The sequence below is a fragment of the Gossypium hirsutum genome, chromosome A07 (genome assembly GCF_007990345.1).
Source record: "Gossypium hirsutum isolate 1008001.06 chromosome A07, Gossypium_hirsutum_v2.1, whole genome shotgun sequence".
NCBI classification, from domain to species: Eukaryota; Viridiplantae; Streptophyta; class Magnoliopsida; order Malvales; family Malvaceae; genus Gossypium; species Gossypium hirsutum.
Genome location: NC_053430.1, coordinates 34,617,131 through 34,689,219, shown reverse-complemented (window position 1 = coordinate 34,689,219; position 72,089 = coordinate 34,617,131). Strand labels below are relative to the sequence as shown.

Genomic DNA, 72,089 nt, shown 5'->3' with positions numbered 1-72,089 from the left:
GGCTTAAAGTTTACATGCCATAATTCAAACACAACATACTAGCTTATACATGCCAAAATGATCTTCTAAGCACACTAAGAAGAAAGTACCAAAACTAGCTATCTGGTGTGATGACTTCGTTGACGGCCCGACCCCGCAAAAATTGATGAGTCCAAGCAACCTATAATGGGTGACAAGGAAACACCGGGTGAGTTTATAACTCAGTAAGTCATAAGCAATGCTCTACTATACATCAATAACATTATCACAAGAGGAATAAAATGGAATGAGACAATTTACTCCATCCATACCGAACCATACCATAGTTCCACCAACCTACCGATTCAATTTCATATCAATTCATGCCTTCACAATTCATATACTCATCAATAGGACATTGAAGCATTTTCATAAATCAATTTATTTTCGTTACAATCAAACCACAAAACGGCCTTTCACCCATCCTACGATAAATTTTTATGTACGTGACTTCAAGTATAGTTGTCACATAGGTTCAACTTACCGAGCTCAACACCAAGTATACGCATAGCACATATTAGCCATGTCCTCAAGACACTTACCCGATCCGCTGTCCGCGATCAGCTCAATAGTGTCGCACACATAGTGTCCATAATGATTCACGAATGTATATTGAGCCCGCACACTCAGTGCTATATAATCAACTCGCACATTTAGTGCCACGTAATCAAATCGCACACTTAGTGCTACATAGTCAAACCCGCACACTTAGTGCCGCATGGTCAATTCGCACACTTAGTGCATCATATTCATTTCGCACACTTAGTGCAACAAAGTAGAATCGCACACTTAGTGCTGTACAATTTAATCCCGCGCACTTAGCACCAATCTCATGGTCATAAATGGTTATCCCGCACATTTAGTGCCGAGATCAACAACTCATTACATCTCACCTCATTTATTTCATTCAACAATTTCATCATCACATACGTACATGCATATATATATGTACATTTATTCATTCCATTCAGCATCAATACACAACATTATGACCATTGAAATAATACCAACTACATGCTTAATGACTTACCTCGTGTTGGGTAAGACGGTTCCAACTCGGCTACTCGATAACCTTTTCTTTGCCTTTGCTCGATTCACCTCCTTTAGCTCCTTGAGCTATATCAATAATTTAACTAGTTTAACCACCTTGCTAAATATTTACAATCCAATCTCACATGTATATGTATGTTAGTATATTCGGCTAATAATCTCATGCAACTACCAAAGCCGAATCAACTAAATATACTTATGTATACACACATATATCATCATCGAAATCACCTAAGCTTAGACATCGATTTTTAATTTCAAGTAAGTTGCCGAATGCAACCTTACTAATTTCTCATGGATTCAATATACCATTACCATGAAATCAACAACCAAATTCATAGACAATTTAGGAAAATCACATTACAATTCTCATATTCAAGCAAAGACCATGGCCGAATGCACATATGACCTCATAACAAAAATATTGAACCTTTGGTTGCCCAATTAGCTTAACATCCATCAAATTTTTAAATCAAGAAGCTCACCTCATCTATAATCAACTCTCAATGCCCTAAGGCATCAAAAACAACATCAAAGAAATACAACCATCCATGGCCGAATGTCCTAGCCGAATTGTTTTAACCATGAGTAACATAACAAGCATAGATCGTGTTTATGGATATACCGTGGCCGATTCAAGCTAATCACCTCCAAAATCATCAACCATTTTCGTTGCATATAACATATATAAACATGAATAAGTTTCATATAATCCCTTAACACATTAATTTCTTTCATCAACAACCTTTTCCTTGAACACTTTCTCATGACCGATTGCTCATGTTATCAACAAGATTCAAAGTTTAAACATGGGCTATTTAAAACATGCATGCATCTCAAAGACAACATCAAACATACCTTAGTCTAACCACCACCATAGCCAATTTTTCTCAAGCCTTTTTCCCCTTCCTTTCTTTCCTCTATTCGGCCCAGGATGTTCAAGAATGAACTCTTTTTTTTTTGTTTTCTTTCTTCAATTCACGGCAACAAGGGGGGGGTGAGACCATGTACTTTTTTTTTTCTCCATCACCCTTCTTTCATTATTTAATCACCATGCTTATTATTTTATTATTCTTAACATGCATCACTAGCATAACATGTTGGAGACATGTTTCCACCTATAGCATGGCCGGCCACTACATATTAGGGAGGGGGAATTTGACATGCAAGTCCCCTTTTTCTTCCACATGCACTAATAGGTCCTCATGCATTGACCTATCACATTTTAAAATTTTCTCATATAAGTCCTATTGACTAAATTCACATGCAATCGACTAAATCGAAGCTTGAAATTTTTACACATTCATGATTACATATTCTAGACAATAAACATCACATTCAAACCTTTCGGTGACTCGGTTTAGCGGTCCCGAAACCACTTCCCGGCTAGGGTCAATTTTGGGCTGTCACAACTCTCCCTCACTTAAGAAATTTTCGTCCTCGAAAATCTTACCAGTAAATAGGTTTGGATATCGTTCCTTCATCGAGCTCTCGGGTTCCCAGGTTGCTTCCTCGATCCCGTGTTTGAGCCACAACACCTTAACCAACGGAACCCTTTTGTTTCGCAACTCTTTCACCTCACGAGCTAGGATACGTATCGGTTCTTCTTCATAACTCATATCGGCTTGAATTTCAACCTCTGATGGGCTAATTATATGCGACGGATCAGATCGATAGCGTCGAAGCATCGAAACATGAAAGACATCGTGAATCTTTTCAAGCTCAGGGGGCAAAATCAATCTATACGCAACTGGCCCCACTCGTTCGGAGATTTCGTACGGCCCAATGAATCTCGGGCTCAACTTGCCCTTACGGCCAATCCTAAGTACCTTTTTCCAAGGCGAAACTTTAAGGAACACTTTATCTCCCACCTGATATTCAATGTCCTTCCGTTTCAGATCCGCATACGATTTCTGACGATCTGTGGCTGCCTTCAAACTTTCACGGATTACTTTTACTTTCTGTTCAGCATCTTTAATCAAATCAACTCCGAAAATTTTACTTTCACCAAGCTCGGTCCAAAACAATGGTGTACGGCATTTACGACCGTACAAAGCCTCGTAAGGTGCCATCTTAATACTTGATTGAAAACTATTGTTGTAAGCGAATTCAATCAAAGGTACATACCGTTCCCATGAACCACTAAACTCAAGGATGCAGCATCTCAGCATATCCTCGAGTATCTGAATTATCCGCTCGGATTGACCATCGGTTTGGGGATGAAAAGCGGTGCTAAAATGCAGCTGGGTACCCAAAGCTTCTTGCAATTTCTTCCAAAATCGCGAGGTGAATCTCGGATCTCTATCCGACACGATAGAAATAGGTACTCCATGTAATCTCACAATCTGAGAAACATACAACTCGGCTAGTTTATCCAATGAGAAATCCGTACGCACGGGGATAAAGTGAGCCGACTTAGTCAGCCTATCAACAACAACCCAAATCGCATCCTTCTTACTTGCGGACAATGGCAGTCCGGACACAAAGTCCATTGTGACTCGGTCCCATTTCCACTCGGGTATCATGATCGGCTGAAGTAACCCTGAAGGCACTTGATGTTCCGCTTTCACTTGCTGACATATTAAACATCTCGAAACAAAGTCGGAGATGTCTCGCTTCATACCATGCCACCAAAATCGACGTTTCAAGTCGTTGTACATTTTCGTGCTCCCCGGGTGAATTGACATTCGGCTACAATGGGCTTCGTTCAGGATCATCGGAATGAGTTCCGAATTCCTTGGAACGCACAAACGACTTCTAAACCTCAAACAACCATCATCATCAATCTGAAACTCCGATTCCTTGTTTGGAACACACTCAGCTCGTTTTGCAACTAATTCATCATCGACTTTCTGAGCTTCATGAATTTGATGAGTCAATAATGGTTTGGCTTTTAATTCAGCTACTAACACATTGTCAGGTAGAACAGACAAGTGTACATTCATCGCTCGCAAAGCAAACAGTGATTTCCGGCTTAAGGCGTCCGCAACCACATTAGCCTTTCCCGGGTGGTAATCAATGACAAGCTCATAATCCTTCAACAATTCAAGCCAACGTCTTTGTCGCAGATTCAAGTCCCGTTGAGTCATCAAATATTTGAGACTTTTGTGATCCGAAAACACATGGCACTTCTCACCAAACAAATAATGTCGCCATATTTCAATGCAAACACAATGGCGGCTAGTTCGAGATCATGGGTCGGATAATTTCTCTCGTGTGGCTTCAATTGTCTCGACGCATAGGCCACAACTCGACCTTCTTGCATCAATACACAACCCAACCCGAGTAGGGATGCGTCACTATAAACGACAAACTCTTTACCCGATTCGGGTTGCACCAAAATTGGAGCTTTAGTCAGATGAGTTTTCAGTTGATCGAAGCTTTTCTGACATTTCTCCGTCCATTCGAACTTAACATCCTTCTGAAGTAGCTTCGTCATTGGTGTGGCTATCATCGAGAAACCTTTGACAAATCGTCGGTAATAACCGGCGAGCCCTAGAAAGCTCCGGACTTCGGTAACGTTTCTCGGAGGCTTCCAGTTAAGTATGGCTGAAATTTTGCTCGGGTCAACCCGAATACCCGATGCGGATACCACATGACCCAAGAAGCTAACCTCTCTTAGCCAGAACTCACACTTACTGAACTTAGCATATAACTGCTTATCCCGCAAAATTTGCATCACTAGCCTCAGATGCTCAGCATGTTCGGCCTCATCTCTTGAATAGACCAAGATGTCATCAATAAACACAACTACGAACCGATCCAAGTACGGCCTAAAGATCCGATTCATCAAATCCATAAACACCGCAGGGGCATTAGTGAGCCCAAACGGCATCACTAAGAACTCATAGTGACCGTACCTCGTTCTGAAAGCAGTTTTGGGTACGTCCGAATCTCGAATCCGTAACTGATAATAACCCGATCTCAAATCTATCTTTGAAAACACCGATGCTCCCTTTAATTGATCGAACAGATCATCTATACGCGGTAACGGATACTTATTCTTTATCGTCACTTTATTCAGTTGACGATAGTCAATGCACAACCTCATGGTTCCGTCCTTCTTTTTCACGAACAATACTGGTGCACCCCAAGGCGAGAAACTCGGTCGAGCGAAACCTCTATCCGTCAATTCTTGCAACTGAGCTTTCAACTCTTTTAACTCAGTTAGTGCCATACGATACGGAGCGATCGAAATTGGCGTAGTTCCAGGTACAAGCTCAATTCCAAACTCTACTTCCCGAACAGGTGGCAAACCCGGTAACTCTTCAGGAAAAACATCCGGGTATTCACAAACCACCGGCACCGATTCGGGTTTCTTTTCTAACTCCTTGTCATCAAGTACATACGCGAGGTATGCTTCGCACCCTTTCCTTACATATTTCTGGGCCAACATTGCTGATATTACAGCTGGCAACCCCCTTAAGTCCGCAGACTCAACTCGGATTATTTCGTTATTTGCGCACCTCAAATCGATAGTCTTGCTTTTGCAATTCACAACCGCATCATGCGCGGTTAACCAATCCAAACCAAGAATAACATCAAACTCGTCGAACGGCAAAAGCATCAAATCAGCCGGAAAACAGGATTCTCGGATTAATAGAGGGCATCTCTTACACACTTTATCAACAAGTACGCATTGACCCAAAGGGTTTGATACTCGAATTACGAGCTCAGTAGACTCAACAGGTAGAGTCTTACTGGTTGCTAAGGTTTCGCATACATATGAATGAGTAGAACCAGGGTCAATCAATGCAATCACATTAGTATCAAAGAGAGTGAAGGTACCAGTGATGACGTCGGGGGAGGATGCCTCCTCTCGTGCGCGAATGGCATATGCTCTAGCAGGAGCACGGTTCTCGGCGCGATCGGCCGTATCAGAAGCCCCCCTCTGACTACCACCCCTGCCTCCAAAAATTCTCGGTGGTCTACCTCTAGATGTCACTCCACTAGGTCTTGCACCTTGAATCTTATTCTTCTCATCCAGCTCCGTGCAATCTCTAATGAAGTGGTCCTTCGAACCGCATCCGTAACAGGCCCTGTTAGTAGACTTGCCCCAACATTCACCTAGGTGTCGTCTTCCACATTGGGGACATTCAGGTTTCTCGTGCCGATTATTGCCCACACTAGCTACCGAAGTAGCTCGGGAGCCCATCGATGGTCTTGCCCTGATGGAAATTCCCGTAGTCGCCCTCGACTTACTAATGTCCTCCCTGAACTTCTTCACAGCTGAGAACGGAGCTTTACCCGTCGATCTTTTACGATAATCTCTAGCTTCAAATTCAGCCTTCCTCTTCTCCTTTCCAAGTTCCTCCGCCTTGCAGGCTCGTTCGACTAGTGTTACGAATTCCTTTATTTCCAGAATACCCATTAGTAGCTTTAAATCTTCGTTCAATCCTTCCTCAAATCTTTTGCACATAGCAACCTCATCAGCTACGCACTCCCGGGCATACCTACTAAGTCTTACGAATTCATGTTCGTATTCAGATACAGTCATACGGCCTTGCTTGAGTTCCAAGAACTCCTTACGCTTCTGGTCAATGAACCGTTGGCTAATAAATTTCTTCCGAAATTCCGTTTGAAAGAAGTCCCAAGTTACTCGCTCGTTCGGGACTATGGAAATCAATGTCCTCCACCAATAGTAGGCTGAGTCTCGCAACAAAGATACAGCACATTTTAGACATTCATCGGGTGTGCATGACAATTCATCGAACACCCGAATGGTGTTATCAAGCCAGAACTCGGTCCTTTCGGCATCATCAGTTACTATGGCCTTGAACTCCTCGGCCCCACGCTTCCTAATCAAGTCTACAGGTAGCTTACTCAGCCTCACAGGATCAGCGACTGACGGCCTTACAGGCTCTTGGGGTGGGTTATTCAAATTTGGGAATTGTTGGACAGCCGGGTTGGCTCGGGCATATTGCGCGACCCACTCATTCATCATGGTAAAGAAGGCTTGTTTAGCCCCCTCACCTTGATTATTCGCAGATGACTGGGGTTCAACAGGCGGCGTCCCTTGTGCAGGAGCAGCCGCTACGCTCTCAACGTCATCCGCTAGGGTTCTTTCTTCACCGGGATCCATTTACTAATCAAGACAAAAACATTTCAACCGTCAGAAGTCATCACCCTTTTAAACATTAACATTATGGCATGTATAGCTAGACTCATACGTGCTATGGAAGTCCTAGAACCGACTAAACCATAGCTCTGATACCAATAAAATGTAACACCCCGAACCCGAAACCGTCATCGGGGTCGAACACGAGGTGTTGACTGGCTTTACCCTCTTACAAAATTTATTTTCCAGACACTGCCCAATCTGTGTACTAGTCGTTTTAAAATTCATATCTTGAGTTTCGTAACTCGAAAATCAGTTTCGTAATTTTTCCCAGAAACTAGACTCATGTGCCCATCTATGTATTTTTTTCTAGAATTTTTGGTTGGGCCAATTAGTACAGTTTATTAGTCAAAGTTCCCCAAGTTGCAGGGGTCGACTACACTGACCTTTGCCCATTACGACTGGGATATCTCCCTGCACGGGGCTTCAATACTGTTGCCGTTTGTTTCTATGGAAACTAGACTCAGAGAGGAATCTGCACATATATGGTACGACCCCTAATTATCTCTGGTTAATTTATAATGAATTTCCAAAGTTGGAGCAGGGAATCCAGAAACCGTTCTGGCCCTGTCCCACTAAAATCTGATTATCTCTTAATATACTGCCCATATGATCTTTTCGTTACTTCCTCATGAAAACAGACTCATCGAGCTTCGATTACATAATTTATTCATCAATTAATTCCACTCCTACTATTTTTAGTGATTTTTCAATCTCATGACACTGCTGCTGCCAGCATCTGTTACGAAAGTAACTAGGTCCATTTCATGCCTACCCTCGATCCAACTCAATCGAACATTCGTGCCATTTTCGCATGGCTTAAAGTTTACATGCCATAATTCAAACACAACATACTAGCTTATACATGCCAAAATGATCTTCTAAGCACACTAAGAAGAAAGTACCAAAACTAGCTATCTGGTGTGATGACTTCGTTGACGGCCCGACCCCGCAAAAATTGATGAGTCCAAGCAACCTATAATGGGTGACAAGGAAACACCGGGTGAGTTTATAACTCAGTAAGTCATAAGCAATGCTCTACTATACATCAATAACATTATCACAAGAGGAATAAAATGGAATGAGACAATTTACTCCATCCATACCGAACCATACCATAGTTCCACCAACCTACCGATTCAATTTCATATCAATTCATGCCTTCACAATTCATATACTCATCAATAGGACATTGAAGCATTTTCATAAATCAATTTATTTTCGTTACAATCAAACCACAAAACGGCCTTTCACCCATCCTACGATAAATTTTTATGTACGTGACTTCAAGTATAGTTGTCACATAGGTTCAACTTACCGAGCTCAACACCAAGTATACGCATAGCACATATTAGCCATGTCCTCAAGACACTTACCCGATCCGCTGTCCGCGATCAGCTCAATAGTGTCGCACACATAGTGTCCATAATGATTCACGAATGTATATTGAGCCCGCACACTCAGTGCTATATAATCAACTCGCACATTTAGTGCCACGTAATCAAATCGCACACTTAGTGCTACATAGTCAAACCCGCACACTTAGTGCCGCATGGTCAATTCGCACACTTAGTGCATCATATTCATTTCGCACACTTAGTGCAACAAAGTAGAATCGCACACTTAGTGCTGTACAATTTAATCCCGCGCACTTAGCACCAATCTCATGGTCATAAATGGTTATCCCGCACATTTAGTGCCGAGATCAACAACTCATTACATCTCACCTCATTTATTTCATTCAACAATTTCATCATCACATACGTACATGCATATATATATGTACATTTATTCATTCCATTCAGCATCAATACACAACATTATGACCATTGAAATAATACCAACTACATGCTTAATGACTTACCTCGTGTTGGGTAAGACGGTTCCAACTCGGCTACTCGATAACCTTTTCTTTGCCTTTGCTCGATTCACCTCCTTTAGCTCCTTGAGCTATATCAATAATTTAACTAGTTTAACCACCTTGCTAAATATTTACAATCCAATCTCACATGTATATGTATGTTAGTATATTCGGCTAATAATCTCATGCAACTACCAAAGCCGAATCAACTAAATATACTTATGTATACACACATATATCATCATCGAAATCACCTAAGCTTAGACATCGATTTTAATTTCAAGTAAGTTGCCGAATGCAACCTTACTAATTTCTCATGGATTCAATATACCATTACCATGAAATCAACAACCAAATTCATAGACAATTTAGGAAAATCACATTACAATTCTCATATTCAAGCAAAGACCATGGCCGAATGCACATATGACCTCATAACAAAAATATTGAACCTTTGGTTGCCCAATTAGCTTAACATCCATCAAATTTTTAAATCAAGAAGCTCACCTCATCTATAATCAACTCTCAATGCCCTAAGGCATCAAAAACAACATCAAAGAAATACAACCATCCATGGCCGAATGTCCTAGCCGAATTGTTTTAACCATGAGTAACATAACAAGCATAGATCGTGTTTATGGATATACCGTGGCCGATTCAAGCTAATCACCTCCAAAATCATCAACCATTTTCGTTGCATATAACATATATAAACATGAATAAGTTTCATATAATCCCTTAACACATTAATTTCTTTCATCAACAACCTTTTCCTTGAACACTTTCTCATGACCGATTGCTCATGTTATCAACAAGATTCAAAGTTTAAACATGGGCTATTTAAAACATGCATGCATCTCAAAGACAACATCAAACATACCTTAGTCTAACCACCACCATAGCCAATTTTTCTCAAGCCTTTTTCCCCTTCCTTTCTTTCCTCTATTCGGCCCAGGATGTTCAAGAATGAACTCTTTTTTTTTGTTTTCTTTCTTCAATTCACGGCAACAAGGGGGGGTGAGACCATGTACTTTTTTTTTTCTCCATCACCCTTCTTTCATTATTTAATCACCATGCTTATTATTTTATTATTCTTAACATGCATCACTAGCATAACATGTTGGAGACATGTTTCCACCTATAGCATGGCCGGCCACTACATATTAGGGAGGGGGAATTTGACATGCAAGTCCCCTTTTTCTTCCACATGCACTAATAGGTCCTCATGCATTGACCTATCACATTTTAAAATTTTCTCATATAAGTCCTATTGACTAAATTCACATGCAATCGACTAAATCGAAGCTTGAAATTTTTACACATTCATGATTACATATTCTAGACAATAAACATCACATTCAAACCTTTCGGTGACTCGGTTTAGCGGTCCCGAAACCACTTCCCGGCTAGGGTCAATTTTGGGCTGTCACATCAAATTTATTTCCGAGTCCTGTTTGAACCGTAAAAAGTCGTAGAATACAAGTGACATGTCACTAGGGTTACCATTTGGTAGAGCTCTGGCATTTTTTACAGACTCACCACAGCTCGTATGAGCTTACCGTTTTAGCTCTTATGAGCTTATCGTTCAACTCTTCGGAGCTTATTGTTTCAGTCCTTAGGGGCTTACTGTTTCAGTTCACGGAGCTTACCGTTCAGCTCGATTGAGCTTACCGTTTATCGGCTCAGGAGGAGCGTACCGATAATGGCTCGAAAGATGATGATGAATTGACGGATTTCTGATTCATACACTTAGTGTGTATCACCGAGTATCCTCGACATTTCCGAAGGTTCAATGGGCATTATACTGATATGAAACATAAAATACATGTCACATGAATAATATACCTTACATGAATTACATGTTACATGGATTATAATGTTTACAAGGATTATATGTTATAAGAGTATATAAGATTTATGATTAGTATGGATACAATTATACTTGAGTTACATGAATTGAGAGTTGTTTTGGATGTTATATAAATGTATATGTGGTTGGTTTCATTCTTATGAATTGATGAATAGATGAATATGAGATAACTAATGTGACAGCCCTAATTCGACCCTAGTCGGAATGTGGTTTCGGGACCACAAAATCGAGTCATAAAATTTAGTTAAAATTTTATTTGCATATCTTATATGTGTGATAGTACTTGTACAAAAATTTGATGTTTTAATTTTATATTAGGAATGTGAATTTTGCTTGAAAGGATCTAGTTGAAAGACTTGGAAAATTATGATAGGTAAATAAGTAAGGACCAAATAGTATTAAAGTGGGAAAGTGTTGTCCTTGCATGTCAAATTAGCCAAACTAAAGCATAGTGGCCGGCCATGCTATGGGTGGAAACATGTCTCCAACATGTTATGCTAGTGATGTATGTTAAGAAAAATAAAATAATGAGCATGGTGATTAAATAATGAAAGGAAGGGTGATGAAAAAAAAATAACATGGTCTCATCCATACCCCCTTGTTGCCGTGAATTGAAGAAAGAAAACAAAAAAAAAGTGTTCATTCTTGAACATCCTTGGCCGAATAGAGGAAAGAAAGGAAGGGGAAAAGCTTGAGAAAATCGGCTATGGTGGTTTGCTAAACTAAGGTATGTTTGATATTATTCTTTGAGATTCATGTATATTTTAAGTTGTAAGTGAAAATCTACCTAGCCATGGTTCAAATTTTGTTAATTGATGGAGATGATATTCGGCCATGAATGTTACATTCTTGGTTGGTATTTTGATGTCTTTGGTGATGAGGTATGAAGATGGTTGATTTTGAGTGTTTAATAAAAAGGATGCATGAATTATTGTTAAATAATGGTCGAATGTAGCATGATTAAAGATGTGAATAAATTGAAGTTAAGGAGGTTGTCAATGAAAAATATGAGTTGGATGAGGCTTAAAGAATAAAAATCTAGGTGACTAGAGGTCAAGGACATTCGGTCATAGGCTTGTGTGCTAGCAAAATCGGCCAAGTGTTTATGTGGTGGAAATTAAGTGTTAAATGGAATGAAAATGATATTATATGGGGGTATGTATATTCGGCCATATGAGTAAATATATAGATGATGTTAAATTTGATTATGTATAATGGGCATTAAGATGTGGAACATAAGAAATGTAGTATATGTGGATTTACATGATGTTATAGTTGACATCGTGCATATACACATGCATTCGGCCATCTAATTGAGTATGAAGGTGGTGTTAAATCTAATTGTGATGCCCATTCCGAAGTATATATATATACATATATATATATATACATAAATATGCCATTCGTGATGTTACCTTTAATTATGTGTGTAATCGACTAAATGGGTAATTAGTGAGGATGGTTGCCGAATATACAAACATACATATGCATGTGTAATTGAATTATGAATGTTTAGCAAGATGGTTAAACTAGTTGATTTATTGATTAAGCTCAAGGAGTTAAAGGAGGAGAATCGAGCAAAGGCAAAGAAAAGATCATCGAGTAGCCGAGTTGGAACCATCTTACCCAACACAAGTAAGTCATTAAGCATATAGTTGGTAGTAATTCAAATGGTCATAACGTCTATGTAATGATGCTGAATGGAATGAATAAATATATATATACATGTATGTATGTGATGATGAAATTGTTGAACGAAAAGAAAAGACGTGAGATGTGTTGAGTTGTTAATCTCGGCACTAAATGTGCGGGTATAACCATTTATGACCATGAGATTGGCGCTAAGTGTGCGGATTTAAATTGTACAGCACTAAGTGTGCGAGTTGGACTATGTAGCACTAAGTGTGCGAATTGACTATGTTGCACTAAGTGTGCGAATTGACTATGTTGCACTAAGTGTACGAATTGACTATGTAGCACTAAGTGTGCGAGTTTGATTATGTAGCACTAAGTGTGCGAGTTGACTATATAGCACTGAGTGTGCGGACTTAATATACATCCTTGAATCATTAGGGACACTATGTGTGCGACACTATTGAGTCGATCATGGACAGCGGATCGGGTAAGTGTCTTGAATTCATGGCTAATAGGTGCTATGTCTATACTTGGTGTTGAGCTTGGTAAGTTTGAACCTACGTGACAAATATACTTGAAGTCACGTACATAAAATTTATCGTAGAATGGGTGAAAGGCCGTTTAGTTGTATGTTTGTAACGAAAATAAAATGATTTATGAAAATGCCTCGAATATCCTATTGATGAGTATGTGGATTGTGAATGCATAAATTGGTATGAAATTGAACCGATAGGTTGGAGGAACTAGAGTATGGTTCGGAATGGATGGAGTAATTAGCCTCGTTCCATTTTGTTTTCTCTTGTGATAATGTTATTGATGGATGGTAGTGCATAGCTTATGACTTACTGAGTTATCAACTCACTCGGTGTTTCCTTGTCACCTATTCTAGGTTTCTTGGGACACATCTCTTTTTGCGTGGTCGGGCCGTCATCGAAGTCATCACACCGGATAGCAAGTTTTGGTACTTTCTTCTTAGTCGGTTTAGGAGAACATTTCGGCATGTATAGGCTATTATGTTGTGTTTGAACTTTGGTATGTAAACTTTTAGCCATGCGAAAATGGCATAAATGTTCGGTTGGGTTTGGATTCATACGTTAGGTCGCAAATCTTGATAATTCGACCTTTTTATGCCATACGTCATGGTTAATTGTTTTGGTGTTAAAATTTATGATATGGAAATAATGTAGTAGGGAGAAGTTGACAATGATTAGCCTTGGCATGGTTAGTCACGATCATAATTTGTGATATGCATGAGGAATTATTAGTTGGATCAAGGAGTAAACATGAAGTGGGCATGGTTGCCTTCGTAACAGATGCTGGCAGCAGCAGTGACATGAGATTGAAAAATCACTAAAAATAGTACGAATGGAATTGATTGATGAATAAATTATGTAATCGAAGCTCGATGAGTCTATTTTCATATAGAAGTAACGAAAAGATCATATGGACAGTATGTTAAGAGAAAATCAGGTTCTCGTGGGACAGGGCCAGAACAGTTTCTGGATTCCCTGCTCCGGCTTTGGAAATTCATTATAAATTAACCAGAGATAATTAGGAGTCGTACCATATATGTATAGATTCCTATCTGAGTCTAGTTTCTATAGAAACAAACGGAATCAGTATTGAAGTTCTGTACAGGGAGATATCCAGGTCGTAATGCGCAAAGGTCAGTGTAGTCGACCCCAGTAACTTGGGAGAATTTGACTAATAAACTGTACTAATTGGCCCAACCAAAAATTATAGAAAAAAACATGTATATGGGAACATGAGTCTAGTTTCAGGTAAAAATCACGAAACTGATTTTCGAGTTGTGAAACTCAAGATATGATTTTTAAAGCGACAAGTACGCAGATTAGGCAGTGTCTGGAAAATATCTTTATAAGGGGTTTATAGTCTGTTAACACCTCGTGTTCGAGTCCGGTGTCGGTCTCGGGTTCGGGGTGTTACAACTAACTTGTGATTGATGATATGAATAGGCATTATGAACAAATGGGTTGGATTTTAATTTGTTAAAATGGTTATTGTCATTTGGTAAGTTTAATTCTCTATTATACGTGCTTACTAAGCTTAATGCTTACTCCGTTTATTTTTCCTTGTTTTATAGATCCGAAGCTTGCTCGATTTGGTTAAAGTCGAAGATTACTATCACACTATCCAGGCAGCTTTTGGTACTTTTGGAACTTATGTAAATGATGTAAATATGGCATGTATAGGCTAGTTTTTAGGTTGAATCATATGGTTACTTATACTAATGAATGTGATGTGAATTTTGGCATTTGATCAAGTTATGTGATATGGCTTGAGTTGGAAATGGTTGGCTTAGTCTGAAAGCTTATATGATATGTCTTTTTAATATGGTAAATTTGATGAATGGTATTTGGCATATATGGTGTTGAATGTTGATAAATTAATATGTTTTGTTGTGAATGATTTGATAAAGATGGAATAGGTATAAATTGGTTATATTTTTCATATGAAATAGTTGTAAAATAATTTCCAATTGAGGTTATGTATGCTTGTGATAGTAGGGTGGCAAGATGGCTTTGTAAATAACTTATTTTTCCCCACACAGGTAGGGACACGGGCGTGTGTCTCAAACGTGTTGCTCGAAGGGCATTTCGAAATAAGCCTGAGCAAGCGACACGGTCAATCACACACAGGCGTGTGCTACGCCGTGTGGCCAAGTCAGTTTCGAGCACAGGTTAGACACACGGGCATGTGACTGGCCGCGTGGCCAAGTTAGTAGCCTCCCTAATTTTCACACGGCCTGGCACACGGGCGTGTCTTGTGGTAGTGTGGAAAAGTCAGTATGTATACCCTGTTTTACCACGGTTTACACACACAGGTGTGTCTTATGCCGGGTGAAGCACACGGCCTATTCACACGGGCGTGTGATAGTTGAAATGTTAAAAATTTTCTAAGTTTCTAAAATTCGTAATATGTTACGATTTAGTCCCGAATGTATGATTAAAGTTTGATATGTATGGTTTAAGTACATAACGGATGTGAATGAATGTTATTGAGTGAATTATGATGTTTCTGGATAAATAATTGTTCTAAATTGAGTTACAAGTCTGGTAATACCTCTTAACCTATTTCGGTGACTGTTACGGGTTAGGGTGTTACATTTTATTGGTATCAGAGCTACGGTTTAATCAATTCTAGGACTACCATAGTATATATGAGTCTAGCTATGCATGCCATATATATATAACCTGTGATAGTGTAATGACTCTTGACAATTTAAATGTGTTTTTATATAGCAAATGGATCCAAATCGAGCGATAGCTGACGAAGTAGAGAGTAATGCGCCTGCTCCCGCTCAAGGGACAACGCCTTCCGAGCCTAGACCTGTAGCAAGTAGTCACAGAGGAGAGCCTAAAGATGCCTTCTTCCATATGATGAATGAATGGTTCTCTGAGTATGTCCGAACAAATTTGGCTGCTCAACAACCTCCACCCTCACCCATTCCCCAACCAATACTTATAGCTCCTCAAGGTTTGGAATTTCTGTGACCGAACAGACCATTAATAGATAGAATCTAAAAATATAGGGCTCAATAGTTTAAGGATACAATTTATGATGATCCCGAGAAGGCTGAATTATGGCTTGAGAATATATACAAATGTCTGATAAATTTTCATGTACACCGGATGATTGCGTAAAAGGTGTTGTATCTCTGCTGAGGGACACAACGTATCAGTGGTGGAACACATTGGTGTCGGTAGTGCCCAGAGAACGAGTGACTTGGGAATTCTTTTAGATGGAATTCTGTAAGAAATTCATAAGCCAACGATTTCTAGATCAAAAGCATAAAGAGTTTTTAAAGCTTAAACAGGGTCGTAGGATCGTAATTGAATATGAAAGAGAATTTGTTCGGTTAAGCAAGTATGCCCAGGAGTGCGTGGCTACCAAAGAAATGCTGTGTAAACAGTTTGTAAATGGGTTGAACGAGGATATCAAACTCCTGGTCAGAATTCTAGACTTGAAAGAATTTTTTGTCTTGATTGATAGAGCGTGCAAGGCCGAGGAGCTTAGTAAAAAGAAAAGAAAAGCCGATTCTAAGGCTAGAGACTTCAAAAAGAGATCTTCGGGAAAATCACACCAGTCAATATCAAAGAAATCCATAGATTTTCATCCTCGCTCTACTGCTTCTACGAGAATTTCGATTAGAGAGAGAGATGCAAGACAATTTAACACAAAACGTCAAACAACATCTGTTTCTAGTGTGGGAAGTGTTAAGAATGTTGGGCCTGAGTGCAAGCATTGCAATAGGCGACATTATGGAGATTGTAGACTTAAGAGCAGAGCTTGCTTTAGATGTGAATCTTTTGATCACTTTCTCCAGGATTGTCCAGAAAGTTCTATGGCTGAAAGAGATCAACCAACGAAAATTAGCAACACCTCTGCTAGAAGGAGACCACCCCGAAACACTGGGAATGCTAGTGGTAACCATGGTGCTACTAGATATACTACAGTGAGATCTGGCACGAGCACCTGCCCGAGCTTATGCTATCCGTGCACGTGATGAGGCATCATCGCCAGATGTTATCACCGGTATTTTATCTCTCTTTGACACTGAGATAGTTGCATTGATTGATTCTGGATCAACTCATTCATATATCTATATAAATTTAGTGTTTAAAAAGAGTTTACATGTTGATTCTACAGAGTTTGTAATTAAAGTATCAAACCCCCTAGGCAAATCTATTCTAGTTAATAAAATATGTAGAAATTGTCCTTTGATGACTCAGGGTTACAATTTTCGGGCTGACTTGATGCTTCTATCGTTCGATGAGTTTAATGTGATTTTGGGTACGGATTGGTTCACTATGCATGATGCAGTTGTGAATTGCAGATGAAAGATTATCGAGTTGAAATGTCTAAGCGGTGAAATTCTTCAGATTGAGTCTGATGATTCAAATGAATTGCCTACTGTAATATTGTCTTTCATGGCTCAAAAATGTATGAAAAAGGGTTGTGATGCATATCTTGCATATGTACTGGATACTAAGGTATCGTAATCGACAATTGAATCTATACCAGCGGTTTGTAAGTTTTCGGATGTATATCCAGAAGAACTACAGGAATTACCGCCAATTAGAGAGGTTGAATTTGGTATTGAATTAATACTGGGAACAACACCTATATTGATAGCTCCGTATAGAATGGCACCAACAGAGTTGAAAGAGTTGAAAGCTCAGTTGCAAGAGTTAACGGACAAAGGTTTTGCTAGACTGAGTTTCTCGCCCTGGGGTGCTCCAGTATTATTTGTGAAAAAGAAAGATGGGTTGATGAGAATGTCTATTGATTACAGACAGCTGAACAAAGTGACTATAAAGAAAAAATATCCTTTATCATAGATTGATGATTTGTTTGATCAGTTGAAAGAGGCTATAGTATTTTCAAAAATTGATCTGAGATTGGGATATTATCAATTGCTGTTAAAGAGTCTGATGTACAGTTAACAGCTTTCAGAACAAGTTACGGACATTATGAATTTCTTGTTATGCCGTATAGTTTAACTAATGCGCCTACTGTTTTTATGGATTTGATGAATCAGATATTTAGATCGTATTTAGACAGATTCATGGTTGTATTCATTGATGACATTCTGATTTAATTCACGTGATGAGTCTGAACATACCGAGCATTTAAGAATTGTGTTACAAACTTTACGGGATAAACAATTATTTGCAAAGTTCAGCAAATGTCAATTTTGGCTTCGAGAGGTTGGATTTTTAGGGCATAGAGTTTCAGTTGAAGGTATCCGATTAGATCCGAGTAAGATTTCTGCTATTGTTGACTGGAAACCTCCGAAAAATGTATCTAAGATCAGAAGTTTTCTAGGATTAGCGGGATATTACCTGAGATTTGTAAAAGGATTTTCGATGATTGCAGTACTGTTAACTCGATTGCTTCAAAGAGATGTGAAATTTGAATGGACTGAGAAGTATCAACAGAGTTTTGAATAGTTGAAAGCACTGTTAACAGAAGCCCCGGTTTTAGTTCAACCTGAATCGGGTAAAAATTTTTTGATTTACAGTGACACATTGTTAAATGGACTAGGTTGTGTATTGATTCAAGACAGAAATGTTGTAGCTTATGTTTCCCGAAAATTGAAACCACACGAGAGGAATTACCCGACACATGCTCTTGAATTAGCTGCAATAGTATTCGCATTAAAGATTTGACAACATTATCTATACAGCGAGAAATGCCGAATATTTATAGATCATAAAAGCTTGAAGTATTTAATGTCACATAGAGATTTGAATCTGCGACAATGAAGATGGCTTGAACTATTGAAAGATTACGAATTTGTAATTGATTATCATCTAAGAATGGCCAACGTTGTATGCTTTCAGTCAGAAGTCCTTATTTTCTTTACGGGCAATGAATACTCAAATAATGATATATGATGACGGATCTATTTTAGTTGAAATGAGAGCTAGACCGGTATTTTTGCAACAAATCTATGAAACTCAAAAAGATCATAGCAAGTTGTAAGCTAAATGAATTTTATTTGAGTCTAATTCTGATTTTGAATTTCATATTGGAAATAATGGTTGCTTAATGTTTCGGAATAGAATTTGTGTGCCGAAAGATACCGAACTCATTCAAAAAATTCTACATGAGGCACACAATAGTTGCTTTTCTGTTCATTCGGGTAGCACCAAAATGTATAATGATCTGAAATAGTTGTGCTGGTGGTCGAGATTGAAACAAGATATATTAGAGTTTGTATCGAGATGTTTAATCTTTCAACAAGTAAAAGTCAAACATCAAGTATCGTCAGGTTTATTACAGCCAGTGATGATGCCAGAATGGAAATGGGATAGAGTTATAATGGATTTTGTATCGAGATTGCCCCTAACTCCGAAAAAGAAAGAAGAAATTTGGGTTATCATAGATAGAATGATAAAATCTACTTATTTCATACCGGAACATACAGATTACTCTCTTGATAAACTGGCTGAACTATACTTGTCTGAAATTGTACGATTGCATGGTGTACCTCTGTCTATTATTTCCGATAGAGACCCGAGATTTACGTCAAGATTCTGGAAGAAATTACAAGATCTTGGAACGAAATTGAATTTCATCACAACTTTTCATCCCCAGACAGACGGTCAGTTCAAAAGAATTATACAGATACTTGAGGATATGTTGTGTTGCTGCATTCTTGAGTTTGAAGGTAGCTGGGAGAAATACTTGCTCTGATTGAGTTTCTTATAAATATAGTTTCCAAACGATTATAAAATTGGCACCATACGAAGCTCTACACAGCCGTAAATGTCGAACACCGTTATATTGGACTAAATTAAGTGAGAAAAAGATTCACGGGTTTGAATTGATAAGAGAAACAGAAGAAAAAGTAAAAGTGATTCGCGACAGTTTAAAAGCAGCTTCAGATCGACAAAAATCATATGCGGATTTGAAACGTAAAGAAATAGAGTTTTAGGTCAGAGATCGTGTATTCTTGAAAGTGTCACCATGGAAGAAAATTCTCAGTTTTGGCCGTAAAGGAAAGTTAAGTCCGCGATTCATTGGGCCATATGAAATTGTTGAAAGAATAGGGCATGTACCATATCGACTATCATTACCGTCTAAACTTGAAAAGATACATAATTTTTTCATGTTTCGATGCTACGTCAATATAGATCAGATCCGTCACATGTGATTTCCCCCGTTGATGTAGAGATACTGTCTGATTTGTCGTATAGCAAAGAACTAATCAGAATTCTAACTCGAGAAATCAAAGAATTGTGAAATAAACGTATAGCAATTGTGAAGGTTCTTTGGCATAAACATGGGATAGAGGAAGCTATGTGGGAACCCAAGGAAGCTATGCAAAAATAGTACCCTAACCTTTTTACCGATAAGATTTTCGGGGACGAAAATCCCTAAGGGGAGAGAGTTATAGGTCAAATCAGAACAGTGATTTTGGAACCACTTAACCGAGTCAAAACATTTATTTTATTATTTTAATAAGGTCTACAGCATGATAGATTAATTATGTGATAGTTTCGTTAAGAAATTTTACCATATAAATGCATAATTCGGTAAAAAGGACTAAATCGCGTAAGGTGTAAAAGTAGAGTTTTATTGTTTAAAGGTATTAAATACTTATGGTTTATTAATATGGAAGTCCTTACTATGAAAATAGCCCAATTAGAATGTAAGTGGACATATATGGACATTTTTTAAATGATTTTTATATGTTTTACCTAAGGTTAGTTTTGTAATTTAGTAAATTATGTTATATTAATTAAAATAAAACCATAATTTTGGGTTATCATCTTCCCAAAACTGATTGGAGAAAAGAAAAATTAGACATTGTTGTGTTCCTTGTTCGGCCAAACTTTATAACTAAATTAAGGTATGATTTTTGCTCGGTTTTTAATGATTTCTACGTTTTTGAGCTCGTTGTAGCTTAATCTAGCTGACTTGTACCTTAGTTTTTAAAACTGTTAAAGATTTTGAGATATGTCATTGTTGAATACTTAGGTATTTTGAAGTTTCTTGTTACATTATTGATGCTTGTTAATAGATATACAAGTTTTATAAAGTGATTTTTGACAAAAATGAGAATTAGGGATTTAATTGTAAAAGATAGAAATATTGTGGTTGGAAATTTGAATAAAATGAAAATATGGGCTACTTTGAGGTTAAATAAAATTCGGCTATACATGGGTTAAGGGTAAATTGCATAAATTTGTCATTTTGTGTATAAAGGACTAAATTGCAAAGTAGTCAAAAGTATAGGGGCAAATGTGTAATTTGCCAAATATGTTTGAATTGAATTAAATGGTTGCTAAAAATGTTGAATTTGTTAATATATAGACCAAGATAACCTGATTTCAGATTTAGATCGGGGAAAGGAAAAGATTAACGAGTAGCCATTAGTTGATATCAGAGCAACTCGAGGTAAGTTCGTATAATTAGAATCGAACTTATATTTATAATTGAAATTTCTATCTTGAATATTGTATGAATGTATATATATGAATTATAAAATTGAAATGCCTATTTTTTTATATGCTCAAATTTATATCCGAGTCCCGTTTGAACCGTAAAAAGTCGTAAGATACAAGTGACATGTCACTAGGGTTACCGTTTGGTCGAGCTCTGGCATTTTTTGCAGACTCACCACAGCTTGTATGAGCTTATCGTTTTAGCTCTTATGAGCTTATCGTTCAGCTCTTCGGAGCTTACTGTTTCAATCCTTAGGGGCTTACTGTTTCAACTCTACGGAGCTTACTGTTCAGCTCAATTGAGCTTACCGTTTATCAGCTCAGGAGAAGCGTATTGATAATGGCTCAAAAAAGCATATATGATGATGAATTGACGGATTTCTAGTTTATACACTTAGTGTGTATCACTGAGTATCCTCGATATTTCCGAAGGTTCAACGGGCATTATACTGATATGAAACATAAAGTACATGTCACACGAATAATATACCTTACATGAATTACATGTTACATGGATTATAAGGTTTACATGGATTATATGTTATAAGAGTATATGAGATTTATGATTAGTATGGATACAATTATACTTGAGTTACATGAATTGAAAGTTGTTTTGGATGTTATATGAATGTATATGTGGTTGGTTTCATTCTTATAAATTGATGAATAGATGAATATGAGATAACTAACTTGTGATTGGTGATGTGAATAGGCATTATGAACAAATGGGTTGGATTTAATTTGTTAAAATGCTTATTGTCATTTGGTAAGTTTAATTCTCTATTATACGTGCTTACTAAGCTTAATGCTTACTCCGTTTATTTTTTCTTGTTTTATAGATCCGAAGCTTGCTCGATTCGGTTAAAGTCAAAGATTACTATCACACAATTCAGGCGACTTTTGGTACTTTTGGAACTTATGTAAATGATGTAAATATGTCATGTATAGGCTAGTTTTTAGGTTGAATCATATGGTTACTTATACTAATGAATGTGATGTGAATTTTGGTATTTGATCAAGCTATGTGATATGGCTTGAGTTGGAAATGGTTGGCTTGGTCTGAAAGCTTATATGATATGTCTTTAATATGGTAAATTTGATGATTGGTATTTGGCATAAGTGGTGTTGAATGTTGATAAACTAATATGTTTTGTGTGAATGATTTGATAAAGATGTAATAGGTATGAATTGGTTATATTTTGCATATGAAATGGTTGTAAAATAATTGCCAATTGTGGTTATGTATGCTTGTGTTAGTAGGGTGGCAAGATGGCTTTGTAAATAGCCTATTTTTTTCCCACACGGGTAGGGACACGAGCGTGGTTCTCAACCGTGTTGCTCGAAGGCCATTTCGAAATGAGCCTAAGCAGGCTACATAATCAATCACACATGGGCCTGTGCTAGGCCGTGTGGCCAAGTCAGTTTCGAGAACGGGTTAGACACACGGGCATGTGACTGGCTGTGTGGCCAAGTTAGTAGCCTCCCTAATTTTCACACGGCCTGGCACACGGGTTGTCTTGTGGTTGTGTGGACAAGTCATTATGTATGCCCTATTTTGCCACGGTTTACACACACGGGTGTGTCTTATGTCGTGTGAAGCACACAGCCTGTTCACACGGGCATGTGATAGTTGAGATGTTGAAAATTTTCTAAGTTTCTGAAATTTGTAATATGTTACGATTTAGTCCCGAATGTATGATTAAAGTTTGATATGTATGATTTAAGTACATAATGGATGTGAATGAATGTTATTCATTGAATTATGATATTTCTGGATAAATAATTGTTCTGAATTGAATTACAAGTCTGGTAATACTTCTTAACCTACTCCGGCGACGATTACGAGTTAGGGGTGTTATAGTATGATTACATGTTTGTGTGAAATTTTCATGAAGAAATTCTATGCCATGGATGTCCAATTTGACTTTAGGGACTAAATTGAATAAGTTGTAAAACTTGTATTCTTGAAGCTTCAAGCATGAATTTGCATTAGATTATTAATTAGCAGTCCTTAAATAGCAATTTGACTAAGTTCTAAAATTTTGGAGAAAAATGGGCATGAATAGAAAATATTTGAATGAAAAGCCTTAAGGGCATTTTGGTCATTTGGTTAATAAAAGAATAAAAAGGGAAAATAAGTCAAAAATTTGCTCATCTTCTCCAAGTTCTAGTCGAAATTTCTAAGAGCCATAGCTAGGGTTTTGTTCATCTTTTCAAGCTTAATTGTAAGTATTCCTAAGCTCCATTTTTAATGTTATGTTTTTGAGATCCTTGATGCATGATCTATCCATTTCTAGCCATATTTTGAAGGAGGGTTCATGTATGAAATTTGACCAATGTGTGACATGTTTGTATTTTGATGATTAATGGAGGAATATGAATGTTTGATGTGTGATAAACATCTTTTACTAAGTGATTTTTAGTGGAAACACCTAAAAAGGACTTATTTGTAAAAGATGAAGAAATGGGTAGTAGAAATGTGGTTTAATGAGAAATATGGGCTGATATAAGTTAGAATATGAATCGGCTAGGCTTGGGTAACAAAGAAAATGCATGTATTTCATTTTACGAGCCTAGGGACTGAAGTGTAAATAAGTAAAAAGTTAAGGGTAAAAAGGTAATTTTACCAAAGTATGTGTTATGGGTCGATATGAACAATGTGTGTATTGAACAAGTTAAATTTGGCATTATAGATCAAGAAAAAAGTGATTCGGGTCTTGACCGGGGAAAAACAAGGTTTACGAGGATTATGCTCATTTCTATCATTTTGTACCGAGGTAAGTTCATTTGCAAATAATGCATCATATACCATACTTTAAATGTTTTAATATTGCATGTATGGTAAGTACATACATATTTAATGTGTTGTTGTATCATGAGTTTATTGCCTAAATTGTATTATGAATTATGCTTAACAATTCCATGAATATGTGATTGGTGCTATAAGTATTGAACTCGACGTTACAAGTAAGTTGAATAGAAATGTGGTATCGAAGAATCCTGTTTGAACCTTAGGAATAGTTTAGGATACAAGTGACATGTCACTAGGAACTATGTGATCTGAACTTATTGAGTTGTGGTCTGAGTTCATGATGTATGTGGCACATGTTTTGGCATCCAGGTATTGGTTTCGTATATTCTACCAGTGGCTGGGTAGTCCGGTATGTGTTGTGGATACCTGATATCCAATGTGAGCAGACCCATGAGTAGCTCGAAAGCAAGCAACATGTGATATGTGATATTAGGTAGCATTGGCTGCATATGAGGCACTTAGGTGCAAGATTCCGTTGTATCCAATAGTATTTCGAGTTTTCAGTGGGTAGTTCTAAAGGAAGTTCAATGAGTAATCATGATGAATACGTCGAAGATGAGAAAGTAAGTTATTATGTACAACTGGGCACAGGTATGTACATCGAACTCATGAGAATATCATGAGATATGATGAACTTGTGGTGAGAATATGAATATATATATATGAAGAATGAGTTTAAGAGATTTGATAAAATACAAGATTATGTTCATTACGTTAAATGTATGATTAATACTTATTTAAGTTGTATTTTATTTGCATGTGAACTTACTAAGTTTTAATGCTTACCCCCTTTCCCTTCCATCTCTTATAGTGTCGTCAAGCTAGCTTGGGGATCAGAAGACGTCAGAGACTCGATCATACTATCAATTGAATATTTGGTATAGCTAGTCTCATCATTTTGAGTATGGCATGTATTGGGACTTGGTCATTCTGTTTTGTGACATATTGATTAGCCAAATGTGTTGGCTCATAAAGGTATTGTGATTATTTTGTATATGGTACTTTCGCAGCATGGATACATGAAACTTGTCATGAATACACTCAAGGTCAGTCGGCAACCTAAGTCGATATGCTACCATTCTGATCCTCTCAATAATCTTATAGGGTCCAATAAATCTCGGACTCAACTTTATTTTTTTTCTGAATCTCAAAACTTTCTTCCAAGGCAAAACCTTAAGGAACACTCTATTCCCAACCTGAAACTTGATATTACTACATTTTAGATTTGCATTAAGACTTCTACCTATCAGAAGCAGCTTTTAGTCTATCGCATATTAGTTTCATCTTCTCCTAAGTCTCCTGAATCAAATCTAAACTGACAATTTGTCTCTTGTCCAATTCAGAACATTACAAGGAAGTCCTACACCTCCTAATATACAGTACCTCAAATGGTGCCATCTGAATACTCAACGGTAACTATTATTGTAGGCGAACTTCGCTAAAGGTAAATATTGCTCCCAACTATAACTGAACTCAATAACACAATTGTGCAACATATCCTTGAGTATCTGAATTACTATTTCCAACTGACCATCTGTCTAAGGATGTTAAGCCAAACTAAAGTTAAGCTTTAAACCTAAAGCTTTTTGAACACTCTTCCAAAATCTCAAGGTAAATTACTAATCTCTGTCAGAAATAATTAAAATCGAAACACCATACAGTCTGACTATCTCAATTATGTACAATTCGACTAACCTTTGCATCCAATAGTTAGTACACATTGCTAGAAATTACGCACGCTTTGAAAATCGATCGATAATCACCCAGATTCAATCCTTTTTTTGTCAGGGTTAGAGGAAAACTTGAGACAAAGTCCATGGTGATCCTCTCCCATTTCCATTCTGGAATTCGAATTAGCTATAACAATCTCATAGGATAGTGGTGCTCTGCCTTCACCTTCTAATACCAAACATCTAGATACAAAGTCTTTCACATCAAGTTTCAATCTAAACCACCAATACAACTCTTGAAGATCCCGATATATCTTATTACTACCGGGATGCATAGCATATGGTCTACTAGCGCCTCAGTAAGAATCACATGCCTAAGTTCCACATCGATTGGCACACAAAGTTTCCATCAAAAACCCAAAATACCATCTACATTAATCTCAAAGTCTCTACTACTACCATCTACATTAATCTCAAAGTCTCTACTACTACCTTTTTAAGCCTGTCAAATCTTCTTACCCAAACTATTATAAAACAACTACCTCTTCTTAATTTTCTATGTCAATGTTAGCTTCACCTAAAGTTTAGTCAACAAACCACCATATCTGGATAAACTCAACCATGTAAACATCGCTTGCAAGTCGATCATCGATTTCTGGCTTAAAGCATTATCAACCACATTCGCTTTTTCGGAGTGATAGTCAATCACACAATCATAATATTTAAGCAACTCATTCCAACATCATAGTCTCAAGTTTAACTCCTTCTGGGTTAGGAGATACTTAAGACTCTTACAATAAGTGTAGATAACACACCTCTCACCATACAGATAGTGTTACCAAATCTTGAGTGCAAATATCACAACGACTAACTCCAAACCGTGGGTCGAGTAATTATGCTTATGTGGTCTCAACTATCTTGAGGAATAGGCTACCACCTTCTCATCCTACATCACAACACATATTGATCCCGTATACGACGTGTCACTATAGACCTGAACTAACATTAGTGCCTCCATAAGCATTGCCTTGAGTTTCTCAAAGCTCCATTGTCTCTCCTTCGTCCATTCAAACACCACATTCTTCTGTAGTAGTTTTGTTAAGGGTGCAACCCTCAACGAATCTATGATAGTAACCAGCCAATCTCAAAAAACTACGAACCTCAGTGGTACTCTTTGGCTGTATCCATTCTAAAATAGCCTCAATCTTCTTTGGGTCGATATGGATCCCCTCAGAAGACACCACATGTCCGAGAAACATCATTTCTCTCAACCAAAACTCGCAGTTGCTCAATTTAGTAAACAATTGCTTCTCTCGCAAATTTTGAAGAACAATTATATATGTGTATCATAATCATCCTCGATTCAGGAATACACGAGAATGTCATCTATAAAGACAACTACGAATTGATCTAGATGAAAGTGAAAGACTCAGTTCATCATATCCATGAACACTGCAGGTGTGTTAGTCAATTCGAACAACATCACCAAAAACTTGTAGTGACCGTATAGAGTGCTAAATGTCGTCTTCAGAATATCAGACTCTTTCACCTTGAGCTGATTATATCAAACCTCAAGTGAATCTTCGAGAACATCATTACGCCTCTAAAGTAATCAAACAGGTCATAAATATGATGCAATGGGTATTTGTTCTTGATGGTTAGCTTGTTCAACTATCGATAATTGATACACAACCTTAACATACTATCCTTCATTTTCACAAACAACATTGGTGCTCCCCAAGGTCATACACTTGGTCGAATAAACCCTCGGTCGAGAAGCTCCAACAACTGAACCTTCAGCTCCTTGAGTTCCTTCGGTGCCATGCGATAGGGTACAATAGAAATTGGTGCGGTACCAGGAAACACCTCAATATCGAACTCAACTTCCTGAACTGGTGGCAAACCAGGCAAATCGTCTAAAAATATGTTTGAAGAATCCTTCACGATGCGAATATCCTAAACTTTCAGTTTCTTACTCCCAGAATTCATCACATAGACGAAGTAAGCTTCGCAAACTTTACTCAACATCTTTTCAGCCTTAGTCGCTGAACTACATTAGGGAGGAATTCGGGTCTCTCCCCAACGACCACGATCTCCAAGCCACCAGTACCTCACAATGTAATCTGCTTAGTCTTGATGTCCATCTTCGCCTTATGCTCGGGCAACCAATCCATACCCAAAATAACATCAAAACCATTGAACGGTAGCTCCATCAAATCCACAAGGAAAACAAGTCCTTGAATCATCAGTTGACATATATGGTACACTGGATTAACTATGATGCTCTTGCCCAAAGAGCTTGTAATAGTCATAACCAACTTAATAATCATTACCAGAATCCCCAACTCACGTTCAGGATATATGAATGAGTAAAACCTAAATCAACCAGTGAAAATAATGAGATGCATTGCAAATTAAAAGTACCTGTAATCACATTGGTCGACTCGTAATCTTGTGGCTCTTTAACTACATGAACTCAAGTTGGTCCTCCAGACTCATTTAGTGCAGCTACTGTATGATCAACAACCCCTTAACCTATCAGTTTCCTAGTACCACCACGACCTCTAGCAGGTGCGATAGTCTAAACCAAATCAATCCTCCTCAGACAGTCTTGCAGCTAATGCTCCATCAAACCACATCGCAGACATGCCCCAGATACTCTCTAACACACTCCCGAGTGTCTAAATCCACAATGCTTGCAAGATGTTACCTTGATTGATCCATTTGTGGAAACCACTGCGGTGCTCTACGATCTAGATTGGCTCGGTCGAGAACCCCATCGAGCATTCCTCTCAGACCTCTCTAAAATCACGACCTCTCTTATTCAGCCTCCTTGACGCACCTGACTAATTGAATCCTTTCTTTTAAGACTTGAATACCACTGGTCTCGATGGCTCGATCAGTGTCTCCTCAACTACCTTTTTCTTCTCAACCAAATCATCGAAGGCCTCAATACTTTGCACTACCAGATATAGGTGAATATCCTGATTTAGTCCATATTGAAAACTCTTACATCTATCTCTTTCAAAATGAACCATCTCCGGAGCATACTGGTTAAGCCGCAGAAACTCCGACTCATACTCTGCTACTGATATACCTTATTACACCAAGTCAAGGAGCTCTCTCTTCCTCGCATCCAGGTATTTCTCACCCAAATATTTCCTCCGTAATGACTTTAAGAAGAAAACCCAAGTTAAACAATCAATAGTGGTCCTTCTCCTCATCGTGTTCCACCATCAATAACCTTCACCGCTGAGTAGGGAGGAGGGACATGGTGTAACCCAACTTCTCCTCATTCAAGCAACCCATTTGCTCTAAGATTAACTCCATCCTAAGATAGCTAATTGATTTTTCAACTAATTGAATATTCATTCTAGTGGGTTTTGGTTCCCGAGACCAAGTTGTTTGAACATTTTATAAGCCAAAACATTATACTAGCCCTTAAATCAACCAAAGCTTTTTCAATATTTAAACTACCAATAAGATAAGGAATAGTAAAACTCATTGGATCTTTAAGCTTATTGGGTAGTTTCTTTTGGAAAATGGCCAAGCAATCTTTATTGAGCTCCATAGTTGACAATTCGTCTAACTTCCTTTTATTTGTTAACAGCTCCGTTAAAAATTTTTCACACTTTGGCATTTGCTAAAGGGCTTCAACAAAAGGTAAATTAATATGCAATTTTTTTCAAAAGTTCAAGAAATTTATCATATTGTTCTTTTATGCGGTCTTGTTTCAATGCTGACAGATATGGAATTTGTGGTTTGTATTCACTAACCATCAACTTTCTAACTTCAATTATTTAATTATAAGTACTTAAATAATAATTTGAAAAATCTTAAATTAATTATCAAGTTATTTATGTGCTTAACGAGAAAACACATTCGTTTGTGAATACAACTCATTTATCTTAATTCATTAGTTCCATTTATTTTTATTCATTTGGCTTTACATGCAATTCATTTATGGTTCAGCAATTTAGCAGAGAGATTGAATGAACATATATAATTATGGCTCAAATAATTTATAATTAAGTTTCAACCTTTCACATATTAATTATAAACTTATTTAGTTATGAAGTCATCCCACTATAGTATAATGACTGGGCTCCCCTAATTACTTACCATTACGAAAGGTACTGAATAAGTGCTTGTCCAATGACCTTGTTATAAGTTTTTTATCCTCATAGGATATGATCTTATTTTATCTCATGGTAACCATTATATCTTCCTTAATGAAAACTTAATTACTATAAAATAGTAATCAAGTTATTTATCACAAAGAAAAACAACTCGTAGTCATGTTTACTTTTCATCTATCATGTAATGCCTCTGAGAGGATATCATTTACCCTTAGTTGGGCTATGAATTTCACTATTGTGGATGATGCTACATACTGCAGAAGTCTTATACTCAACGTACTAACTTTCAGTTTCTTATCTATTTGAATTCAAGTTTTTACTTACACCAAAGAATACAAGTCACGTATACATAGTACATCATCCACTCAAGATTAAGGTATGCCGCACTATGAACATCACAAGTGAATAAATTCATAAATGGATCTAGGATCTATTCTATTTGGGTCTTGTCTAATGTACTGTCAGTCCAGTCAATCACATTTATGTCTCTATCTTCTAGGAATTATTTGCTCCAATGATTAAGACAAAGGATCTCCCTAATTGGACTTGATAGACGACATATTAACCTTTCAATTGATTTACTTGTTTTAGATTAAAATAAGGACATGTTTAGATTATCTACTAATACAAGATGCATTTCCGTATTACAATTTGACCATGTAATACCACTTAGTATTAATTAAGTATTAGATAATTAGGAAGTCAATGTTTGCTTCCATTGTGCAAAACCCGTTGAAGAAAATATGTAAAGAATATTATTATAAACAATAAATATTTTATTAAACCAAATCTTATATACTACATTTAACTAGATTCAACCGATCCAACACATAGGGCACTGGTTTTTCATCGCCTAATCCATTATTAAATTGATAGGTTAATAAGAACAATTAGTTGGCGGGTTCTAGGTTAGAAGTATTTACGTTTACTATTACATACATGGAGGATCATCATCTATTTTTACTTTTGTTTAATTAATTTAAGTTAGTTTTGATGAGTTTAAGGATTGTACTTGCAAATAGTAGTACATTAAGGAGATAGAGTACCAAAACAAAGAAAAAGCCGAAAGGTGCTAATGCTAAATTGTAAAAGAAAGTTAAAATAAGAGACTCGAATTATAATATGATTCTCTGAAGCACTAATTAAGCTACTATATATTGTCAATAGTATTATAAATTCTGTAGCTCTATTCCTTAGACCCACCATGAACGAGCAGATAAATGCTTCCCTTATTTGTCTCCCTCTAATTTGACTTTATTAACCCAAAGCGATTGCTTATTTGTTCCCCACCCCCACAAAAACCCAGCATTGTCCCTAAGGTATTAATTTGTTGTTCGATTCTTGTTCTTGAACCCATTTGGAGAATGCAACAAGGGTTTTCATGTCAGCACGGTAATGGTTCTGTGTAAATTTCAGCAGTGCTGCCCAAGTGAAGTCTGGGTATTTCCTCGGATTTGCGGCATTTACTAAGCCAGCTGCTGGTGTCACCGGTCTCTCCAGCTTGGGACATAGAAAGAATGCAAGTGATTTTCTCACCGTTTCAGTATTCACCACTGCTCTGTGCAAGCAGCTCTTGTAAATACCGTTTGTCAAAGCCTGTATTCAAACACCACAGCCTCATTTTCGTTAAAAAATTTTGTATATATGTATACATATATGTTCAGAATCTTAATTACCATGAATGTGTCGCCAATGTTGACAACGAAAGCTCCTGGGATGGGAGCAACGGAGTGCCACTTTTCATCTGCAAACACCTGAAGGCCTCCCACTTGATCCTGATGAAGGATTGTCAAGGAAGTGGGATCGGTGTGGGGACCGGTTCCCAGAGTCAACTCAGGCTTTTGGCATGGGGGATAGTGATTCAGTCTCAGGATTGAATCATTTTCTTCGAAGAAGTCTTTGAAGTAGGCTTGGTCAAGTCCTAGACTTATCCCTAGCAGCCCCATTATCTCTTGGGAAACCTTGTTCATGGCTTCACAATATTCCTGGTAAAGCCTCCTGTCAAGTACGAAAAGCAAAATCGAGTGTTAGATTTCTATCCTATGGTAAATCTTGTCGCAACATTCTACAAATTAACATAGGTTATAAAAGAGAAACGCAGAGTCAAAAAAGGCCATCCAGTTATCATGTGTATTTTTGTTTTAGGAGAAGGGGTATTTAAGCAATCGATGTTGAATGGATTTAGGGTTCGGTCATGCAAGGAATGAGGTCTAATGAATTTATCACCCCATCTCTTTCAAACCTAAAAAAGATGCATATCCAATTGTCACTATTTGTACAAGGCTTGAAAAACACATGGGGTTAACAAGTACGCTGAAACTGCAACATGTATTTTTTTGCATTTTGGAGACTAAATCTTGACGTGAAAATAAGCTGATCATCTCGTATATCGATCGAATGCAAATTAGCATTTCTCCTATTTAATTAGGAATGGAAGGGTGAGAAGAATTTATTTACCCGAAATCTCTAAAATCTTCACCCATCAAATTCACCATATAGTGTTGCACGATATTTTGAGTGTGAGGACAGTACCGAAAAGACAGTGTTTCTTTCCATGGCAACTTGGAGGAAAACCTCCCAACGAAACTGCTTGCATACCCATAGCTTTCTCCTACTTTTCTCTTAGCCTTTTGCTTCTCAGAAAGTTGCAGGCTGAAGAAGCGGTCCATGTACTGATGAGCTTTGTCTATAAGCCCTGAATCCACCCCATGGTTTACAACCAGAAAAAACCCATGCTTCTTGCATGCCTCATTCACCACCTCTGCCGCTTTTGATACAGCAAGAGAGTACCTAAGCAAGAAAGCTCCCAAGTCAATGGTTGGAATTACAAGTTCTGGGGCATCCAGGCATGGCTTCTCGTCGTCAGGCCATATGAACTGAGAGGGTATGTTGGATTCAGATCCAAGGATCGATGCATCGAAAGCTAAAGGCGGCCAATACTCATCCTTTGCGACAGCAGAAGTTGATGGAAGCATCGGCTTGTCTTGAATGACAGAAACCTTTGGCAGACAATGAACCATTTTCTGTTTCTTGTTTTAGGTGGTCGGAGAGGGAAAAGAACACAAGATATAGTGGAGCAAAACTAAGAGGGTTTAAATAAGAGAAGCAGAGGACTAATAATATTAGGAATCTAGATTGTTGGTAACTGTTGCCTCATTCCCTCTTTAATTTGTGTTGAGTTTGGCAGCTGAAATTGGATTAATTGTATGTGTACAGTCATTGGCTATTGATTTTCAAGGGATTTATTTACCTGGCAATTTAATTATCTTTATTACAATTAAACATGCCACATAAATGTATATAATGCTTTACTAATTATAGAGATTTTTTGCCCCCTCCCACTAAATTAATTACTAATTAGAGAGATTTTAATTTATTTTTTTTGTTTTTATTTATGTTAATTAGGAAGGAATTTCCTCTATCTTTTCCTGTATAGTGTCATTGGTGCATTGGACATTCTAGAAATATATGCACACATGTGTGGGCAAAAATTTATTTTATTGAAAGATAATTTGGAGAATAGAACTTTTTTAAATAAAAATGGACGACAACCATAATTTGTTAAAATTTAATAAATAAAAATATTCTCTTATTTTATATTTAATATTCTTTTATGATTTTGTTATATTTATCTTTTATTAATTTGTGCCATTGAATACAAGTAACTTTAAACAATACTACGTATATATATTTTGGTGAATTACAATACTATATATTATTGATTAATGTTAATATAAAAAATATATCAATAAGTGTTTTTTGGCAGTAAACTTTTTTTTGTTAGATTTAAGTTTAAATCTTGAAATTGTTATTATTTAGATTATTTTATTTGAATATTATCTTGCTTCGAATAAGATTATTTGTAAAATAGACAATAACATATGTGGTTATACAATATATATATAATTATATAAAATGATATATTTACTTTTAAAAATAATAATATTTTTTAAAATGATGATAGTTTCTCATGCGATGGTGGTTTTCTATTGTGATATATATGTTTAGTATTTATATATATAAAAAAATTATATAATTGTAGATATATATGTTTAAGCATTTATATTTTTCTTAAAAAATGAAAAAATCTAATTTAGGTGTCATTAAATAATAACAATTTAGTTGGAAATTTATTAAAACAGGAAAATTATTTAATATACTATCTATAAAAATTTTAGACTTAACAAATAAAGTTAAAGAGTTAATAAGTATCCAATAGGAGCATAGTATTATAATAAAATAAATAAATATTAAAAAAAGATACATGACAATTTTTAAGTCTACTTGTGGAATAAAAAATACACTGTCAATATATCAAATACTAACCTTAAAGAAAATCATTTTTATAATAAAAAATTAAAATTTTTTATTTTTATTTAAAATAATTATTAATTGTTTATTATTTAAAAAAACTGTTCACTTTTTCACTTAAAAGAATTTTTGAGGGGATAAATACTAAAATTATATATGAACTTTGATATAATTTGCAATAATATACATCAACTCTAATTTAATGCATTTTTATATATCAAATTTTAATTTTGGTTCAATTTGCACATTTCACTAACCTCATTATTTATGTGACATAATTTTCGGTTAGGTCATGTATAAATTGTTAGACTTGAAATTTTATTTGGTTAGAAAACAAATAAATGAATTTAAATCATTTCCATCTAGATTAAAAAATTAGATTTCTTGGGGAAGGTAAGAAATAATTTTCCCAAGTGTGTGTGTTTTTTTTTAATCTAGATGAAAATACTTTAATTATTTTTTTTAACCTAATAAAATCATATTTCAACAATTTACACATGACTTAATGAGAAATCGTATCATATAAATAACAAGATTAGTAAAATGTGAAAATTAAAACAAAATTGAAGTTTAATATATATAAATGCACCAAATTGAAATTGATGTATAACATTACAAATTGTATTAAATTCATGTATAAATTTAATATTTATTTATTTTTATTTGAAAGGAAAAAATACCTACATTTTACTTTTAAAAAAATTCAAATTTTCAATGCGCAATTTCTTAAAAGATAATAAATTTTTAAAAATACTCACCATCCGTCAAATTCTATTATATACAAAAGAAAACTTCCATTTTATTATACCAAATATTTATTATTGTGCAACATCACTATTCTATATATGCATACTTATAATAAAAAGTTGTGTTGGTGTCGTAGATTAATTAGACACCAACTTAATTATAAAAATTATAAATTTTATCACACGCACAAAAATATGAAGATAACATATTTCGAATATAACTACATATTTAAAAATAATATATAATAAATATGAAATATAAGGTTTGACATTAATAATAATAAAACAGATGCAATATGTATAAAATTAAAATGAAAATATACATTAGATTAAGAATATTAATGCACGACAATTATTTTTCATTCTATCATCATTTTTCTTGAGTTAGTATCAAGTTGACTTATGACATAAAGTCAATATTTACAAACAATGTGAGTGAAACAATTTTGATACAAACATTGAAACATATAAAAATATCAAAATAAAATTTTTCATTATAATTGGATAGTTTAAGTAGTTTTAGAGAAGCGAATAAATTTTGAAAAACAATTTTTTTTGTAAAAGAAATTTTCAATGACATATTTATTCTTGCATATTTTTATTTTAATTTAAGATATAATAATAAATTTAATTTTGAATGTTTACATCAATTATTGTTTTGGTTCTAATTTTTTTGTTTTGGGAGATCATTTTGACCCTCAACATTCAAAATATAGTTAAATTATTTTTCTTTGGGCGAAAAAATTGATTGGATTGTTAAAATCTTAAGGAAAATAATATGGCAATCGACATGTACTTCATAAAAATAATAATTTTTTAAAATAATTATCCACGTCGACAACAAAATATGCGTGGACTACAATTTGACCAACTTTTCCTGAAAAAAAGAAAAGTAATTTGACTGAAATTTGAAAGTTGAGGTTCAAAGTGATCTATAAAAAAGAAATAGTGCTAAAGTGACAAAAGATATAAATGTTAAGTACTAAAATTATCATTTTATCATAAAATAATGAATTCAAATTTTTATACTTTTGATGGAGTTGGTATTACTTTCCTTGTAACACCAATTCAATCAAAAACTATATATCGACTAAATTATATCACATATATGATGTAGATGGAAGGAAAAAATTTGATACTAAAAATATGTTTATAAAAGCCTTATTTAATAATTGAATTCATATAGACTCAACAGTGAAGTGTTAATGTATAAATTCTAATCAATCTCAAGCTTTAGATATTTTTTAAGGTAACCTATTAAAATATTTATTTATGTTTCTCTTAGGTTACATTTTAGCTGTTTATGTTTGAAAATGTTACATTTTAATCATTTACGTTAACGTGTTATAATATTTTAGTCACTAAGCTGTTAATTTCCGTTAATGGTGCAAAGGTAAGTTGACGTGGCATGTTAAATCACCATTTCGAACAAAACTTTTAGGTTAAATTATACAATTAGTCATTATAATTTTTTGAGCAATTTAATTTTTTTCCTTTAATTTCTTTTAACTTTCTTTTTTTTCATTTTCTTATGCTTCTCCCTCTATTTTTTTGTCTTCTTAATCTCTTTTAACGTAAAAGAAAAAAATCAAATTTATCAAAACGAAAAAATATAAGGACCAATTGTATAATTTAATCTAAATTTTTTGTTTGAAATAATAATTTAACGTGCCATGTCAACTTACCATTACACTGTTAACGACAATTAACACTCAGTAACTAAAATGTTACAACACAATAACGTAAGTGACTAAAATGTAACTTGAGACAAGCAACAGTGACTATTTTAATAATTTACCCTATTTTAAGTGATTTTTAGTTGTTTTAGTTAAATATTGCATATAAAAAACCGATGAAAAAAACAGTATTAGAATAAAATGTGTTATTTTCCTTAAAAATATTTTTAATTAATTTGTGACATCAAAGTAAATAGAAAAATTTTAATATAGTATAACAAGTTAATCCAATACTAATTTAATTAAAAAAATATATTTTTAGAAAACAAAAATATACTATTAAGTGTAATTATGTAATTTAAAACTTCTATATAAAATCTTTGAAGGAAAAAAGATAACGATTTGTTTTAAAATTTTAATATATGTAAAAATGGCTACCTACTTTATATTTAATTTTTTTTCGTAACTATATGACTTGAACTATCAATATTTTTTGTTATTTTTTTTATTTCTCATATATTTATTTTTTTATTTGCTTATATTTTTAATATTTTTTATTTATTTTACCTACACGTGGGTTTCCAATTTCTAGAATAATCTCATCAAATATAAAAGAGAAAGTTGGGGACCTTTTTTATGGAAAGAAAAGCTGACAGTGTTATTTAACTAGTGAAAAACTGGAGATTGACTAATAATAAATTATTTTTTTATATCTAATCATCCAATGATTGCTCCATAATTCATGTAGCTCTTTTCATAGCTGTCTGACAGAAAATTGAAGTTTACAAACTCTCTAAGCCAACTTTTACAGAAGACGCTGCTAATATTAATTTGAGTAAAATACGAATAAATTATAGTTTAATCACTTAATTAAAAAAAATTATAATTTGATTATAAAATTATTCAAAAAATTTTATTTAAGTCGCTTAATTATTCAAAATTTTTTATTTAATATTCTCACCTTTTGTCAATTTGGCTGTTTTTGTTAACTAAACTTGACTTTCAATTTTTTAAAAAAAGTTAAATTTGATCATTAACGTTTTGAAAAAGAGTTGAATTGAAAATTTTCAATGAAAATATTGACTAAAATGTAAAAATTTTAAATTTGGTAACTCACATGTACTTCATGCTAATTCTTTGATTTTTCATGATCTTTTTTTAATAGTTTTATATTTTATATTTTTATATTTTCATATTTTTTAAATTATTTGTTGGCGTGGTGGCATATAAGACAATTAGTGCCATGTAAGTATGAAATGCATGTGGACTGCCACATGAGTTGCCACACCAATATCATTAATTAACATTTCTGTTAAAGAAAAACAATTTGACTCTTTTTGAAAGGTTAATGGCCAAATTTAGCTTCAAAAAAGAATACTGTCTAAATTAATAGAAAATGTAAATGTTAAGGGCTAAATTGATCATTATGCCTTAATTATATTATATAGATACAATCAAATGAGAGATAACCCTAAATCAATGTATTTTGGGGGGTATAAATCAAAAGAAAAAAAGACAAGCATGTTATGGACAAGTGAAGGATATATTGGCTCAAGAGGCGTAGATTGCCCATCTTTTTGTCTCTTTTTAAGATGTCGATGACCGCCACTATCTTGGACGAGCTTAACCATGTTGAGAAAGGATTGTGAATTTTGTAATTCTGAAAAAAAATTCCATCCCACCTGCCATTTGCCACGACTAGTGTTAACTGATTACTTTTCAATGTTGGTTAACTTACAAGATGTGATGCTTAGTTCATTTAAGTGGATCAAGGAGAGCCAAAGTATGACAATTATTGCATATAGCTTTGAATTGGTCTTGAAACTTCTACAGGTCATGTAGAAAGATCAAGTTGTTATTATTGTTTTTGGAGATATAGAGATTGAGTACCCAACAGGTGTTGCCATCTTCCATGTCTATATGGGTGGAACGAGAGGCGGTACGAGGTGGACATTTTTTTCTAACACCTCAAACTCGGCCTAGACATTGTGGCCGAATTTGGAGAAGTCACAGAGAGTGGGTTTAATTGCGTAAAATCATTTCAGTTACTTAACTCATGTACTTTATATCCATTTTGAAAACGTTAATTAATTAGTTTATTTGCCCAAACCTATTTTACAGCGGAAGTCTAACAAAACCGGTATATTTAGAAAATCCGATTCGTATTTTTAGGAAAATCTCTTTTTGCATAAAAACCATCAATTACATAAAACAATTTAAACAAACATGCAGAAAATCAGCAAACCAAAATAAACAGTTTAAAACCAAAAAGTCCAGAGAGTCCCAAAAATTACAAACTCTCAAAATGAATGCCAAAAACATAAATAAAACCATAAAGTGCTAAGTTTAAACAATTTACGGTCAAGTGGTCACTGTTGAGTCTCTGCCACACCGATCCACCTAAGTCAGTGGATTACCTGACAAAACAGACAACAGATGTGAGTTTATGAAAACTCAGTGTGTAACCATCAAAATTAAGCATACAAACATACATAATTATATACACAATCAGAAACAGATACAGATACAGTTTCAGATTCAAATTTGGATTCAGATCTAAATTCAGATTCAGATTACAGAAGTAGACATGAATAAATCCTACCCCCATCCTCTACTCACCATCTCCAACCATCCCATCACACCATGTGGGGTTTAAAACACCCATCCATCCCTACACACCATATTGTCCCATTAGGACACATATTATAATATATGCAACCAAGCTGCTAGAATATAGGTGATTAACGCCGAACAGAATAATTCCTCCATATAAATCCCCCCCAGTTACAGATACAGAATTATCAGATACAGTATAACAGATTAAACATGTTCAGCAAGCATATATACAAATAACAGTACAGACAGGGGTACATTTAGTAAACTACTCAGATTAGTCTATCAGAATATCATAGCATTAAAACTAGGGTCTATTTAGCCCTTACTGACCCTACAGTAAGGCTAGAATCGATCAGAGGGACCCGTGCGACCTTAGGGAGAATTTCAGAAAAATAGGCCTACATACCCGTGTGGGTCCACACACTTGAATTAGCCTTGCCCGTGTGGCCCACATGGCTTGGCCTAAAATCCACATGCCCGTGTGACATACCCGTGTAGGCCCACACACCCGTGTAGCACACATACCCAACTTGGCCTAGCCCGTGTGGCTCACACGGCCACACTCACCCCATCACACGGCCGTGTGCTGTGCACGACCATGCTTTCATCGACCATATGACCGTATCTCGCACACGGCCATCCACACGAGCAACCACACGCCTGTGTGGCATCGATAGTGCAGTTTTTTTACTTTTACCGAAACCTAGTTTTCTACGTTTTGGGTACACACCTGGTATCGTTTTGATGCAAAAACTATTTCGAGCTTTTTGAAACCTAAAATCAAAGTATCCAACAGTGATTTAGCAGACAGACTAACAATTCGACAACAAGAGTTAACACGAAATTTACTTACCGCCGATGACAAACCACTTCTAACGTGCATTAAATTGTTGGAGAGAAATTCCTTGCTCCCCAATTTGATCCTAAACACGAATCACCACTATTCAATCGCTACAATTTGTCATTGCTAAAATCCAAAATCAAAAGTTAAAGGAAAATGCCTTACTTACCCAAACGATTAGAAAGCCCGACAACCAATGACTTGATTAAAAGATAGAATCACCAACAGAGCCGAAGAAGAAGAACAAAACAATGATTTATCGAAAAGAATAACAAAAATGTCAGAAAGGGGAAAACAAAAGAGATTGATGTCAGATTACTATAGACGAGAGAGGATATTTTAGCAAAAAGAAAGGAAAAGATAATAGATAACCCATATGTCCCACTACATCCTCAATCACAACCACCCACTACTCAGAATTCTAACACAACCGAAACTCCACCACAAAGTTGAGCAAAAATAACACCCACACTTACGCAGGAATTCGAACTCAGAACCTCCAATACACTAACCCCCTTACCACTCGAACCAACAGGCTCATTCTGATATGATTTTACAGGCAATATTATATAAGCCCATTGAAAAAGGATAAGGCTTGATCTGAAAATAAAAAATTTAACAAAGGTGAGGCTTGAACCCAAGACCTCATACACACACCTAGAACACTTAGCATTAAAACAGATACACATTTGTGTCAAATACTCACAAAAACAGAAATAAAAAAGTCAGGACATTACAACTCTACTCCCTAAAAGAAATTTCGACCTTCAGATTTACCTGATCAGAATAGATGAGGATACTACTGATGCATCGATCCTCAGGTTCCTATGTAGCCTCCTCAGTACAGTAATTCCACCACATAACCTTCACTAAAGGAATGGATTTCCTCCTCAGAATCTTAATATCTCGATCTAGAATCTGAATCGGCTCTTCTTCAAAAGTCAAGTCCCGCCTAACATCGATTTTCTCAATAGAGACAACATGAATTAGATCCAACCGATACCGCCTTAACATCAAAACATGAAAGACATCATGGATACGGTCTAACTCTGGAGGTACCTCCAACTAATAAGCGACCGGTTTCACATGCTTCAGAATCCGTTACGACCCAATAAACCTAAGGCTCAACTTGCCCTTACGACCGAATCTCAAAACTTTCTTCTATGGAAAAACTTAAGAAACACAAAGTCGCCTATAGAGTACTTGATATCACATCTCTTCAAATCTGCATAAGATTTTTGTCTATCAGAAGCCGCCTTCAAACAATCCCTAATCATTCTAACCTTATCATCGGTCTCAAAAACCAACTCAGGCCCAAAACTCGACGTTCACCCAACTCAGTCCAACATAGCAGAGTACAACACTTACGACCATACAAAGCCTCGTAAGGTGCCATCTGAATGTTAGCCTAGAAACTGTTATTGTAGGCGAACTCAGCTAGCGGCAGATAATCCTCTCAACTACCTCGAAAATCTATCACACAACTCCGTAGCATATCTTCTAGTATCTGGATCATCCTCTCAGATTGACCATCAGTCTGAGGATGGAACGCAGTACTGAAGTCTAATCTCGAACTCAGAGCTTCATGCAATTTCTTCTAGAATCGAGAAGTGAAGCAAGGATCTCTATCAGAAATAATCGACATCAGAACCCCATGCAGTCTAACTATCTAGGAGAAATAGAGCTTCGCCAACTTTTGTAGAGAATAATCGGCCCTAACAAGAATAAAATGAGCAGACTTGGTTAATCGATCCACAATGACCCATCCGCTAACAAAATCCATCGTCACTCGTTCCCATTTCCATAAGGGAATCTTAATAGGTTGTAGAAAACCCGAAGGCAACTGGTGCTCAGCCTTAAATTAATGGCACGTCAGATAACGAGCAACAAAATCAATAACTTCATGTTCCAACCCTGGCCACCAGTAGAGCTCACGAAGATCACGATACATCTTATTACCTCCTAAATGCATAGCATAAGGGATACTATGTGCCTCTCTTAGAATCGGCTGCCTCAAATCAGAATCATTTGGCACACAGATCTGACCTTGAAAACACAGAACACCATCATTATTCAGTCTAAAATTCGATGTACTGCCACTCTCAATCTGATGAAACTGCGAACTCCGAGTCTCATCTACTAACTTCTTATCTCGAATATAATCAATCCAAGTCGGCTTAACTTGCAACTTGGCTAACAGACTCCCATCATCAAATAGACTAAGGCAAGCTAACATCACTCTCAGATCAGTCATCACTCTACGACTTAGAGCATTAGCCACTACATTAGCCTTACCGAGATTATATTCAATCGTGCAGTCATAATCTTTGAGCAGTTCAATCCATTGATGTTGTCTAAGATTTAAATTCTTCTGAGTAAGGAGATACTTGAGGCTCTTGTGATTAGTGTAGATAATACACCTCTCACCATATAGATAGTGCCTCCAAATTTTGAATGCAAAGACTACCACAGCCAACTCCAAATCATGTGTCAGATAATTTCCCTCATGTGTCTTAAGCTGTTAGAACACATAGGCCAGAACCTTACCATCCTGCATCAATACACAATCCAAACCAACATGCAATGCATCAATATATACTACAAACTCTTTACCTGATTCAACCATCAAAGCTCGATTGTTGCGCATCAGTCTAAACGAAAGGAACTTTCTTGCGCAGAAGCTTATTCAACGAAGCTGCAATCAAATAGAACCCCTCGACAAACCACCGATAAAAACCCATTAGACCCAGAAAACTACGAATTTCAAACATGTTCTTTAGCTGTTTCCAATCCAACATAGCCTCAATCTTTCTAGGATCCACTCGAATCCCCTCTGCAGACACCACATGTCCTAGAAAAATTACCTCTCATAACCAAAACTTGCACTTGCTCAACTTAACATAGGGCCGTTTTTCACAGAAAATATAAAGCACTACTCTAAGATGCTCATCATACTCATCCTCAGTCTTAAAGTATACTAAAATATTGTTGATGAAGACAACGATAAACTGATTCAGATATGACTAAAAGACTAGGTTCATTAGATCCATGAATACAGCCAGAGTATTCGTCAAACCAAAAGGTATCACTAGGAACTCGTAATGTCCATAACGAGTCCTAAATGTAGTTTTATGAACATCAGCTTCCCTAACTCTCAACTGATGATACCCAGAATGAAGATCTATCTTAGAGAACCCTGAAGCCCATTGGAACTGATCAAACAAATTATTGGTCCTCGGAAGTGGATACTTATTCTTAACAGTCAACTTGTTCAACTATTGATAATCGATGCACATCCTCATGGTTCCATGCTTTTTCTTAACAAATAAAACTGGTGCTCCCCACGAAAACACACTAGGATGGATGGGACCACGATCGAAAAGCTCTTACAGTTAAGCCTTAAGCTTTGTAAGTTCCTTCGGTACCATACAGTATGGAGCGATGGACATTAGAGCTATACCCGGTAAAAGCTCAATTCTGAACTCAACTTCTCAATTCAGAGGTAAACCCGATAACTCTTCAGGAAAGACATTCGGAAAGTCTTTCACAGTTCTGATATCCCCAACAGAAGAGTCCTTAGAAACAAAAACACTAACATAAGCCAAATTCGCCCGCATCCTTTCTGAACCAATTTCTCAGCCACAAGCAAGGAGATCACATTGGACAGATAATCTTGGCGCTCTTCGATCACAGTCCAAACTGAATCAGTGCTCAACTAACAATTCTATACCTGTAATTAAATCGAACTCCTCAAACGGACGCTCCATCATATTTTCCAGAAAAATAGCCCCTTGCACTACTAACGGAACATCCTTATAAAGTTTACTAACTCGAATAGACTGCCCCAACGGACTTAATACAATAACCTCACAAGTAGTGCTCTCAATAGAAATCCCTAAGGTTTTAGATGTAATACTAGCTACTTAGGAGTACGTAGAGCTTATGTCTATTAGAGCAATATAAGGTACATCAAATATAAAAAACGTATTGGTGATAACATCTAGAGCATTTCTATCCTCTCAGCGTCGTATAACATAAACCAAATCAAGCTGCCTCACCTCTGTTTAATTAGCACCTCTGCCCAGCTTTTTCTACCCTCGGCTCATACCATTTCTACCCTTAGTCCGATGCTGAACTACCCTCTGAGGCTGCATAGAACCTGGTCTCGTAGCTTGCATCTGATCTGCCCACTATGGACACTCTCTAATATGGTGCTCTAATGACCCACACCTCAGACAAGCCTCAATCATCCTCTAACACTCGCTCGGATGGCGTCTACCACAATCTCCACACGGCTGAATCCCGGTAGGAGCAACAGGGGCTCCCACTTTAACTGGTCCATCAGGTCTGGCCTTTTTCTTAGGCGTCTAAACAGAACTAGAGGCTCCAAATCCCTCTTATTCTTACATTTCTCTCGGTCTCTATTTTGGTTCTTCATGCGTTTAACATCCTTGGTGATCTTTTCCTTCTCAACCAAAATCGCGAACTTTCGCTCCCTCTGTGGAGCAATCAGTACCCCCAAGTTATCCCTTAATCCACCTCAAATCGAATGCATCTCTCATACTCAGACGCCACCATGCCTCGAGCATAGCGGTTCAACTTTAGAAACTCGGCCTCATACTCAGCCACCGATCTATCGCCCTGCATGAGATTCATGAACTCATGCCTGATAGCATCTATATAGCTCATCCCTACGTACTTACTCTGAAAAGTGGTCTTGAAGAAATCTTATTTTAGACGATCAGGCTTAGTACCCTCCTCAACCGTCAACCACTTTTGATAAGTCTCATCGCGAAGCAAATAGACTGCACCCTTTAGTTTCTGCTCAAGAGTACAGTCTAGATCATTCATGATCCTCTCGTTTGCCTCTAACCAATACTCAGCCACATTAGGGGTGACTCTAGTGAAACCCTGAAACAACTTAGCACCATTGGACCGGAGTTGTTCAGTTACTGACCCTTAGCCTCCAGATCCAGAATGAGGTCTAGCGACCCTCTTTAAAATCCTCAGCATGGCTTAGGACAGTGTGTCATCCCCAGCCGAATGACTTGGAAACCCAGCCTCAGTAGTAGGCGGAACTGGTGTCTTACTCGTGTCTAAGTACGACATACTACCCAAAGAATAAGACTCAACTCAAGCCCCCCTATGGCCTCTACCACGGCCTTAAATTATACGTTTGCGAGTTCCACAAGTGCTCATAATAGATCTTCAAATTTATCTACATTATAAAGTTTTATGTATCAGTTTCAGTATTTATTAATATATATTTTATGCATAAATTATTAGAATTTTTTTCAAAAGTTTCAGTCTTTAACTATTTGAATATAGTTTTAGAAAGTACTATCTACAGTGTTTTAGAACAGTTCTATCTAATTACAGAGATACTTACAGGATCAACATAGGAGACTTGGTGTACCACATATTTTCACAAATTATTCAAATTAGTTAAAGCACAATTTTGGAACCCAAAATTCACAGCCGAGTTTTGCAACCTGACTCTGATACTACTAAATGTAACACCCCAAACTCGATCTAGACGATATGGCTGAATCTAGAGAAGTCACAGAGAATGGGTTTAATTGCGTAAAATCATTTCAGTTACTTAACTCATGTACTTTATATCCATTTTGAAAACATTAATTAATTAGTTTATTTGCCAAAACCTATTTTACAGTAGAAGTCTAACAAAATCAGTACATTTAGAAAATCCGATTCATATTTTTAGGAAAACCTCTTTTTGCTTAAAAACCATCAATTACATAAAATAATTTAACCAAGCATGCAGAAAATTAGTAAACCAAAATCAACAATTTAAAAGTAAAAAGTTCAGAGAGTCCCAAAACTTACAAACTCTCAAAATGAATGTCGAAAACATAAATAAAAACATAAAGTGCTAAGTTTAAACAATTTACGGTCGAGTGGTCACCGTTGAGTCTCTACCACACTGATCCACCAAGTCTATGGATTACTTGACAAAACAGACAAAAAATGTGAGTTTACGAAAACTCAGTGTGTAACCTATCAAAATTAAGCATACAAACATACAGAATTATATACATAGTCAAAAATAGATATAGTTTCAGATTCAGATTTAGATCTAGATTACATAAGTAGATATGCATAAATCCTACCCCTATCTTCTACACACCATATCTGACCTTCCCATCATACCATGTGGGGTTTAAAACACCCACTCATCCCTACACACCACATTGTGCCATTAGGGCACATATCAGAATATATGCAGCCAAGTTACCAGAATATAGGCGATTAACGCCGAACAAAATACTTCTTCCATATATACAAATCCCACCCCAGTCACAGATACAAAATTATTAGATACAGTATAACAGATTAAACATGTTCAACATGCTTATATACAAATAACAGTACAGACAGACATACATTTAGTATACTACTTAGATCAGTCTATCCGAATATCATAGCATTCAAACTAGGGTCTAGTTAGCCCTTACCGACCCTACAGTAGGCCCATAGTCGATCAGAGGGACCTGTACGACCCCAAGGAGAATTTTAGAAAAATGGGCCCACATGCCTTTGTGGTTTGCCCATGTGGGCCCACACACCCAGATTGGCCACACACCCGTGTGACATGCCTGTGTGGGCCCATACGCCCAACTTGGCCTAGCCTGTGTGGCCTACACAGCCACACTCATGCCACCACATGACCGTGTGCTGCGCTCAGCCATTCTTTCGTAGACCATATGGCCGTGTCTCGCACACGGTCATCCACATGGGGACCACACTCCTGTGTGGTGTCGATAGTGCAGGTTTTTGACTTTTGTCGAAATCTCATTTTCTGTGTTTCAGGTACAACTTGGTATCGTTTTGATGCAAAAACTATCCCAAGCTTTTCGAAACCTAAAATTAGAAAATCCAACAATGATTTAGTAGACTGACTAACAATTCGACAACAAGAGTTAACAAGAAATCAACTTACCACTGATGATAAACCACTTCTAACGAGCACTAAACGACTAGAGAGAAATTCCTTACTCCTCAATCTGATCCTAAACATGAATCACCACTATTCAATCACTACAGATTGTCATTGCTAAAATCCCAAATCAAAAGTTAAAGGCAAACACCTTACTTACCCAAACGATTAGAGAGCCCAACAACCAATGACCCGATTGAAAGATAGAATTACCAACAGAGCCGAAGAAGAAGAACAGAACAATGATTTACCGAAAAGAAGAACAGAAATGTCAGAAAGGGGAAAACAAAAAAGATTGACATTAGATTACTATAGAGGAGAGAGGAAATTTTAGCAAAAAGAAAGAAAAAGATAACATATACCCCCATATCTCACTACATCCTCAATCACAACCACCTACTACTCAGAATTCTAACATAGTCAAAACTTTACTGCAAAGCCGAGCAAAAATAACACCTACGCTCGTGCAAGGATTCAAACTCAGAACCTCTAATACACTAACCCCCTTACCATTCGAACCAGCAGGCTCATTCTGATATGGTTTTACAGGAAATATTATATAAGCCTACTGAAAAAGGGTAAGGCTTGATCCAAAAATAACACATTTAACAAAGGTGAGACTTGAACCCAGGACCTCACACACACACCCAAAACACTTAGCCATTAAAGCAAATATAGATTTGTGTCAAATACTCACAAAAACAGAAATAAGAAAATCAAGGTGTTACATTTTTTTTGAACAATGGGTATGGATCAATTACGATAATTACTTACCTCGATTTGCCCCTCCCCTCTTTATAGATTTACCATTTTACCGTTGTATATATAAATATTACAAAGGTGAAATTATAATAAAGTGTCATAGAATAAACCATATGTTTTATGTTTAAATTTTTTTAAAAGAATTATGTTTAAATACTTACTTGACTTTAAAAAGATTGAAAATGTTAGAACTAACTAGCAAAAATTAAATTGAAGTGGACTGGGGTAGGGCAAGGTGGGGTAGGGGATGGATGTATCTAACATCCATAGAGGTGGTAGTAGCTTTTAAAATCAGACTTCCATCCAAGTGGTGGAGCAAAGCATGCTAACTGTGGACTAGTGATGGATTTAGAAAAAATTCATCCTCACCCTGCTCTATTCCCATCCCTACACGTCCTATGTACATGAGAATGAAGTCATGATACAAAAAATGTTGTAACTAGAGTGCTAACATGGGTTTTATTATTGTCAAACAAGTGAAAGATCGATTTAAAGAGGTCATTGAGCTTTCTTACTGCTCCTATTAGGTTGGGGCAGTTTTGCTGAAGGTGATATCATTTCGTAATTTCTAGATTATCCATAAAGTGTAAGTGAAATTTGTGTAAAAGTTTCTTACTTATTTGTTATTGTTATAACAAACGCCAATAATGGTAGTAGAATGATTGCAAAGCAATAAGAAAAGAGAAAAAAACACAAATTTTATGTGGAAAACCTTTTTGGGAAAAACTACAGGAAGAGGAGGAGAAAAATCACTAATGTTGAAACACGAATGATACAAAAGGAGTTTCGACTATATCTATTTAAGGGTTGAAAACCCTGTTCTAAGCGAGTTATTATTGTCAATTTGTGTTGTTAGGTGTTTAGGTCGTAAAATTGTTATTTTGAGTAATTTTTACATTATTTTATGTTTTTGTTAGGTTTTGATATCTAAATAAGATTGTGTAGTTATATAAGACCAATGGGAGTTGAAGATACACCTTGAGAGTGGAATTGTAGACGAGGTTGCGACCACGAGTTGAGGAAGTTGCAACATTGAAGACTGACACATTGAGGGACCAAAACAAACATCTCATCGCGACGAGGAACCATTTGACATTGTGATGTGGCAACTTCATGTCGTAAAGAGAAACAATCAATGCCATGATGTTGCAATGATTACAAGGGGTATTGGCCAACATTTTTTTGGGCATTTTGTGGTCATTCTTCAATTTTAAGCCCTAAATATTATAATTATATTAAGGGTATTTTATTATTTTAATTGTTTCCTATATAAACCAATTTTTATTCTCATTTTATAGAGGACTAGAATAGAATAAGTAGATGATAATTTTCTTAAGAGTAAACTAGTGTAGGGCTTTCTTTCTATCTTTTTTAGTAAAATTATATTTACATTTTATTATCTAGTGTGGATTTTCTATTTTGGTGTTCAAACTCTACGATTGAAGAATACTTAAGATTCTTTCACTTATACTGATTTATCAATTAGCATTTCTCCTCTTATTCTTGTTTTTATATTTTGTTCATCAAGTGTTTGACAGAATATTTGTATGAAATTTTGAATGAAATATGTGCTATTATGATTATCTTGCATGAATTAATTGATTAATTGATTAAGTGTTTATTTATATTCAATTGGGTGTTTATGTAATTTTTTCAGACTTCTCAAAATACTAAAATTTACTACTTTAGTAGAATATTTAGACAAATGAGACTAAGAGGAGAATTTCTCGTGTAAGGATTTGGTAAAATTGTGCTTAGCGATGAGATCGAGAGGAAAATCTTATCGCTAGGTGAGATCAAATGGGTAGCTTAGGCGGTAACTCTTAATTAGGAGGAGACCAAGAGGGTAATCCTAATTAGGAGTAATAAACAATTCAGTCAAAATAGTGTATTAGCTTAATTAATAATTAGTAAATTGGTTAATCTTAGGCTATTTAGTTCACATAATTTAAACAAGAAATAGAAAGTTCTTTGATTCATTTAGATGTTAATGTTAGGATTAGTTTTACCTCAATTCTCTCTTCGATTCCATTACTAATTTGTGAATCGATTAGACTAATACTTGCTTTGGAATAATTAATTTTATAATCATATTTACCAATTTGAAAATCTCTTAGGTTCGATCCTTGGAATATTCTTTATATTTGTAACACTATAAATATTAAAACTGACCTGTCACACTTGCAGTAAAAGCCACTTCTTAGTTTTCTATATTTTGTGCTTTCTCTACCAAATTTCATACATTATGGCATGGTAAAAAAATCCAAACATTTAAGGATTACCTCAAGGAAAGCCTAGTTGACTCTATCAAAATTTTTTCTCATATCAATCTTAAAGGTCCCCAGTGATGACATAGTCAGATATGGGCCTCTTTGACAAAAGAATTTAGTCTTAGGTCATTAAATCAAACAAAACTTTTTTCAACTTATTGAGATGACTTTATAGGTAATATTATAGAGACTAATGAACCAGTAGTTAGAAATGGAAGAGTGGCAATCGTCCTTTGGAATAAATGTGATGATAGTTTTATTAAGTCTTTTAAGGAGAGACCGAATGGACATATATAAATAGGGTACAAATAATTTGTAATTAAGTTTTAACTTTTCGCATATTAATTATAAACTTATTTAGTTACGAAGTCATTCCACTATAGTATCATGAATGAGCTCTCCCTAATTACTTACCATTACGAAAGCTATTTAATAAGTGCTCGTCTAATGACCTTGTCATAAGTGTGTTACCCTTATAAGATATGATCCTATTTTATCTCATGGTAATCATTACATCTTCCTTCGTGAAAATTCAATTACTATTAAGTAGCAATCCAGTTGTTTATCACAAAGACAAACGATTAGTGACCATGTTTACTTTTCATCTATCATGTAATACCAATGAGAGCATATAATTTAACCATTTCTTGGGCTATGAATTCCACTATTGCGAATGATGTTACATACTGTAGAAGTCGTATACCTAATGCATCAACTTTATATTTCTTATCTATTTAAACTAGAGGTGTTCATGGGTCGGGCTACCCGGCCCGGCTCGAAGGCCCGCTCGAAATGTGGGAGGGTTCGGACAAAAATATAAGCCCAAAAAATGAACTTGGATAAAAAAATAAGGCCTGTTTAAAAAAAGAGTTGGGTCTCGGGTAAGGTATTTTTAGCCCAGGCCCGGCCTGACCCAACCCGAATTCACTAAAGGACAAAAAAAGTTGCATTTTTTTAATGTTATTTTCTTGTTGTTTTCTCCCTATTTTGCTACTATTTTACTATTATGTTGTTATTGTTTGGATATTGTATAAAACTTATTTTATTGTTAATTTTCTTATTATTTTAAAGGCATTTGTTAATTTTTTTTATTATTTTAGAGGCATTTGCTTGTTAAGTTGCATTTATCTTAGTGTTATTTAAGTTTACATATTTTTTAAAATTTATTTTTAATTTGTTGGGAAATATTTATTTTGATGTTTTTAGTATTTTTGATGTATTATATATATTTAAAATAATATAAAATATTAATACGGGCGAGCCGGGCTGGGGCAAGTTTTAGTATTTTTATCCGAGTCGGGCTTGGGCAAAATTTTAGGCCTGTTTTTGGGCCTGGCCCGGCCCGAGACTGATAAATGAGTATGATGTTTTAGTTGAGCTCGACTTGAACCCGGCCCAGTCCGACCCATGAACACTTCTAATTTAGACTCAGGCTTTTACTTACATAAAAGTATACGAGTCAAACATACACAATCCATCATCCACTTAGGATTAAGGTATGTCACATTATTAATGACACAAGTGAATAAATCGATAAACGAATCTAAGATCTATTTTACTTGGGTCCTGTCTAATGTACTATCAATCCAATCAGTCATATATATATCTCTATCTTCTGGAAGTCATACGCTTCACTGCTCAAGACAAACAATCTACCCAATTGGACTTGATAGATGGCATATTAGTCTTTCAATCAGTTTGCTTATTCCAATTAGACAAATGACATGTTTAGGTTTATTTACTAATACAAGCTATCTTTCTGCATTACGATCCGATCATGTAATAGCGCTTAGTATTAGTTCAATGTTAGATAACCATTGAGCCAATATTTGCTTCTATTTTTCTTTGCGTGCAAAAAGCATTGAGGAAAATATACAAAGGAATTAATGTAATTAATTAATATTATTATTAAACAAATTTATCCAAAAAAATAAGTGTGGTAAGACAAAAATGCTACACTTAAGGCACAAGATCCAACACTATTGCCAATTAAACTCAAGCTTTTAATAAATCAAAGTATATGGGTTAGGTATGTTGGAAAAATCTGGTTTGAAAACGATTTTCTTACATAGTGAAAAATTGAAAAATTGAAAACTAAGCCAATTTGTGATATTTATAGCAATAAACACTTTACTGAAATTGCACTTGTGTTTTTGGCTAGACGAATCTTTATTGTTCCTGGCTTTCAAGCAAACAGCCTTCTCTGTTATTCTCATACCACGAACTTCCTCAAGTTTCGGCTTAAACGAAAATGAATCAAACACAGAACCAAAAATTGTTTACTTTACTTTCAGTGGAAAAACATATTTCTCTTTAATAGAAACCAGTAGAATTTATTTTCAAGAAAATAAAATTTATACTTGGAAAGTAAATTTGCACTATTTTTGGGCAGAATAACAATATCTCAAAGTTATTTAAAACTTATTGTGTATTTAGCCCTACTGGTGTCATCTATTTGTAAGGAGAAGAAGTTAAACCCTTGTTGAATCGTAGAAGTCTATTTTAATACAAAGATGAACTCTTGGTCTAACTAGGTCTAGAGGGGTGGCAACCTTAGTTAATTATACTAGGGTTTGTCGTCCCTAGAATTAACATGAAGGGCCTTTTGGGCCTCTCCCGTATTGGGACCAATTATAAGTAATTCCTGGACTTTTAACCAAGTACTTTATAATTCAATCCAACCTAATACTTGTTTTTCTATTTCCCAAAATAAACATCTTAAATTAATTTAAATAAGTAAAATTTTCAATTAAATAATTTTCTCAACCAAATTCTAATTCAGTTAAAATCACGATGACTTTACTGTAAAAGAAAATATGAGAAAATATATTTAATATTTTCACATTCAATGGATTCACTCTGATCAATTAATTTATTTCTATTTTCGAACTTCAATCATTTAATTAATTAATAATTTGAAAAATCATATATTAATTTTTAGGTCATTTCCATTTAGAAAAAAACCACATTCATTTTCAAATGTTTCCCATTTCTCTAATTTTATCATTTCTATCCATTTTTGTTCATTTGATTCAACAAACAATTCATTTCTAGTTTCAACAAGCTAGCAGAATGACCAATTGGGCATATGAGATTAAGGCTCAAACAATTTATAATTAAGTTCCAGGTTTTCTCCTACTAATTATAAACTTATTTAATCACAAAGTCATTCCACTATAGTATTGTGACCGAGCTCTCCCCAATGACATACTACTACAAAAACAACTCGGTCAGTGCTCGTCCAATGACCTTGTCATAAATGTGTTACCATTATAATATATTCTTAGTCTCTTTGGGATAAATCCATTCTCCCAGTATGATCTTATTTTATCTTATGGTAACCATTACATCTTTCTTTATGAAAAGTCAATTATTATCAAATAGTAATCAAGTCATTCATCACAAAGACAAACGACCCATGACCATGTTTACTTTTCATCAACCATGTAAGACAAATGAGAAAATATCATTTACCCGTATCTCGAGCTATGAATTTCACTATTGTGAATGAAGTTACATACTACAAAAGTTGTATACCAATGCACCAACTTTCAGTTCGTTATCTATTTGAACTTTGTCTTTTACTTACACCAAAGTATACGATTCATGCATACATAGTCTGTCATCTACTCAAAATTAAGGTATGCCATGCTATGAACATCACAAGTGAATAAATACATACAAGGATTCAAGATCTATTCTTCTTAGGTCTAGTTTGATGTACTATCAATCCAGTCAGTCACATCTATGTCTCTATCTTCTAGGAGTCATTCGCTTCGATGCCCAAGACAAGGCATCTCCCCAATTGGACTTGATAGACGACATATTAGTTTTTCAATTGGTTTGCTCATTTTCAATTAGACTAAGGGAATATTTAGGTTCATCTACTAATATAATCTATCTTTTCGTATTACAATCTGACCACGTAATACTGCTTAGTATTAGTTAAAAATTAGACAACCAATGAACTAATATTTGCTTCTATTTTGCTTTACATGCAAAAGCCATATGAGGAAAATATACAAAGGGTATTAATGTCACTCATAAATAATTTTATTTACCAATCTGTTTAAAAAAATTACAAGTGTACATAGACAAAAATACTACACTTAGGGCACCAAATCCAACAATACATGCATAGTTAGTCACTCACTCAAGATTGAGGTAAGCCACACTATAAACGTCACACGAGAATAAACCAATAAATGGATCTAGGATAAATTTAACTTGGATCATCCTCTATCTTTATCTTTTGAGAGTCATCCTCTCTGATACTTAAGACAAACCTCCCTAATTGGACTTGATAGATGGCATAATAGTCCCTAAATTGATTTGCTTAACTTTGATTCATCAGACCACGAACCATTTAGATAACCTATTGATATAAGTTGTCTTCTCGCATTATGATCTAGCCACATAATGCAACTTAATGTTAGTTAAACGTAAGGAAATCAGTGAGCCAATATTTTCTTATGCATCTTTTTGCATGCAAAAACCATTATGGACAAATACAAATGATAACAATGTGAATGGTTGATTTTTTTAAATCTAATTTATTCAAAAATTACAACTATATTTGATAAAATAACAACACTAAAGGAATTAGATCCCAACAATTCAATGGTAAGGGAGATTAAGTGTGAAAAGAAGGTGAAGATTGTGATGTGTAAAGATGAGGGGTATTGCATGATGTAATGTGTGTGATCAAATATGCATGAGGCAAGGATGAGAGTGACATAATGTATAAAGTTGGTTGAGAAAAGTTAATTGTAACACCCTGAATTTGGGCCTAGAAGTATTGGGCCTTGAGTGGGGGTCCGTAAGGAGGTTGTGTATAGGTATTTAATTGTGCAATGAAATGACACAATTAAATGTCTACTTTGGTGGTTAATGGCCCTGAGAAGTGTTAGAGAAATCTTGGGTTCAAACTTGGGCTTTAGCAAAAATTTTGGTATTAAGAGAAAAAAAAACCTGGATGCTTGGATGAGGGCTTTTAAATTATTGTGTTAAATAAATGACACAAGGAAGCTTGTAGTCTAGTGGTTGTGGTGTCATTAAGGTTGTATAAGAGCCTAGGTTCAAGCCTTGGCTCTTACAATTTATTCTATTTTTTTAAGGGAACCTGGACTTTAGCATTTAGACCTTATAATTAATTGGGGATAAAATATAACACAAAAACAGCCTGTGGTGAAGTGGTAAGGTGGCGTCATAGAGTTGGCAAGGAGGTCCAAGGTTCGAAACTTATGGAAATTAAAGAGCATTTATTTTGCTAACAAGGGGCGGCAAGAGTTGGTGTTGAATTTTAACTCTGATGTTGGAAGGATCCCACATCGGGAAGCTAACATAAGAGTGGATGTGAAGATGGCTTTAAATAGAGAGAACCATGAGGAGAGTAAAGGTACCTTTCTTGGCTGATCCCTTTCGCTTTAAGGCATGCTCGTTTGGGTTGGGCATCGGCTAAGAGTGCTCAGAGCGCGGATTAACTCCAGTCTCCTATCAGGTGTGTATTTCTCACTACTCTAGCTGTAGGATGGCCACTTTGGGCCGCGATTGACCAAAAGGGGTCATGTGGGCCCAATGGGCCTACGGGCCCAATTGGATAAGTTGTTTGATTGTGTAGTAAATATTGGACTAGGCTAGGTGAATCTCATATCTGTGGCTAGATTTGGGCTAAAAGGGCCACACGAGCGTGTAGGCCCATTTGGGTTAAGAATGGGCTTTAGGCCCATTCGTATTGTTATTCCTGTTTAAAATACTTTAGTTTACCAAATTACCAAAGTACCCTCGATTTACAGAATTACTGTTTTACCCTCGATTAGCAAAATTACCAAAATACCCCTGGTTTGTAAAATTATCAAAATACCCCTAGTTTGTGAAATTACCAAAATACCCCTGATTTGTGAAATTACTGAAATACCCTCGACTTGTAAAATTACCAAAAGACCCTTGGTTTACAAAATTACCAAAATACTCCTGGTTTGTAAAATTACCAAAATACCCTTAGTTTATAAAATTACCAAAATACCCCTGATTTGTGAAATTACTGAAATACCCTCGACTTGTAAAATTACCAAAATACCCTTAGTTTACAAAATTACCAAAATACCCCTAGTTTGTAAAATTACCAAAATACCCCTGTAGGGTAGAATTACTAAAATACCCCTGTAGGGTAGAGTTACCGAAATACCCTTGTAAGGTAGAAATATTGAAATACCCCTGTAGGGTAGAATTATCGAAATACCCTTGTAGGGTAGAAATACCAAAATACCCCTGTAGGGTAGAATTACCGAGATACCTTTGTGGGGTAAAATTACCATTTTGCCCCTAGAGTGTTAAATGACTGTTTTGCCCTTGTGGACAAGTGACTGACTTGGACTGTGCGGTTGACGGATTTGATTGTGAATATATGTTGGTGATATGAATGACTTGACTGTGATTGTTTGATTCAAATATGGGCATGACATTCTGCATACATGACATGTTGCATGGGTGGGGTTTTATATAAATGGAGGAAGTGCGAAAAGGGCTTTGCCCCAGTTTACCAAAAAGGGCTTTGCCCTAGTTATTAAAAGAGGCTATGCCTCCAGTTATATGATAAAGCAGCTATGCTGCTAGTGGAGAGTTTGGTTGGGTGGGTTGAGTTATTCCCCACATGGAGGGCTTGGTTGGTACGGGTGGAGAGTAGTGGATAGTGGGTTGAGTAGTCTCCCCAAATGGGCTTGCATACATTCATTGGTATTTCATGTGATAGTGAAATAGGCCTATGGGCCATATCGTTTACAGTAAAAGTTTCGGCCCAGTGATATGATTTATGAAAAGGCTTCGGCCCAGTATATGTCGAGACTGAATTAGGGCTTAGGCCCATACTGCTACTGTTGAAGGGCTAAGGCCCAGACTGTACTGTTACTGAATAGGGCTTTGGCCCAGATTGTACTGACACTGTGTTATTCACTGTTTGTTTGTTGTTGGGGATTACACACTGAGTTTTCGTAAACTCACCCCGTTTCTAACTGTGCAGGTAATCCCTAAGCTTAGATGGTTTGGAGCTGCGCGGGACTCGGAGATACCCACACTACTGTTTCTGTTTCTTTTAATTGCAATAAGTAGCCAATTTATTTCTTTATAAGTTTTATCTTATTAATATTATTATTTGGTTTTGGGTTGTAATAAGATCATTTTAATTATTTTTCTGGGATATTTTATTTTATACCCTATATTTTTCTGATAATAATATGAGTTAGACCTAGGGCGCGTTTCCAAAATGATAATTGTTTTCAAAATAACGCAACAATACAATTAATCGGTTTATCAAAAATATCTACTTAAATGAATTCCAACTCGTTTTTCTCAAAACCTAACCTAGCACCAAAGTGTGGCAATGGTTGTGGGCATGTCTAGGATTGGATCCAATCAAGAGCTTGGTACTTAAGCAGCCTTCATGGCTCACCTCCTCTGTTTCGGATACCTACCTGGTGCACAGCTTCCATTCACTTTATTAACTTACCAAAGACTATCTTTTAAAACACTAATAAGGACGTTGAAAGAGGCATGGGTTTTCTTAAAAACTTCAATGTGACACGTCGGATCCGGCCATAACGTCTGGGCCGGGTTTGAGGTGTTATATTAATGTTGTCTGATGTCGAGGCAAAGCCATGAAATTTTTGAAGGGGGCTGAAATTAAATTGTATATTTTTATGATAGTAAAAATGCAATTTTACCATTTTAATATTTTATATCTTTATACTTCTTAAAGGATTAAATCAAAATTTTATTTTTTGGGGGGACAAAATATAATTTTACCATTACAAATTTAAAATTTTAAGGGGCCTAAATAAAAAATTTCCATTTTAGGGGTGAGATTCACCATTGGTCAAATAGGAGTGCAGGCTCTAGGCACTTGCATAAGGGAAACTTGTCTCATGAAATTAAACATGCCCGAATGTATAAAAATTTCCATATAGTGATAAGAAATTGTGGCCATGATGCTCAGTACTACATTCCAAAAATGTAGAGGCTTTAAACCACATCTCTAACTTGTGATTTATAGAGCTTAGAAGAATACACAATTGAGCCACGACAAACTTGAAAAATTATAATAATTCAAGCAGAAGATGTGCAAAAACTAAGGAACAAAAACAAATTAAGATTACATTAAGTCTCACAAATTTATTGAATCAAACTTTGATAATACTTTGACTAGAAAAGGGAGCTTAGAAAGCCAAAGAGTTGAAAAACACAATAACTATAAAATAACTATAATGCCAGAAAAACAACAAAAGGTTCCTAACTCCCTTTAAAAATATCATATTTATTTTTAGTAAATTTACCTAAATTAGGTTACAAGAGCTTGCTTGGGGCTGTAAAACTCCTTAAAAACCAAAATACCACCAAAGCTCGGTTAAAACATAGACAAAAACACCAAAGCACTGAAGCTAGTGCAGGACGTGGGAGTCTCGGCATAGGGCTGCTTGCGCTATGATGCTAGAGTGCATGATTGAGGTAGGGTGTTTAGGTTGGGGCACTAAGGCGTCAGGATCACATTAGAGCACTAACGAAGAGCCTTCCCATCGCACGCTGGGGAGCTGTTTTGGGGTCAAGTTACCTGACTTGACAAAGTCACTCGTTTTTTGTTCCAAGATCCGTTCCATTGATTTTAACTCCTCATTTTAGTTGCCAACGGTCTTTAAAATTGAACTTTAAGCTCTCATAGACCTAATCCAAGTTAGAAAACATTCAATTAATCATAAAATATTAAAATCCTATAAAAAGTAAACATAACTAAAGAAAAATCCAAACAACTGCAAATGAGACACTAAATATGCAAAGTAAGCTAAAATACAATAATTTACTTAAAAACCAAACAAAATACTAAGTATAAATGTCTAAAATATATGAAATATGAACACGCAACAAATTCCTAAGAGATAAAACTCTACATCTAGTAAGCAAAAATGACTAACCAACATTAGAAATTGGCAAAACCATTTACGATTAATATTTTACCTAGATTGATATATGGGGAAGAGCCTATCAAATAGGTTGGGTTGTTTGTAAGATGATTGGTATCCCTTGAATCGATGTTGTGACAGCCCAAAATTGACCCTAGTCGGGAAGTGGTTTCGGGACCACTAAACCGAGTCATAAAAATAATTAACCGTCATAATTGATGCTCATTATATGTACATGTGCATGTGTGAAAATTTCGTGTTTGAATTTTGTTTAATTGTAGGTGAATTTTAGTAAATAGGACTTATGTGAGAAAATTTTGAAATGTGATAGGTCAAAGCATAAGGATCTATTAGTGCATGAAATAAAAAGGGGGGACTTGCATGTCAATTTCCCCCCCTAATTAGTAGTGGCCGGCCATGACAAGCATGGTAGACCAAGTGTGATGGGCAAGAACATGTCATAAACATGTTGAGTTAGTGTTTCATGGGAAGTATGATAAAATAAGGAGCATGGGCATAAAATAATGAAAGGGAATATGATGAAAACAAAAAAAAAAAGTGTGTGGTTGTTCCCCCCCCCCCCATTTTGCCGAAACTAGAAAGAAAAAACAAAAAAAAAGTGTCCATCTTCCTTCATTTCCCTTGGCCGAATGTTCTAAGGAAGAAAGAAAAACAAGTTGTGTTCTTTGGTTCTTCTTGGCCGAATTGAAAAGAAAAAGAAGAAATTGAAGTTAAGGCATTTGGTCACCTTTAAGTTGATTAAGAAGCTCTTGAATATTCGGTGCCTAGGGGAAAAGTTTCTAAGAAGTTTGGCCATGCATGTAACTAGATTGAGGTATGTTTGATATTATTCTTTGAGATTCATGTATATTTTAAGTTGTAAGTTTGAAATCTACCTAGCCATGGTTCAAATTTTGTTAATTGATGGAGATGATATTCGGCCATGAATGTTACATTCTTGGTTGGTATTTTGATGTCTTTGGTGATGAGGTATGAAGATGGTTGATTTTGAGTGTTTAATAAAAAGGATACATGAATTATTGTTAAATAATGGTCGAATGTAGCATGATTAAAGATGTGAATAAATTGAAGTTAAGGAGGTTGTCAATGAAAAATATGAGTTGGATGAGTTTTAAAGAATAAAAATTTAGGTGACTAGAGGTCAAGGACATTCGGTCAAAGGCTTGTGTGCTAGCAAAATCGGCCTAAATGTCGTTTTGATGTGTTGAATTGAGTAAGCTAGATGTTGGAACACATAAGGATTCGGCCTTCTAAAACAATAGAGATAAGTGTATGAAAGGCTAAGTTTAAGTAGTAAGGCCGAATAGGTTGTAGATAAGGCACTTGTGAGTTCTTGGCCAAGCAATTGACAAATTAAATTAGAGTTCTTGTGACGTATAATGTCAAGTAACTTGGTATATTTGGCCACCTAATTAAGTACATCGGTGGTGTTGAATGTAATCTTACACATTCGGCCATATGGGGTAAAAATGGGTCGAGTGTTCATGAGATGAAATTAGGTGTTTAAATGATGTTATAGTTGACATTGTGCATATATACATGCATTCGGCCATCTAATTGAGTATGAAGGTGGTGTTAAATCTAATTGTGATGCCCATTCCGAAGTGTATATATATATACATATATATATATACATAAGTATGCCCATTCGTGATGTTACCTTTAATTATGTGTATAATCGACTAAATGGGTAATTAGTGAGGATGGTTGCCGAATATACAGACATACATATGCATGTGTAATTGAATTATGAATGTTTAGCAAGATGGTTAAACTAGTTGATTTATTGATTAAGCTTAAGGAGTTAAAGGAGGAGAATCAAGCAAAGGCAAAGAAAAGATCATCGAGTAGCCGAGTTGGAACTGTCTTACCCAACACAAAGTAAGTCATTAAGCATATAGTTTGTATTAATTTAAATGGTCATAACGTCTATGTAATGATGTTGAATGGAATGATAAATATATATATATACATGTATGCATGTGGTGATGAAAGTGTTGAATGAAAAGAAAAGAGGTGAGATGTATTGAGTTGTTGATCTCGGCACTAAGTGTGCGGGTATAAACATTTATGATCATGAGATTGGCACTAAGTGTGCGGGTTTAAATTGTACAGCACTAAGTGTGCGAGTTTGATTATATAGCACTAAGTGTGCGAGTTTGATTATATAGCACTAAGTGTGCGAGTTGATTATATAGCACTGAGTGTGCGGACTTAATATATACTTTTGAATCACTATGGACACTAAGTGTGCGACATTATTGAGTTGATCACGGACAGCGGATCGGGTAAGTACCTTGAGTTCATGGCTAATAGGCGCTATGTTTATATTTGGAGTTGAGCTTGGTAAGTTTGAACCTATGTGACAATTATAATTGAAGTCACGTACATAAGATTTATCGTGGAATAGGTGAAAGGTCGTTTAGTTGTATGATTGTAACGAAAATACAATGATGTATGAAAATGCCGCCTCAAATATCCTATTGATTAGTATATGGAATGTGAATGCATGACTTGGTATGAGATTGAACCGATAGGTCTAAGGAACTATGGTATGGTTCGGTATGGATGGAGTAACTAGCCTCGTTCCATTTTGTTTCCTCTTGTGATAATGTTATTAATGGATGGTAGTGCATTGCTTATGACTTACTGAGTTATATACTCACTCGGTGTTTCCTTGTCACCTATTTTAGGTTTCTTGGACTCGTCTCTTTTTGCGTGATCGGGCCGTCATCGAAGTCATCACACCGGCTAGCAACTTTTGGTATCTTTTTTTTAATCGGTCTAGGAGAACATTTCGGCATGTATAGGCTAATATGTTTTGTTGAAATTTGGTATGTAAACTTTTAGCCATGCGAAAATGGCATAAATGTTCGGTTGGATTTGGTTCTATAATGTTAGGTCGTAAGTCTTGGAAATTCGATTTTTATGCCATATGTCATGGTTGATTATTTTTGGTGTCAAAATTCATGATATGGCAATAGTGTAGTAGGGAGATGTTTGACACTGATTAGCCCTTGGCATGGCTAGTCATGATCATAATTTGTGATATGTATGATGAATTACTAGTTAGATCAAGGAGAAATCACGAAATAGGCATAGTTGCTTTAGTAACAGATGCTGGCAGCAGCAGTGATGTGAGATTGAAAAATCACTAAAAATAGTAGGAGTGGAATTAATTAATGAATAAATTATGTAATCGAAGCTCGATGAGTCTATTTTCATATAGAAGAAAGGAAACGACCATATGAGCTGTATGTTAGGAGGTAATTAAACTCTTGTGAAACAGGGCCAGAGCGATTTCTGGATTCTCTGTTCCGAATTTGGAAATTCATTATAAATTAACCAGAGATAATTAGAAGTCATGCCATATGTGCATAGATTCCCCTTCGAGTCTAGTTTCTATAGAAACAAACGACATCAGTAATGAAGCCCTGTACAGGGAGATATCCAAGTCGTTATGCGCAAAGGTCAGTGTAGTCGATCCCTGTAACATGGGAGACTTTGACTAATAAACTGTACTAATTGGCCCAACCAAAAATTCTATAAAAAAATATGTAGATGGGCATATGAGTCTAGTTTCAAGGAAAATTTACGAAACTGGATTTCGAGTTTCAGAACTCAAGATATGATTTTTAAAGCGACTAGTACGCAGATTGGCAGCTTGTCTGGGAAATTTTTTTTAAGTGGTTTGAAGTCTGTTAACACCTCGTGTTCGACTCCGGTGACGGCCTCGGGTTCGGGGTGTTACAGATGTACCATGCATTGTCATCAACTATCTCCCAAGTAGCCACAATAAAATGGGCTTGAGGAAATGGTGCAATGGCAGCAACAAGGATCGAGTTCAAATCAACTGACAAATGAGATAATTGCAAGCCCATTGTAGTTATATGAATGTTATAAAAGCCTCAAGTCTATAACATAGTGATTAGCAAACATTTGCGCTAAGGATCTTTAAATTCTATAGTAAGATTGATCGAAGTGGTAATAAAATTTGTTAACTATGTGATCTATATGACCATATACTTTACATTGCGCCCTTGAACCACTTAAACATGTACAACATTACCTCTAAAACATTGACAAGACGGCCTAGAAGGTCTAGTTGGCACTTGAAATGTTAACTCATAAGATGGCTACTGACTCTGCCCTTGGTTGGCTGGTTGCAAAAGTGAGGCTTGTTGAACTACCATACAACATAAGCACCTTTATAAGCACATCTCTCTAACGAGCCTTAGAGTTGAGCAACATTCTACACACTTTTTCTAGATTATAGGGTTTTTGTCTTAACATTATCATTACAATAACAAATTCATACCCTGATAGGAGTCCTGACAGTATGGTTGAAATGTGCATTGTCTCACACACGAGGTGTCCATAACTTTTTAAATTGTCATAAATCAATTATACTTCAGCCAAGTATTCTAACACGGATTGCTCTCTTTTCCTTACAACTTTAATCATGCAATGAATGTGCACTACTCATGTATGAGAGGACAATAAAACATTTGCTCTAACTTATTCTAGATTTCTCAAGAAGTACATTGAATCAAAGTAGTTAAAAGTGTAGGGCTAATAGATGCAGTAAGCCATGATGTTAAATCACTATCTTGTTGCCTAAAGATAACATACTTTGCATTCTCATTTTTCCCATTTTCCCTATTTTCATTAGTTACAAACTCTTCAACAAGAAAAGATCCATCTACTTATTTATGCGAAGAATGACTTACAACAACAAAATGAACTTGTTAACGACATAATAAATAATTAGTTTCATCCAAGCGTATAGTTTTTGTTTGAGACGATTTGACTTGCACTAGTAGAGGTTTGAGAAACAATATTACTCAATCCATTTGTAGAAACAGAGGTTGATGTAACTATGGTGTTTCCAATGAGAGAGAACATAGAATCTGACAAACTTTAAGATTGCAACAACTTTATTTTTGAATATGAAAACTTAAGCACTAGTATTAAGTTTTGCTCATCGATGCATATATCAACAGAAACCAATGCAAAAGAAGAGAATAACACCAACTCTAATACCATGATTGCATAAGGGATAACCACAAATCATTGAGAATAAATGAAAGTAAGAAAAAAAAAGAAAAGAAAATATGTTTTTGGACAAACTACTTTTGTATTTCCAAGATGATTAAATAGGAAATACATTGAGGTATTTAAAGTTGAGGCTTACACTTGATAACTTCTATAACAAATAAATTGCTATGAACAAATATATATAACTAATTAGATAACTACAATAGTAAACTAAACCACAGATTGACTAGTTATGACTTAAATACTCTAATAAATTATCTAATTGAAATAAAATTTACATACGTGAAAAATATGATTATATGATTAAATTTACTAATCAAATTATTAAAAATAAAATAAAGTAATTTTAAACTAGTATAAATTGATGTCTTATATATAATATGAGATATCAAAATCTAGATAGTCACAACCCTATTAAGGGCCAAAAATGTTAGGTATGATATGATGATAATTTGAATTAAACATGTAAAAGGACATCAGAGTGTTTTGTTTCATTCGATGGATGCATATAAAACATCAAATATAGTGAATAAAGGGTTTTAAAAAATAAAATACTTGCACCAAAATTTAACCTTTTCGCAGATATTGGTGATCAAAAGACAGGTAATGATCATATTGAGCTACTTGTAGCATGAGTTTGCTATCTAAATTATCAGCATGATTAATGTTGTGTCGATTTTACTAGCTAGGTCATATCAATAGATTTATTAACAAATATTTTTATATTATATGTAGAATACAATCAAATTTATACTATTTTGTTACTATATACACGTGAGATACATTCAAAAAATATATTTGAACAATCTTCACTCTGATCCCACTTTTGATTTGATAAGATCCTCACTAAAGATTTTTAGTAACTTCAAATCATTTGCATATATGCTTTCCAACATGAGACATGTACTTCAACATGGTAACAAGAATAATAATAGCAACAATAATATTATTATTAATATATTATTAATATCAATATTAATAATAATATTACTATTCTTCTTCTTATTATTATTATAACTACACATTTAACTACCGGTAAGCTTGATAATGTGCATCTTTATCGTATTTTTATTATTTTTATGTTATAATGGCTTTTAAAATGTAATAAATTTATGCTCTAAGTCTCTATACTTATTAGATATTTGAAATTTAGCCTCTATTTGATTTAAGAGAAAAAAAAGGAATTTTCGTTTAGTTTCTTAGAAATGAATAGGAAAAACTAAAGAAAATGTTTGTAGAAAATTTTAAAATAAATTTTTAAAAATAAAAGTATGCGAAAATTAGAAAAGAAAAAGTTGTTTTCGCTTCTTCTTCTTCTTTCTTTCTTTTTCTTTCTTTTCTTTTTTTTTTTTTCAAAATTGAATCAACGATTTTTAAATTTGATGAGTTAACACTTATTCAAATTCATATAAGGAGAAAGTATTTTCTTTCAACTATTTTTAAATATCAAATCTCTAATTTTGGTTCAAATCCGTATAAGTGTAGGAATTATTTATTTTGTTTCTCATTTTTCTATTATGAGAAAAAAAGTCCTAAAGCATTTTTATATTTTGATTATTGAAAACAAATTTTTATTTTAAATAATCAAACTTATTTTTAATTCCAAAAATTTAGTCTATATTATTTTAGCTTGATCACAAACATAGATGCAGAATCAAAAATCTTAGGACCGCATATTTAATATTTTTATTTGTTTATTTGAACTTCCACACGTACGATATTGATCACTTCAAATATTTTTTATTTTACAAATGCCATAAAATCCAATTTATTAAAATCTTATCAATTGGTTAATTATTAAATAAAGAAATAAATGAAGTGGAGTGATTAAAATTTGAAGTATAATTGAAAATTTACATATCTTGACATGTTAATGGATTATTTTAATTATTTTCTTATGGTTGCATATGGTCGTGTTGTTTCTAAAACTAAGATTTGATATATGCAGGGCACCAAAAAATATAAATAAATAATATCACGTCAATCTTGTTGATTAGTGAGATTGTGGTGCTGATGATTGATATAGATTGCAGAGAGAAGATAAATGAATAAAGAATACAAAAGAAAATTCTATGGAAAGGACCTCATACCATAAAGTTGGTGGAATGTAATCCAATCTCGATCTTTTTTGGGCAAATGTCAACAAAATATAACCCATATTAATATTTATATATTTCAGCCTCCATCGAGCTAGCCCCTTGCCCAGTTGCCCTCCCTCGATTTGACATCAATTTTCCCAAATTAGCTCACTATCCTAACCCATCCCTTTCAAGTGCAGCGATCGAAGCTTTTTGGCTCTTATGCTTCATTCTCGGTGGAACGAATTCAATTTGTACTACCGTTTATTATTTTGTTGTTTTTAAACTTGTAGAAGCCAATAAAATCCTATACTTTTTACCTACAATAATTAATCATGGTCTAATGATGCCTACATCCAAAGTAGAAAGTGCATCTGCTTGTGCAATTATTTCTTTTGTCCGTACAATATTATAACTACGCAATCGAAGTTCTATGTGATCTGCCCTTGCAACTAATCCCACACACATGTGGTTGGATTTAGTGAGGCGAATTATAATCCAAGTATAGCAATTTTTGGATTATATTTGATCTTTTTACCCAAAATATTATTAGCCCTTATACAACATTAAATGAAGAGTAAAATAGTTTCCTCTTCAAGTTTTGCTGTTAATTGTTTAATTATTTTTGTTTTTTTTATATATAAGCCTTGATAATAAATTTAAATTTCAATTTGATTCTTATCTTTTTCTTTTATTTAAAGTAAATTAACAATTAATTTTTCATCACTAATATGATAATATTTGTCTAAAATAATTTAAATTTTGTAAAAGAAATAAAAGAAAAACATAAATAAGAGTATAATTCCAAAAATTATGAAATCTCTTCAAACTTTTAAACTGTAAAAATTCAAAAAAACTGTAAAAGTATTTCAAAATTTTAATAAAAATTCTTTTTTTAAAAAAAAATAGAAATGCAAAAGAATTTTAGTTTTTAAAAATTTTAAATTTTTTAAATTCCAAAAACTATTAAAAATTAAAAATCTTCAAAAAGAAAGACTTTTTCTGTTACTATCAATAATTTATAGAGTTAATTTTACATTAAAATAGAGATCAAGAATTTTTTTTTATTAATAAAAGACACCAAACTAGTTGCCCTCGGCATCACCTTTGTTGAATAAAGTTTTAAGATTTAGAACGCGATAGATAAGATGCAAAATTCTGGTAATGGTTCGGCTTGCGATCCGTGTGATGTTGGTGATCGGAATACCAAGAAAGTACGTTTCATGGAAGTTGTTGATGAAGAAGAGACTAATATGGTTGTCGATTCTGAACAACAGCCGATGGTGTCTTTTAAAGACAAACTTTTGGGGGGAAAAGTGACCACCTCCGATGGAAATCTTGCAAGGAATCTCGGGAGGAATGAAGGTGATCTAGAAATTCTAGATGGGGATGTCAATGGTTAATGGCATTTTAGCAATTGCTTTTTCGAAGTGCATCAAAGATATATTGTTTAAGGAAATGGAATCGACGGTTATTCTTAAGTTGCTAGAGCGCAACATTGGTTATAACGTGCTTTACAACCGTAAACTAAATCTCTGGAAACTTGCAAAATCTTTTCATCTAATGGACATCACTAATGGTTATTTTTTTTGTTAAATTTCAGGACATGAAGGATTATAACAAAGTCTTAACTCAAGGTCCTTGGATAATTTTTGGGCAATACCTCACTGTATAACCTTGGACGAAATCGTTCAATCCAGCACAGCCTTACCCTAGTGTGGTGTTGGCGTGGATTTGTCTACCGGGACTCCTGGGTTTTATGTACAAAAGACAAATCATTGAAGCTATTGGGAGTTTAATCGGGAAAGTTGTAAAATTGGACTTTCAAACTAACAATAGCACCTGGGGGCGATTTTCCTGTTTGGCCGTGTTCGTCAACCTAGACCGACCACTCATCTCTAAGGTCTTGGTGGATGGGGAAGTTCAACGGGTTGAATACGAATCTCTTCCGACGGTCTGCTTTAACTATGGGAAATATGGGCATGTAAAAGAGCTGTGTCTGTCGGTGGGAGTTGACGCAGTTTTAGAGAGGCCAGAGGCAGTCTTGGAAAGAACGGAGGCTGACGCAGTGGTAGCATCTGATGAAGTTGCCGGAGAGGATGGGGATCACATGATTCTCGAGTTAATGAGGCTGCAAAAATAGGAAAGGACCCGTTGGGATCTCAATTCTCGCCGTTAATCAGGGGAGAGGTCTCAGGCGGTGGCCTTGCTGCAGCTGATGGGGGGTTTGAGAAAGGGAAGGAAGGGAGTCAAGCGGATATGGGGGTATTTCTAAAGAAGATAGTAATTTAATTCAAAGGGGTTTGGGCCATTTAAAGGTGGCAGACTGTGAAGCTAGAATGGATTCGGCTTTAATCAGGCCGGCTTTGGACTCAAGGTCAAGTGGCCCGATGGATTCTGAAACAAGTCAGATTAAGGGATATAGTGGGCCAAGTCAATGGGAAAGAGGGGTGTGGAGTCTAATGATTTATTTCAAAAGAACAAGGACCGAATGAATAATTTTTCTAACTATATTTCTTTTGCACCGTCTGCAGGATTAGAAAATTCAAAGGAGGGAGCGGTGCAAGCTTGTGGGCTATCGAATGCCTTACTTGGAGGACCAAGTGAGGAACGTGCTGAGCAGAAGGGTCCTTTAATGTCTAATGGGTTAATCCTCAATGGTTTGGATAACATAACTTCAAATGGTAAAAATATTATTTTAAATAATCAGTATGCAGGTGGATTTTCTTCTAATATTTTATCTGAGCAGGAAATTGGGAAGGAATATTCGGGTCCTTCAGGTCTTTTGGAGAAAGATTTGGTTCTTAATAACCCCATATTCAAAGGATCCAATGAATCTGTGGTCAAATTAGACGCAAATTTTTTAGATCCAAAACATCATTCAGCTGTCATTATTGTGAATAAAACGCATAAAGGTAACAAGAAAAATATTTTAGTTAGTGCTAATAAATTTTTTTCTGTATCCAGAGGGCACGGATTTGAGATTAAAGTTAGTAACAATTGTGGTGGAGCCTGCCTCAATCGTTCATTCAAGGAAAAATGAGGTAGATTGAAAAATGTTGGAATTGCTCGAATTCCATTGTCAGATGCTACAAGTTCTATGGTTAATCTTGTTAATTCGCAAGTTGGGCCCGGATTGGATGTGATTGGAGGTTGTGTTGAAGGACAGACTGGTGACTTTCGATCCTCTTCTGCATGATTTGGCGATAATTTTTACTTTTTTTTTATAAAAAATTTAATATGAATTTTACTATTTTTTGTTGGAATTGTCAAGGTTGTGCCAGTTTGAAATTCCCTCATATTTTTTGGGAATATAATAGAGAGCATAGGCCTAATTTGGTGGACATTTTAGAAACGAGGGTAAATGGGCCTAAAGCTGATTCTATTATTGCTAAGCTTGGTTTTGATTTTTCGCATCAAGTGGAGGCTGTGGGTTTCTCGGAGGGTATTTAGATAGGTTGGAAGGACTCCATTTCTGTTGATATCTTGGGTAACCATTCCCAATTTATTCTACTTAGAATTTCTGGTAAGTTTTATCGACAACTGATTTTGGTCACTTTTGTTTACGGCAGTCCTAATGGTCAAAAGTGGAAGCAGTTACAGGATGCTCTGAAATATATTGTGCCGAGGATGGGTCTCCGTGGTTAGCATTGGTGATTTCAACGCTATTCTTACTTCGTGCGAAAAAAGAGGTGGACGGGTAATAAACGCCTAATTATACATATCTACACCCAAATACTTAGCATATTTATGGATGTTTATTATTAAATTTGTGGATTTTGGTGCTCTTAATCCGATTATTTCATGTTTTGTACTCAGGAAAGCACCAAGAGTCTAAAGGAGCAAAAACGAGCTAAAAAGGGACAAAAATGGACCAAATCGAAAAGATGACACGCCCTAAGCCTTGCCACATAGGCATCTCACACGCCCGTGGCCTTCAGGGGTGTCGACCAAGGTTTTCACGATTCACACGGCCTGGTCATTGAGTCCACATGGCCGTGTGCAATTTAACGGATCGAACACGGCTTGGTAATCATGTTACATGGCCGTGGCACACGGGCGTGTCCCTTTTTCAAAGAGTCGTATTTTACATGGAAAAAAGGTACTTAGGGAGGAAGAAAGCCAATCCAAAGCCTATATAAACACCCTAAGTGTGACCTAGAAGGAGGTCGCTCTTTCCAGAACTTTTTCTGGAATACAGTACCACACGCCGAGAATTACTTGAAGGAAGCTAGACGATCCATCTCAAAAGCCGGAGCTACTCCAAGACTGAAGATCTCTCTCTGAATTCCTTCAGGGGTTTTAGAGTTTTCTTTATGTTTTGTTATTTTCATACTTTTGAGATGTACTCTTATTTTATTATGAACTAAACCCCTTAGATACCTAAGGGGGATAAAACCTATGATGGATCTTGTTATTATTATCTGAATTGTATGATAAATACTTGATTTGTTCTTAATTATGTGTTCTTAATGCTTGAGTTAATATTCTGGGTATTAATTCATGACTTGATGTGCTTTTGCAGAGGAGGAATAGACCCTGCCTAAGAGTAGATTTGGCATAATTAAGCGGAGTTGATCGAACGCCTAGAAATAGGGTTACGAGATTTTTTCAGATTAGGGTGAAACCTAATAAGGGAATCCATAGATTGAGTTAATGCAACCCTAGAGTGTTAGTTAGAGAAAAGTCTCGGTTATTCAATCTAGGGATTAGACGTTATTAGTCTTGAATAGGGATAATAACTTAACTTACGGATCTCTACGGAACAAGTCAAATGAATAAATCGTCTGGTTCAGAGTCAAATAACAAGTGAAATCTAGGTGGATTCCTCCTTGGGTGTCGTCTTTATCAATTGCTTTTCTTCAAGTCTTTTTCCAAATTTTCTCTTTGCTTTAATTAAATCCGTTAATTAGTTTAAATAATTAGTTTAAATAATTAGTTTAATAAACAAACCTTTTTATCCTTAGGCTAAATAATAAAAAAGATAGTTACTACTAGTACTTTTGGTTCCCTTGGGTACGATATCCCGGTCTTGCCATTACTATACTATTGTTCGATAGATGCGCTTGCCTTTTCGTCGTGATAATAGTTAGTCTAGGTTTGATCTTCATTATAAATATTTATTACTTATTACGAATCACGCGAACTAGTTTTTGGCGCCGTTGCCGGTGAGCTGAAATATTAGGATCACTAAATTTTTATTACTTTAGCCATTTATTTTTTTTGCAATTTTATTTTATTGTTTATTAATTTACTTTTTCTCTCTCTTGGCAGGTTTTTTTATAGCTTATGACTAGAAGAAACCAGTCAGGACCATTACTCTTTGACAAAGAAATCGATCATACAATTCGCAAAAATCAAAGAGAAATAAGGTGTAGTTTACGTACATGGAGAACGAGCGAGAAGACGATACTCAAACCCCAACCGAATAGATGGCTAAAAACCCAGGCGATCAGTTGCCTTCTGCAATTGCAGATAATCAAAATCCTGCTCCATGTACTAATGTATGATTATGCTAAACCTTCTTTAACAGGAACTGAATCTAGTATAGTTAGACCTGCTATTGTTGCGAATAATTTCGAACTAAAACCTAACACAATTCAGATGATACAGCAGTTTGTTCAGTTTGATGGTTTGTAGGATGAGGATCCCA

General features: G+C 35.4%; 1 protein-coding gene across 1 annotated transcript; it reads right to left on the bottom strand.

Annotated features, from left to right (window-relative positions):
- Window positions 1-31,163: 31,163 nt before the first annotated feature.
- Window positions 31,164-33,305, bottom strand: LOC107956442 (gibberellin 20 oxidase 1). The gene is made up of 3 exons (XM_016892115.2): window positions 32,609-33,305; window positions 31,828-32,149; window positions 31,164-31,747 (listed from the first exon to the last, which is right to left on the bottom strand). Exons 1-3 carry the CDS (start codon window positions 33,169-33,171, stop codon window positions 31,466-31,468), a joined length of 1,167 nt encoding a protein of 388 aa, XP_016747604.2. The 5' UTR covers window positions 33,172-33,305; the 3' UTR covers window positions 31,164-31,465.
- Between the last annotated feature and the right edge of the window lie 38,784 nt (window positions 33,306-72,089).

Excerpts from the sequence above, each read along its gene's own strand:
- LOC107956442 (XM_016892115.2), bottom strand. The coding sequence starts at position 33,171 with ATGGTTCATTGTCTGCCAAAGGTTTCTGTCATTCAAGACAAGCCGATG. Across the intron at positions 32,150-32,608 it reads GAAGATTTTAGAGATTTCGG|GAGGCTTTACCAGGAATATT; the intron begins GTAAATAAATTC and ends CGTACTTGACAG. Across the intron at positions 31,748-31,827 it reads ACATTGGCGACACATTCATG|GCTTTGACAAACGGTATTTA; the intron begins GTAATTAAGATT and ends GTTTGAATACAG.